This window comes from Patella vulgata, chromosome 3 (genome assembly GCF_932274485.2).
Source record: "Patella vulgata chromosome 3, xgPatVulg1.2, whole genome shotgun sequence".
Classification (NCBI taxonomy): Eukaryota; Metazoa; Mollusca; class Gastropoda; family Patellidae; genus Patella; species Patella vulgata.
In genome coordinates, this window is record NC_065881.2 from 20,191,344 (window position 1) to 20,263,432 (window position 72,089).

Genomic DNA, 72,089 nt, shown 5'->3' on the forward strand with positions numbered 1-72,089 from the left:
AAGACATAATTTTGAGCAAAGGGTATTATTTTGTCTCAAAAGTAATTTGTAAAACACATTAAATGTAAGTATTTTAATTTTTTCTACGCGAATTGATGCCTCCACAGGTTGCCCAAAACAATTTCAGGAGACATAGATATATGTTTGAACATCTTTAATCGAAAATGTGGAGTTTTGTTCTCAATAGATAATAGCTTATTGTGGTCACAGTCTCGTGAAGTTAATGAACATTATGGAAGGTAGTGACCTTTTCTTATTATTTCTATGTATTGGGTCGATTGCCATCTACTAGGAGGCACACGATCTAGCTAATTGACTAATCTCGCATCACACGTTTCAACACAGACTCAATTTCGTGATTTCCTAATGGAAGGCCTGAGCCAAATTAATTGACTATACTGGTGAAGCACCGATAAGTTGGGTTTCCGTTCACGTTAAGAAAGTTTAATATTAAAGCTGACTCCGGTCTGTGGTACAGCGAGTTTCGAGGGGTAAATATAATTTACACAGTAACAAGTGGCAAGTGGTCCCGACTAATTTGGGTTGGTTTCTTTTTGGAGAAAAAGCAAATGTCTGAATAGTCTATTGGAAAGCAGAGATATACTACGGAGACAAACACAGTATATGTTAACAGAGATACTTTAAGGGAAAATTTTGACATTGCCGCCATTATAGTATACTTGTATGGATGAGTCCTGGTATCAGCCAACGTAATATCAGTCACTTTGAGTATAATTATATTTGTCTTGGTCAATACAAACATCACATCAATATTTAAGCGCCAAACTGTTAACTTCTCGAAAATGGTGGGTGGGGTTGATGATTTCCGTGCTGGGTGGGAGAGTTACCGAGTATTTTCCAATCTTCTCTCTCTTGACCGTGGTACAGGACGGTTGAGTCTACTAGGGAAAATATATTTAGTCTGAGACAAATTCACCGAGGTCTTGTGTACATATAAATTGAGGAAAAGTGGGCAGACAGGCCGAAAGTTCCCTCATCGCACACTGCATGGGGTATGCCCATAAGCAAGAAATTAAATCCCATTTCATTTGTTTAATATTCCGCTGTACTAAGCTGATATATCGCTAGAATGACCATTATAAACTCCATTTATAACTTGTATCTTATTAAAGATGTTGACTACAGATTCCATCAAAAATAAACTATGTTTGTGACATTGTCCAGTGTTTGAAATAAATCAAGGTGTTATCGCTATTTTGAAACACCGCCGCAATTTTATTTTTCGTGAGGAAGATTAAATATGGATTTGTTCTGTCACGATAAAAACTACCTTCAAATAGCTCAAGCGACAAAAACACATCAAAATGATAAAGAACTAATCTATTTGAAAAATGTCCAATTTTGTATTCAGAATCCTGTTTCATATCTTATCTTTAAATGTGAAAGGTTATTTAATTATCTGCCATATCTGGGTTTTTTAAAGCATCGATCTCTACGGATAACACTGTGTAGTATCATTTAATTTATCTTGCCAATTTAACACATGTTTTCATCGTCTATTTGTGTCATCGTCTTATGAGAGACTTCGCCGTATGTTTATTTCTCCGTATTCCGGCTTTAACAGTTCGTCCCATATTTAGACGAATTTTGAAAAGACGAATGGGGCCAGATTGTGAGGTATCGCGTGACAGTGACAATATACAGATCGTCTGAAGCATTATCTGTTCTCAGAACGGACTAAAGTAGGAATGGTATGGTAATTTCTATTTCTGTGGTTACATGTGAAATATTGAATGGAAGGAAAACTTCAGAATTTTGTTCTTGAGTTTAAAAGAACCGTCTACCATCCAGGGAAGGAATTCATAAACATTGTTACAAGATACAGTGTTTCACCAAACATTTTATAACAATCCCCCGAGCTAAATTTCTCTCATAGCACACTGTATGGCGTATGCCCGTCTTCATTAGCCCAGTTCGGAAAAGAACAGTAAGACGTTAAACCCCATTTCATTTCATTTCCTAAATCCTCCATTTTCTTTCCGAGCATGGAAGCCATAGTGAGGCGCGGGTCTCCCATGTCAGTGGTGCAGAACGGAGGGTCTGGCAAGGAACAACCCACATTGGTTCGGATGGGACGAAAAACCGATGTCCCGTGTACACAGGCGTGCACGTAAAAGAACTCATGGCAGTTGGAATTCGATATGAGTTGGCCGTAGCGCCGCTGTTAGGGCAAAATTGCTCCCATAGCACACTGTATGGCGTATGCCCGTCTTCATTAGCCTTGTCGGGGCCGAACATATGAAGGTTAAACCCCCATTTCATTTCATTTCTCTAGGAGAGAAAGCAATGTGTACAAGCTTAAGGTATTCCCAATATGGCGGTAATCGCACACAGCGATTACTCGAGGGTTTCGGTATGTTGTTTTTATTAAAATTGTTTAAGCTTATTAAACATGTACGGGCGTACCAGGACCTGGCCATGATGTTTGAGAATATGGTACAGAGAGTTCCCCTTCATTCGGGTACATATAGATTTCACAAAAAGGTATTGTTCTCTGCATATACACCTATCACTCTGTAAATGTAAAGACAGAATTTGAAAAGCTTTCTTTAACAAATGCTGACACGGTTATGACGTCATAACTTTTTATTGAGGATGAAATTGAGAAATTTAATTAACCATTATCGATGCAGAATTGTTCAAAGGTGAATTGACTGAGCCTTGGGCTTTTTCGAAGAGTGTCACGCGAAGAACAAGATGGGTAGCGGTTAGCGACCAGTTCCTGGTCCATAAAATAAAGAATTATGATGCTCAATCCAGCGAGAAGTAACTAAGATAAACGCACATTTAGAAAAAGGACTGTTTTAAAATAAAATGGGGTTTAACGTCCTACTGTTTTGCTCCTAAACTGGGCTAATGAAGACGGGCATACGCCATACAGTGTGCTATGGGGGAAATTTTGCCCGGGCAGCGGCGCTACTGCCTACTCTTATATCGAATTCCAACTGCCAAGGGATCTTTTACGTGCACGCCAATTTGTACACGGGGCCTCGGTTTTTCGTCCCATCCGAACGACTAGACAGCTGTCATTGTCAGGCCCTCCGCCCTGCATCACTGACAAGGGGAAACCACGCCGGAAAATCTGGATGAACTTTCTCGGCAAATGCAGGGATCGAACATCCAACCTCCAGGCTAGCGAGCCAGCGTCTTACCCACATAGCCACGTGATCCCCCGGACTGTTTTAACCGCACATGAATACTACACAATGAAGTTGGTAATGTCTTTGGGAATACAAGTACTGTAGCTAATTCTACTTAAACTGTTCTTACGCAACTTTCTTAAATTCTCCCTCGGTGGCTTATTTCTGTTGACCTTGTAATGGATATGAAATAAAATGGGTATTAATATCCTACTTTTCTGCACCGACTCGGTTAATGAAGACGGCCATACAGTGTGCTACGGTCGACTCTCAAATTCGAATTAAAACTGTTAAGTGTTTTTTTAGTACACTAAACCTCGTCATTTCGTCCGATCCGAACAACTAGACAGTCCTTACGAGGCCCTCCTGGTACTACTGACAAAGGAAAACCACACTTGGAAATCACAAAGTACTTTCTCGGCCAACACCGTCATCGAACCCCGAACGGACCCCCTGCTTAGAGAACGGGGTTCGATTCCGGTGCTGTCCAAAAAAGTTTTCCGGGAATTTGTAATGGCGAAATTGACGTGTTATAAACCTATAGTAGAATGAAAAAAAAACAGGTAGGAATACAATGTTCCTTTCGTTTATCTTTATATGTACAGTTCCAGGAAATGAAATGGTGTTTGACGTCTTACCTTTGTGAACCAAGCGGTCTAGGATAGCTTAAATGATTTATGGTCATGCAGGTAGGCATTGGCTAAATCTCAAATACACACCCCTTCATCCATAGATTGGTTGGTACCCTCCCGTTTCGCCTACGTCCCATTTCGACTACAGCCTCTAACAACAGATTATATGGTTTGGTGGTTTTATTATCCCTATTTATATACCCTCTCTATAGCTAAAATAGATTCTTCCATATCCCATTTAAGCTACAGCGTATAACAGATTAAATAAAACAAACAGAAAAAAGAATGAAAAATTAATTTACAGAAATTGTATAAAATATGTAACAAAACAAGATCGTTCGCACTTCTCAATATTTCGAATTCTGTCAATGAATCTATAGAATATAGAGGTTAGGATGACTGTCTTGATATTTTTTCTTTTATGTTAAAGAAAACAAGATATAATATATAATGAATAAGCATTTTAACAATTATCATTACCTTAATTACATCTTTTAATCGGCAGAGCAGTTCATTGCTGATTAGTTGGGAGGGTCAGGATTTTAAGGGTCATAAAATTTGTAACCGATTGGTTTATATCTGGTTAGATGTAACGGTTTACTTGACCAGGTGTAAAGTAGCAGTCAAATGTCATTAAGTTGCATGGAGTTATTCTGAATAAGCAACTCGAATTCATTTAATATAGCCCTTTAGGGGTACTCCTAGCCTAAGTGGAGTATGATAGCCATTGAAATTTCAAGTGATTTTACTAAAACATATTGTGCGTTAATATAGCCCTTTAGGGGTACTCCTAGCCGAGGTGGAGTGACATGATAGCCATTGAAATTTCAAGTGATTTTACTAAAAAAAATTGTGCGTTAGTATCACTTTTGTTTAAAAGGGGAAATATACTTAAAAGTTATTACTGAAAAAAATCCGTGTCTCGGAAGGTCGTCGATAAGATCATACAATGCGTAATTGATGTCTTCTTTATTTGATTTTACAGACACCGATAGGAAAAACGGCGTTGTTCAACAACATAAAACACAAATTGAATTGTAGAAAAAATCAATTACTGAAGTAGTTTTTTTTTTTAAACTCAGAATGTTCCTTAGATGATAGTGTTAAATTATTGAACACACAGATGATCTTTAATAAATGTTTACAATTATTATATATAAAAGGACGGGGTTTAATCTCTATTAGGATTAACCTACCCTAACACTGCCCGTTGCCGTGGTTACGAATAGCCTTTCTATATCAAATGTGAAAATGGTATGAATTAAATTAAATTGTATAAAATTAATTTCACACACCGGCATCTTGGATGTTAGCCGATTAAAACATTTGGACGAACAAATATTTCCTCGTAAATACTTTTGACGCATTGATGATCTAACCTAACCGTAATTCAATGAAGCTACCAAGATCTCATCGTACTTGTTTATTAAAATTAGTGTTCTCACTTTAATTCGAAAATACTGTGGTTACGAACTACCTTATCCTAAATAATCTTCAATACGGTTTTGACGGTAATCGTGAAATAGTGCTTCATATATTATCGATAATCATTGGTCAAATTTTGTTTGGCGCACGTTATTTCACCGATATATCTAAAATGGGAAATCTAACTGAACAGAGTGGATGTGTATGTGGCCTATGGGGTAAAATATCGCAAGAGGAAAATGGTTGGGAACCACTGGTCTAGATTATTACGAAGTCAATTCCCGTTTTATTTTTTGATATTCTGTAAAATTAAGACTTTTATTACAGCCATGAGTTTATCGCCTACTCAGTAAGTTCCGACAGGTATCTGAGACCATTTAAATGGTATGTGCTTTGCTTTCTATTTCTAGAAACACAGATACGACTTCTCGTTTGATAATGTCATTTACACCTTTTTGTATTACATGTAATTATCATTCGGAAAATGCCTCACTGTTCGAGCCTATATAATAAACCTATTCACAATTAAATAATCTTATTGTTTTCAGATTCGACTTCTCGTTTGATAATGCCATCTACTTTAACCCTTTTTGTATTAATTACCAATCGGAAAATGCCTCACAGTTCAAAACTATATAATAAACCTATTCACAATAAAATAATATTCTTATTTCCATTATCTGAGACCCCTGAACAGATTACTCCGGCTTTTAAATGGGAAGATGAAGCGGCTATTGCAGTTTTCGTCGAGTAGCCTACTTGGTGACGCCTAGCTGTCAATATTCTTTTCGCAGAGGCCACATATTACCTTTAAATTTACTATTGGTAACCTTATTTTGTTTTGTTTTTTTTGGTTTTTTTAAAACCTTTTTGTACCTTTTCGCTTGTCCGCACTCTGTCACATGGATAAACACTGCCAATATCTATACTGATATGTGACCTGCCAGATCCAATGTGCTTATTTTATTCGCCAATAATTTGCACTACCGATTCCAGCAGTTTGGGAGACCTTTTCAACATCATCACTTTGTAATATTTATTAATTTCCGGAACATGTAATTTCAAAAATTACAGAAGCAATGTAAATATTTATTACGCTCTGCTCTCCGAGTTTCTCATTTAGGCCTTTTTGTAAAACTACAAAGGTTATATTTGGTTTCTTTCTTCGTTTAAAGTAAATGATGCAAGTTAATATAATTATAAGTTGTGTGTGTAGAAATTTAAAGGGTTGCAATGACGAGATAGGATAATCTAGATCGATATTTTACCTTTTCTAAATATGGATTCTTTTCCTGTGTTACCATCGATTGCTTGCTCGTCAACCGAGTACAGTGGCATACTTGATATTTCAAACAAAAACTGTTTTAGCTCTTAATAAGTTGAGATCGTTCACGTGTTACAGTAATTTTACTCTTATATTACTTGTTATGTCTGCGGTAATGATCACGAGTATCCAGTGCCTGCAAATGAAAATAATTCTTTCATTTACACTTTCTCTTTGAAATTCGATTATATAGTTTTCTTCATTCCATGTTTTATACAGCTCACAGTCAATTTGTGCCTAATTTCATATTAAGGTTCTCGCTAACAGCTTTAGTTCCTAATCGTACCAAAGTATGGACCTATAATGGGCTAATATACAGCTCAATCTAATATCGTGTGCTGGAAACCAGTAGAATAAATCACGCCAGTGGCTGTCTCGTAGTAAATAGGATTTGTATCGGAAGATAAACTGGAAAATCTGTTTCATTCGGTGTCTGTGTATCATTCGAATATGGAGTCGATATTTTTGACAATACGACGTTTTTCCTTCTGGAAAGCTGTGAAATGTGAATTTTTACTGACAATGTTTTACGTGTTAGTTGGATGCGCTTCCACAATTCCTGGAGATTCACATTATAAGCAGAATGTCAACGACTTAAAAGTGGCTTTAGCTTTTGGAATTACTTCCATGACGCTAATGCAGTGCTTCCTGCCAATTTGTGGTCCTCCTCAAATGAATCCGGCCATAACAATAGCTATGTTATGCACTAGACGTGTTCATGTTGTGACATCGTTTATCCATATTTTTGCTCAGTGTCTGGGTGGACTGGCAGGCGCGGGTATTTTGTACGGTGTGACTCCTGCCAGAAAACATGACAATTTAGGAGTAACTATGGTCCATAATGATATTGGTCGCGGTCAGGCTTTTGGTATTGAGTTTATAATAACGTTTATCATGACGTTTGCTTATTTTGCTGGCCATGATAACCCGGCTCTATTTGGAGGATTTCAGTCGGCACCTGTTGGTTTGTCTATTATGTTTGGTCATACCTTTGGGGTAAGTATCATAAAGGCAGGCTATCGTGTGTATTGGGGGTGGGGGGGGGGGCACTGATTAACTTGGTGGATGCAAGATGAAATGAATTCTAATAACCGTTACTCACCAGAACAAAACCCCAACTGTATCATTATTGGGGTGTCAAAATTTCCCAATCTATTTTTAAATCAATCAGTTTTAGTTCTTTCTGTAACAACTGCCTTTGTCCAAGCTTGTACGACAAGGAAATGGGTCGTCTGTTGTGGACCATGTCCGGATCCTTCGGCTTCCTCTGACGGCTAGATTCCTACGCGCAAAATTGAACCATATGTTACTCCTGGGTCAAGTGGGCGTACCCTCTCCCCGCCCCCTCGCTTTCTCTCATTGTAACTACTTAAACCATATTTGCCGTGCCAAAAAAGGTGCAGTTAATTTAAAGGTGTGCTTCGGGGAGTAGTTAATAACACGAACATAATTGTTTTGAACCTTTATCTATTTATTAATTTAAGAAGGTGGGTTTTACATCTTGCATTATAAAATGAAATGGGGGTTTAACATCCTACTGTTCTGCTAATATAATTGATATTGACATCGAAAGACCCCACCTACACCGATGCTTTGTTCTGTTGGTCTTGCACCCATTTCGGGTTGGGTGTCTTCATTCATGTATATCCAACCGTCCTTTGAATGGTCGTATATTATCAGCTACCTCATGCCATTCACGATAAATTAACTAAGGTTGTTCATATTCAATTTCCTAAATTACTATGGTTTAATGAAATTTTGTCCCATGGAAAGAATTCATTGTATTCAAAACAACAGCAACTAAAATAAAAGGAACATAACGAACTTCTATCTCTTAACACTCATATTATTTACCTGTTTAACACCCAACTAAACATTTGGAAAATGCGGTCATGAAAAATGCATTATGTTATTTTGTATGATTTTCCGTAATTTTCATTATTTTGTTGATAATAGGGGCATTTTCTCCGTACTTTAAATCGCTTATTTTATCCCTAAGCAGTTTTTTGCGGATTTTAACCGCTTATCTTATCTGGAAACAAGTTCCTTATCTGGGGAATTGTGATGCCATCGGAAGCTCAGGCTTAATAAAGAAGCACGTCTCCGTACTTTAAATCCCTTATCTTATTTGAAGAATTGTGATGCAATTACGGCATCGGAAGCCAGTGGAACCCAGCTTTAATAAGAACCACGTCTAATTGACTTGTTAGTCATGAAGTGGGGATCCATTAATAGACAGTTTAAATCCAGCCGTCGCTTCAATGGAATTAAAGGTCCGATTTCAGATAGGTTCATTCAATCAACAAAACTTGAAATGTTCGTGTCTTGAATTTTGTGGTCTTGATATTAATCTGTCCACACTATCCAAGTTCGCAATTCCAATAATTTCTTAAGGTACGATTTATTAAAAATTATTGTAAATTAAAGATGCATTATGCAAGAGCTAAACCTGTCTAGTGCAGGTCTTTTTTCTGGCTTCAAATGTTGCATTAACTAGTATTTAGACGAACTTCCGTGTCATGTAATAATTTAACGTTAAAACGGACAATCCATACTTCGTTTAATATCGTAGAAATGGTACTTGGCAATCGAGACTATTTAAGCTATATCGTGTCAAAACTTCAAACGCTCAGAATAAAGTAATTTGACTGAAATTATCTATTTGTGAACTTATATTGTAAGGACGACTAGCTCTTAACTAAACCTCACATAAAGCATCTTTAAAGATACATTACCATGAAAGTTAAATACCGTATTTCATGACACAAATGTCGAGGTATCCCTAAGAACGTAAGGAGTTTATTGTCTGCTGATCTAAGTCTTAACGGTTATGAGAGCACGGAGAGAATTAAACGTCCAGCAGGCTTTGTGGTTAAACGTCGGAAAAGGAGTTGGCTGAGGATAATCCACAAATTTACGCAGGCTTGGATATTTTGGTACATGGATAGCGACTAACGACAAATACACACTGGTAATGGATTCTAACCCAAGAAGATCACCTTTTAAACACAGCTGATAAAAATAGATTATCGCAGCATGGGAATATATCCAATTATAACATCAAATCACACGGTCTGTATACTCGGGAAGTCATCTTTAAAAGATTATTTGTGTCAAATACAAACATGGTAATAATTAATTCAGAACATACTTTAACCACTTGAACATAATTTTATTTTCATTTGTGCATTTAATTTATATCCTTGAAACTAAATATAGCTATCTATAGGTGACCCAGTCATAGAAAGCATGACTAGAGTACGAGGAAAACAATAAAATAAGTGCACTAAATCTACTTCAAGTCGGCCTTTCGTAGTTCAATGTACCAGTATCGTAGCGTAGCTCTGGACCCTCCGATCGTAGATCATTTTTCTCTTCGGATTTGCGCCATTTTATTTTTGATGCGAGGATGAATTTTATTTATTTTGAAAAACAATCTGTCATTTTTTTTCCGATCAAGACCGATGGGTCCCAGGTCCAGTCCGTCCCTGAATAGGGGTGAGTGTGTCGAGGTGGCACTACCACCCTTTTGTAAGATATTAAAATCATAGGCTATCTCCTTCTGACTACCCCAAAGCTACAATCACGTCAGTGCCAATGACTGAATCTGCCGAGAAGTCCGGCGGGGGTTTTCGACACTGCTATAGAGTTAAACCCTATTTAAGTTCATTTCTTAATATTGCCCCATTATTTAAAATTTAATGTACTAAGACCGTATTCTACTAAGACAGTTTATATTTATATTTGATTAGCAGGAAACACACACTTCAAACCCTATGCAATTGTTCAATGCCACATCCGTATGCAATATCCTTACAATTAATCATAGCTTGTATTAAACTATTATGAATTATATGGACTTTATAACCCTTTCATCTTAATTGTGTAATGTCAACCAAAGTGTCCTATACATGTATTTGTATTAGCCATCGTGAGTGGTTTCAATCTAAAGGGGTAGGGAGGCTCTCTTTATTAACATACATTTCATATACTTATACACTGAAAAAACCCTTGTGTTGGATCTCAACACAAGAACTTGTGTTAAAAATATTTAACACATGTTTGTGTTGTATTGCATTGCAATGACACAAGTTTGTGTTTTTTTCAATGTCTTAACACAAACTTGTGTACATTTATAAAATCTTATGTGTTTTTTTTCCATATAATTAATTACGTCGACATTAAAGATAACATTTATTATGTTCCTTTATCACTAGCCTATATGTAAAACCACTCTTCCTGAATTTGAATGTCGAGTAATTCACTTGATTTATTTTTTAATATTTCTAATTATCTAAAAGGATATATTAATTATTACAAACATTAAGTAGAAATCGCAATGTTTGTATCGTGCGATGCATTTAATATCTCTTTTAAAACAACGTATTTTATAACAGTATACTGATATAAGAGATCAAAGTTTTAGTCAATTATTATCTAAATATAAACTATTTATTTAATTAGATATAATAAAAGATTATTCTGATTCTACTCTTTGTTTATTTTCACATCTTGTCTCAGACAATATACAGAGACAGGTTATTACAATGTCTGCGTTTGGAAGTGTCTGATTGATATCGCCCCAATAAACTTGACACATCAAAGACAATAACAATTGTGTTATATCTACGTTTTAAAAAAATGTTTGAATGGGCGTGGAAATAGTCGAGTTAATCTTTTTATTTAATTTAATTGGTTCATTAATCGAAATTGGAAATTTATTCTTACCTGTAAATGACCAATTAAAATGAATTACTCTTAAAACAAAGAAAGAAATATTTATTGAAGTAATTTTGCGGTATTAAACCCTGTGGTACTGCAAATGTTAACTGTATTATTAAGCATTAGTATCGAAAAAAGTGATATTGTTGTGAAAAAAGTTTGTTCAGAAAATAAGAATATCAGGTTTGTGATTTTGGTATTTTTTAATACAATGTATTTATAACGCAAATTTTTCGTTTCGGTTAAAACAAAATATACCTCCATTTTAATTGGCCGAAGGATGTGTGACTAATAGAAATATGGCGGGCGGACAAACTGACCAAACAGTATATTTCGAGGTATTTGAGGTAAGCTAATTTAATATTATATCATAACTGCATGTGCATAATTGTGTTTCTGTTTGATTAAATATTCAAAAAATCATTCTTAGGATACAACCTCGACACCAGTCCGCCCTGAATTGCAATGTTTGTTTTGTGTTCTGGGCGCCATTTTGAATATAATACAATCCAGCGATAGTGTAGTCTAATTCCTTTAAAAGGGAATCCGAATTTGTTAATTTTCTGCAATACCACTTCGGTGGTAGCGGACGTTAAATAAAGCTATTTCACGTACAAAGACCTACAATAAAATCCAGGTGAATTGGGAAAAATATTCATGTATTTTCTTGATGAAGAGTAGCTATTTCAATTTGTAAATGCCCAGTCATCTTAGACAAATAATAATTCCAACTTCAAATCGGTTGTATTTATTCAAATCATACCATGAAGAATTGTATTTTTCCACTTGCATAATAATAAAAACTTGACTTTTATTATTTTATTTCTTCAGGCCAAGAGCACGGAAAATTGGTAATTGCCTTGTATCACTGCTAACTATAAGGCACAGGGAGCCTTGGGCAGAAATGATAATATGGTTCTCAGATATGTTACTGTGTACAGACTGAACAGAAAATATTTATACACTTGCTATTACAGTACTGGACAAATTAATAGCAATTTTTTCTAAAAACGTTGCAGAATTAACTCACTAAAATTGAAGTATGAATAAAATCATACACCGTGAATATATTGAACTGAATATTCTTACACATAACCATAGGCGTACGGGGAAATTTTTGACTGGGGGGCGGTGGTGGTTGGTGCCCCAAAAATGTAGTTAGGTTCTTAATATGTTACATAATAATAATAAATTCGCTGTTAAATTGGACACATTAAGAACACAATATTTTTTTATACAACTTTTACAAAGTACAATTGTGTGCCCAAATTTTCCCAGTATTTGGTTCCCAGCCCCCCCCCCCCCCCCAGCTCGTACGCCTATGCACATAACCATATTGACATCTACTTCACATTGCATGGTTGGTCGACGCAACGCCGTGTATAGATAAAGTTGCGACAACTGTGAAGCCAGGAATTTCATATGACGTCATGCAAACTTATTATCTATTTATATGACCTATTATATTGTTGGATGTCATTGATTTCAGCGAATAAGTGTATATAGGACATAAAACATACATTTTTTAAACGAAAAGTATAGCTGAACATACTATTATTAGTATTATACAACAAGAAGCGCACATTATTGTTATATAGCCTTATTCTATAAGAAAAATCAAAATAAAAGATACACTAGATAAAATTACTATTAAACCAGGGGCGGATCTAGGAATTTTGAAAAGGGGGGGCGCTGCAAAATGAAGGCATTGACCGCGGAGACGGGGCTTGCCGCTGAGGGGGGGGGGGGTCCCCAAGAAAATTATCCGTCATTTCCTTGCATCTGTAGCCATTCCAAGAGCTATTTCCCAGACTGGTGTGTTTGAGTCGATGGTTCGAGTCATTTGGGATCCCTACAACGGGTTGGGAACGGACATATTTGAGTCTGAGAAAAGGCACTTTCAGCCGTAAAAAAGGGCACTGTTGAAAATTAGGGGGGGGGGGGCGCCCCCCATTGAATCCGCCTCTGATTAAACATATTTAACTTGCATTCGCTTTTAAAGGAGCTAAATCGCTAATATTTGGGAACTAGAAATTGTCACAAATGGGTCGCACTAACCTTGATGTTGACAAATACGTAAGACGATATGAACATCAAGGTGATATATGCATATATGCAGCATAGATAATTAAAACTTCTATTCAAGTTAAACCAACTGTATCTATTTATGTCTTACGTCGAGCTGAATACATTTTATGATTTATTGTCATTAAAACATCTATTGGTGGTTAATAGTGTGTAACTAAAAACTAAAATTGGATCTTATTATTGCCAATGATATAATGTACCTTGAATTTGTTATCACGAAGTCTATCGCATCCAGATATTTAAAGCGCGTTTACAATATATTCATTTTTTTTGTATCGTAAAATTCATCTTCATTTGACGAACTACACCCAAACTACAGTCAGTGTAAACACGGTTTGGAGACTATATCTGAACTAAAGGGTACATCGAACTACGTTGTACATCATGCTTAAGAGACACTATCTAATATCCAACAGGAAAAATGACGATTAATTTAATATCCGCCAATTGGTGTTGCTGCTATTTTGTATTTTCAAAATTTATTTTCAAATTCACAGACATCGAAAACCATAAAGGACATTGCAAAAGTCATATCTTACGTATCTTAAGAGATGCCCTTTTAGTCTACCAAATTTATGTTTTTTTTGTTAAATTGCCTTATACATGTATTACCAAATTCGGTAGCCCTTTTAAAAGAAATGCCCGGCACCACATGGAAAATACATTTCTTTAATTGATGTTTGTCAAATTCGATTTCCGCACATTTCGCGTACATAACCACGATATAATGATCGAACATTACGTACATCAGATAAACTATTTTTAAAGCCCAAAACTGTTTAACTAGTCTCTTTTAGTTATCAAGCACCTGTTTTATGGGATAATCTACCATTTAGTTTAAGATGTTGTACATCTCTATATTCTTTTAAAAAACAACTTAAATCACATTTATTTAATGAGGCTTTTAACTGACTCTGTATACAATTGTTAACATGTCCATAATCTTGTTGTTTATTTATGATTACATTGTCACTTTGTAGAGTGCCCCTGAACATGTTTTATGAAAGGGCGCGCTATAAATATGCTGTAATAATAATAATAATAATAATATTACTAAATTTGGTGGCCATTATGAAAGAAACGCCCGGCACCATATAACAAATACTTCTTTTTTTTAATCAAGTTGAAGCGTTTTGGCGTAAAACATCTGTTTAGGCGAGATGACGTGTTTTTGGTGTACATGAGTAAGCAATAATGCTACCTGACTAAAATACCCCCCCCCCCCGCCTTTTGCATTCGCATGTAGTCATACATATGAGTCTCAAAATAATATAATATATTGTTAAATTATGCTCTTTTCAACTCCCCCGCCCCCTAAATAACTCTATACCCATGACTGGTGTACCAAGTTAAATCCACATCAAAACCCCATTTGTCGATAAGTGTATTTATAATAATCACTTGAACATCCTTGGAGAATTATATCTATTTAGTGAATATTAATACCAAAGAAAGAAAACAACTCTAAATTCTGAATATAAAGTCATCAAATTCTTTTACAGATCTTATTGTGGAAACCCAAAAGTTATATTGCCTTTTTAATCACATTTTTGTTTTTAATGTCAAATACCAAACCATCTCTAATATTGTTTCATTATATAGAATGCAGTGTAATCCTAAGCACTAAAGATTTGGCCTGAAAACTTGAAATAATATAGAGGGATCATCAATAATTAATAGTAACATTCGATAATTATAAAAATGTATTATTGTAGGATGAAATCAACCTTTATTTTTAAACATTTAGTGAACATTTCGAATGTTAATGCCTCTTTTATATAAAATGGTTTTATTAATTAATCAATTTTTGTTTTACAAATTTTTAATTTTCTCCATTTTGTTTGATTTTTATGCTATATTTATTTTATCTATCTATAATTATTTGCCTGTGCTTTATCTATTAGTTCCCATTTATATACTGTAGAAAATTTTGAATTCCTAATCTGTTAAAGGGACTATTTTTTCTTAAAAGTATTTCAATTTAGTGCATTATTAATGTCTTTAGTGCTTGGTTTGGTTGATATTAAATTTAGATATATTTAAAATGTATGTTTTGGGACCATGGGGTAGGGATATTGTGAACATATATATTATATTCTCAGTTCTTTTTAAGGTTAATTGTAAAAAAAAATTAAATAGCTTTTTTTGAGGGGTGGGGGGATATTGTTACTATTGAACACAATTTTATTAGTATTGAAATTAACTTTGTTGATTAATATTCCAAATGTCTCGGTGCTTTATTTTTCAATTTAAATAGCTACTTTTTATTTAATAATTGGGAATGGGTGGGGTGGGGTGGGGGTATTTTTTCATTGTATAACACAATTTTATTAGTATTGGAATTAACTTTGTTTATTAACCTTCGAGATGTCTGTATTGGTATTAATTAGGCATTAATTTATTTTTTCATATCATATATTGAATAAATAATAATTTAACAAACAAAATTATTATGTCATTTATCAATAATCACAGTTTAAACAGAACGAATGGAAGGGGTTGCATTCGAAAGGTTGCTATACTGGATATAAATTGGTAAAATACAACACAAGTTTTTGTTCTACACAAGTTTGTACGAAACAACACGAGTTTCAGAAATTTCAACACAAACAAATTTCAGAAATTTCAACACAAATAATGTGTAGATTTTCACACAAGTTTTGTGTTATTTCAACATTTAACACAAGTTTTGTGTTGTTTCAACATTTAACACAAGTTTTGTGTTGTTTCAACATTTAACACAAGATTGTGTTGTTAAATAGAGACACCTAACTTGTGTTGAAAATAACACAAGTTTGTGTTGTTTCAACACAAGTTTTTTTTCAGTGTATACACTAAAATCAAACTCATGACTGTTTATTATCGTAAGAACGGTGGCAATGAAAATCGTTAAATTTTCAATATATTCCTTTTTCATTATCTGTTTTGGAACTATTTAAGCGAGAACTATCGGGCTCTTTATCCGAAGGAGGGTGGGGGTGGTGGTATCGATTCCCCACTTGTACGTCACAAGGAGTAGGGTCGCCTGTCCAACCTCGTGCGTTTTCTCCGGGCTCTCCGGTTTCCTCCCACCGCTAAAGACCACTACGCGCAAGCGAATTAATGATATACAATTGCACCATGTGTTAGTCCCGAAATGACCTAGTTTGTGTCGAGCGGACGTTAAACTCTCTCTCTCTCTCTCCCTCTCTCTCTCTCTCTCTCTCTCTTTATCTGAAAACTAACTAACTTATATAATGACCTTTTATCGCCAAACCCGACTTTAAATTCCCCTGTGTCGGCTAGATACCAGTTTCCATACTGAGATTATAATAAACAAGATTTTGCCATTATCTCTAAACAGTTAATCATCATGGAACATTGTTATGTGGCCATCTTAATATCGGAAAATAATAACAGTTCTGTTTTAAATGGCGACATTTTGACTGAGTTATAATCGACAAGGCGTTAAAGTACATAAATCACGATTCAATTATTTACTGGCGTTGTTTGATACATTTATAAATAGAACATGTTTGTCCCAGAACCAGTATGTCTGTCTATAATCAACATGGGTCGCCCAAGATGGTGGTCCCAAGTACACATTGCTAATTTAAGGGTGTTGCCATGACAGTCGTTCACAATGACTTTGTGTTATAGCTACCTATCATCAACTCACAATTTTATAAAATTTATATCTTTAATGAGTTGCAATGAAAGGGTAGTGGAGAAAAAACAAACATAAATCATAAAAATGTAACAAACATAGTTCGTGCGACATTAACGTTTGATAAAACTTTATGACATTGGGTGGGTTAGTAATCGTAGAAAAAAAACGATCATTGGACACAATAAATTAAATTATATTGAGAATATTTAGATGCATTGTCCCTTGACAATCGTACGCTGGGAAATGGCATGGGTTGAAATAAGGTTTAACGTCCTCCTGCTCTGCACCAACCGAGTTTATGCAGACGGGGATAGATCATAGGCCTGGAGTGAGCTTATTTCCATTTCCAACTGTTTTGTTTAGTTGAACATCAATGTGCATGTGTGTCCCATCCGTACGAGTAGACACTGGGCCAGCTGACGAAGACAAACCACACCGGAAAATCCCGAGGAACTTTCTCGCCCAACATAGGTATCATCCCAGGACCTCCAAGGTATGCTAGGTTCCCACTAATGTGCGATGGGTTACGATAGGATTGTCCATATTAGAGACTGTTGGCAATGGAAAATTTTTCCCATCCGTATCACGTATCCGTATCGTCACGTGATACGTTTCGTCAATGTAGTTTTAGAGTTTTGGCAGATTTTCGCGCCGCGTACGTATGAGTGGCTGAGCTGTGATTATTACTTTATTAGTTATATTACAGCATGATGGCAGTTATCTACAGTTAGTACTAGTCAAGTGCCTAGCCTACAAATTATATTTTATGTCGAATCACATTAAAAAATCTTCGACTTCGACCCGACAGCAATGTTTGGTTTCACTAATGAATCATTTCAGAAAGTTTATACCCCTTTATTATAGAATGACATCATTTACATATTTGCAAGGTCCCACCTCCCTATATTTAGCGTGTAGATCAACCAGCATGCAGACAGACAGACATGAAAAATAGGAAAATTCCGAGAAAAACTCATCAAAAATATTGATTAAATTCCAGACTTTATCATGGTTAAAATCACATCAAATACACACCTTCGTGTTTTAGGATACACATAGATCCATAAAAGCGCTATGGCACAAGATTTCAGGGTCTAAAAGTTGCAAAAAAGACGACGATGTTATACGGCCTTTTTCCGTATGAAAGCTGTTCGATAGGTGCTGTCGTGTCCGTGTGTCGTATCCCGTATGAGAAATACACACACATTGCTGACGTCACACGCAAAGTCGATACGGATACGGACCAGGAATTTAAGCTTGCCAAAAGTCTCTAATGAGTCTACGATCTGGAACGTGCAGATACGTTCGGATACGTTTTGATACGATCAACATGATTGCTACGACTGACCACTATATATGATGAAACCTGATTGGATCACCACGATTAATTAATTTCCATCGTAACGATTAATTCTACGATTTCCATCGTAGCACGAATCGTGATAGTTGCAACTGAGCATTAGTTAACCACGCAGCTGAGTTACTCACTAATCCATCGCAGCAATTAATTCGGCTTTCAATCATTTACAAAACCAACATTAACGCAAGATTGGCCACAATCCCTTGATACCTCCAGTGACCCATATAAGCAAAAAAAAATGTCATATTAAATTCTTTATGAAATCAAAGAAGAACGGAACTTTGATGCATAATTAATAGTCTGTTGTTTTGCTGCCACGAATCGTATCACGTAATGTCATGATAAATGACCGCGAACCATGTTGATCGAGCAAAATAAAAAAAGAAATCTTGCTAGAAATCTAAGAATGTATTATTCATAACACTTTTATCAATTTGTTCTGACAACTGGGTGTATTGAACTGTGAAATGGTTGTTGTTTTGTTTGCATTCTAATCCAAATATAAAGCTTTGCTTGTTAAAGACGAGAGAAATAAACTTCTATGTAACTTGTATTTAATATAATTGTGTCATCCCATAAACAGTATTAATTCAACAGCAGATAATTAGTATTTACAATCTAAAAATATCAGTGAAAGGTACGCGTTTTCTGTTTCCATATATAACGTGTATAAATTCGTATCGCCTACGAAAGCAAAGTGACATCCCAACATACTTCTGCAGAACTTCTCTATTTTCTTCTTCTTTTTTACCATCTACAATTCGAGAATGGAATCTACTCGGTCTTTCTACTAGAAACTTACCAACTTTATCTTCTTTTAAATCTAAACTCGGCCACCTTGATCAAATTATACCTTCAACATACTACTCTGGCAGCAGGAAAAATCAAATTCACCATTCTCGCCTTCGACTCTCTTGCAGTGATTTAAACGGACATCGTTTTCTCAGGCATATTTCTGACAGCCCTACATGCGAGTGTGGTCACGCCTTTGAAGACCCTGAACATTTTCTTTTAACTTGTCCCTTACGTTCAGATGCACGATCTGCGACAATATCAAACTCTTCCAAAACTTTATCAAAATTCTCAAAATTTATTATTCGGAACTGAAGATAGGAACAATTCTGAAGAAATTTTTTCGGCAGTACATAACTTCCTCGACATCTACCAAAGGTTTTGAAAATTCCGTATGTAAATTTATGAAATATAAACATTCTGATTGTGGTTTGTACATATCGTGTATATAGTGTATATAGCCATCTTATAATTTAATCGTTCCTCTACTTTACTTTACTTTTCATTATATATTTATGTTTGTACTTTTATGGAGAGGGGGTCTATGGGCTTCTGTCTGTTCTCCAATCCAGTTTCTGCGAATAAGTTTAGAAAAAAAATAACGTGTATTTCATTCTGAAACTGGAATTGCTGTACGGATAAGAAGCCCGCAGTGCAACATAATACTCGGCAACAAAATTTAAACTGTACCGCAGTCATAGGTTTGTTTAATGTTTGTGGTGGTATATTGTCGTCTAATTAAGTCTAAAAGGTCGCACATTTTGATATTTTATTAAAATTTCAAACGTGCTTGGAATGCGTAACTATTGATTTGGATGAAAACCCTATTTAAAGTCATAGTTGTAATTCACTATACACTGTGCTTGGCGTATTATGAGGATGAACTCTATCGAGACGGCAGAGTAGTTGTTTTAGATATTTATTTTTAAAACTTGCTGATATTCCCCTAATCAGCCAGCTGCATTCCTCCATGTTAACTAACAATTGGGATCATCTCAAGCCTGACACAACAGGAAGTCTAGTGTCCGCTCGCGATTTCTTCTTTCTTCTTTTCTGGTTGACAGTTCGTTTGTGTTCGGAATCAACCGTTCACGGCCGCAACTTGACGAAGCTCGATGAAAACCACGGGATTGTTTTAAACCACTGTCAAATCGCATATAAACAACCGTAAAGCTATAGCCTGTAGGCCATTTAAAACAGATTCCTCATGCACCTTTTGAATCTGGCACTGTAGGTCGTGGGTTTGCCGAGAATGAAATGAAATGGTCTTTAACGTCCTACTGTTCTGTTGAAACTGGGCTAATGAAGACAGGCATACGCCATACAGTGTGCTATGATGGACATTTTGCCCGGACAGCGGCTCTATGGCCTACTCTTATATCGAATTACAACTGCCAAGTGATCTTTTGCGTGCACGCCAATGTATACTCGGGACCTGTCCTTGTCAAGCCAGTCCTGCACCACTGACAAGGGGAAACCACTTCGGAAAATCCCGATGAACTTTCTCGGCCAGCGTCCTACCCACTTAATTACCATGGCCAGACATAAATAGCCACGCCATTTCATTATGATCTGAATTTGCATTAACTCAATAACTTCTCTTTTTTCAGTGGCAATTTACCGGAGCAAGTATGAACCCAGCTCGATCTCTTGGACCAGCTATAGTTTGTAACGAATGGTCTGACCACTGGGTAGGTCCACACAAATTTCTTTTATCAATCTGCATCAATAACCGCAAAAGAAAAGTTTAAAGATGCATTTATATAAGAGCTAAATCTGCCTATTGCAGGTCTTTAGCTTTGGGCTTCAAAAATTACATAAATTATTAATTAGGCATTTATTCACATGCCAATTCCATATTATACTTTCTAGAGCATCGAGTACTCGTGTTTAAAACACAATCGGCATTTAATAATTTAATGTAAAAATGAATGATCGAGATTCTGTTTATTATCGTAACAGTGGTACTTGATAATTGAGACTACATTGTAATAAGTTCAAACACTCATAACTTGGTTCAGACTAATTTGACATAAATTTTCAATATATTCATTTTGCATTGTCTATTTTTGAACCATTATAACCATAACGACCGGCTCTTTATCTAAATCTTACATAATGCACCCCGAACTGTCAGCGTCAGTTGCAATTGGTTTTAAATTAAATGAATTGAATGATTTAACCAGGGCATTAAAGGGTTTCTTTATGCCCGTTTCTTAATTACACGTCGATTGTTGGAAGAAATATCTATTATTTACAGGAATCGTTGACATAACCTATTTACAACAAGTCTAGTTTACGGTTTCAAACCAATTTCAATGAAACCTTAATGACTTTTGTAAGTTAATCAGGGGATTTTTTTTTATGTTCGTTTCTTCTCTGTTTCTGAATTCAGATATATCGTGACCTAGGAGATAATTATAGACTGGAGTTCGACTATTGTATTTAATATAATAGCTATATAATGTAGTACCTAATCGACAACGTAATTAAAACCGTAGACGTTGTGGGTAAAGAGGGTGTGGACTAGCCCCAGTGCCAGATTTAGGGAGGGGGTCTCGTAAGTGGCATAGCCTAGGGCCCTGTCTTCGACGATCTTCATCGAATGTTTTTGACAGAGGCATGCTAGCAAATTCAAATACCTTGTTTTAGTTTGAATATCTGAAAATATAATTAAACTGCAATAATTTCACAAAATAGGGAATTGGCTTGACTAGGGTTTTAATGTCTTCAACAATACTTCGGTCATTTTGAGGCTATAAGGCATAAGTGCAATGCGAGGAGGGGTTCTTTAGATTCCATTTGCTAAAGGTTTTATTACGCGTATGGATATACGTACACGCGTACACTTCGGTTTTGCGTTCCATTCGAACTAGGCACACAGTCCTTGTTAGCCCCGCGAAAGCTAGCACAGAGAAGTGTAGATCCGGCTTGTAAAATCCGGTTACGGCTTTTCTACTAGACCTAGGTGTGGATTCGAACCTTGGAAATACTAGTCGAGAGTCCAGTGCCTTGCGTCCTAAGCAGGGTACATCCCTTTAAAATTCCGATATTTCCTTCAGTGACGTAATTCGTTGTGTCTAAATGCAATCTGATTAAAACACAGATCCTATTTCGTTTCGTTTTTATAGTTCAAAATTTCGTTTTACTTGTCTTTACTACACTATGATCTGGATGAGTTGTTATCATTGATGTTTTCTGGGGGATTAGCCAATGAAACGGTCTGTTACGGCGAGTTCTTGGCCTTTTGATACACGGAACTGTGGGTAAACCACTAGAAACATCAATGCTGATTAATTAATCAATGTCCGACGTGATAGGGTCAAAAGCCGCTCGTTCGATCCCTGACGTGAACTCCCACTATAACTTGGCAGATCTTCATGTAGTGTAGGCCATCGAAAGTATAAGAAAAAAACAATCGAAATATAGATCTGTATTTTAATCAGATTGGTGTAAGTGATGATGTTTTTTGTCTATTTGCAGGTATATTGGATAGGTCCTGTGCTGGGTTCTATACTCGGCGGTATAACCTATGAATACACAACTGGGGGCGGACCCGAGATTAAAAACTTAAGGCGGAACAGTTCCCTCGGAACAATGATGAACACGGAAACTGTTCGTGGCAGTAAAGAAAGTGTTGATATGCCGACAGAATTGACATTCACTATACCGGCCACACCCGATCCTGAAATATGAAAAACGCTTAAAGAGGGATACACTGTCGTTCTATAAACCTTTAAAGGTGTTTTAAAGCAACAATTTCCTATAATACTTTTAAAATTTACCACCAAAGATTTATATGTGGACATGTATCTAGATATTGGGTCAATATGGCATCTGATAAATAACACATATCGCATGTGTATAGTGTCCAGCTAAGATGCTTTATTGGACCCATGCCGTCTTAGCAAACGAGGCATTTCAACCTAACCCAATTCTGAGGAGCTTTTGTATTTTCAGGCAAAATCGGGTTACACCTATCTTCTAATGAGTTTTTGATTATAAATAATATAAAGTGGGGCATTGGTCAAAGAACAATTATAATGTTATGTTAGATTATTTGATAGCGACAGGTGCTTGGGGCCGAGGGTGGGGTTGGGCAGTATACCTCAGTTTTTGCGTGCCCATTATCGTGCAGGCCAAACGTTGCAATCACTGTGTGTCGTTTGCTTATGTATGAAGACTGCTATAGAACAATCCGAGCGAATTTGCAGTTAGAAGCTCACTGTGTATACGCGAACTGAAGCGTAATGTAAGTGGGGCTCGTTTAAGGCTTTGTCCCTTCTTATATTAATTTCCCTGTTCATATATATATAGCCATGGGTTTTGAATTTACTTAGTACACGCGAAAGGTTTCTCCGCTAGTATACACAGTTTTAACCTTGAATTTACAAAGTCATCTTGTACACATAAGCCCCACCCCCCCCCCCCACCTCCCGTTCATAACCCATTGTTAATTCCCCGGTTAACGTCAGGCACAAGCCTATTTGTCCCGATTGTCAGTGTATTGGGTTTTTTTTGTAGTGATATCAACACTCGCGTATATTTAGAAAAGGAAACCGCGGTCATGGCTGAATTTTGAGTTCACCGAGATTTTCCGGCGTGGTTTTCTCTTGTCAGTGGTGCAGTACAAAGGGCCTGACAAAGACAATTGTCTAGTCCTTCGGATGGTACGAAAAACCGAGGTCCCGTCTACATATTGGCATGCACGTAAAAGATCCCTTGGCAGTTGGAATTTGATATAAGAGTAGACCTTAACGTCGCTGTCCTAGCAAAATGTCCCTGATATAATACTGTATGGCGTATGTCCGTCTTCATTAGCCCAGTCGGAGCAGAACAGTAAGACGTTAAACCCCATTTCATATCTGAATTTTGGCATCATTCCCTTAAGCGAACTTATCCAAGATGGTATTGTTAAATCAGCTCTCGAAATCTGCTTCAAACATTCAGTAAGCTACTTCAAAGAATGTCACACTCATTACAATCCTGAATGACATTTACAGGCCATAAAAAAATAATGATAAAATATTTATAGTAAAAATATTTTATAAACAATTTACCGATAACTTAACTACAGTTTTAACTGCTTGTCAACTAGCTCTGGAATTATACATTATCTTCGAACAAATTCAATGGAATATTTGTCAAGCTTCAACATGTAATTGATTTATAAACAGTATTATGGAGCAAAAAAGGTGTCGAAAATGTCAACATCCGCTTCATATTGTTGTTAAAAGAAGATTAGGAGGATACATTGTGTTCATATTGATGTATGATGCGCCAAAATCAATATCTAAAATAATAACTGATTGTTGACAGAATAATGTGATTTCTATTTGAGGATTATTTAAAACAGTGTTTCATATTATTTATATTATAAAAAAATCCTAACTTGTCCAAACGAAACAGCATGAGACAAAAGTATTGATTGTGCAGATTTGCAGCATTCTACACAGTTCAGAATGTCAAACAGCATTTATTTTACATATTATAAACCGTTCATTTTAAGAAATATTTGTGTTTTATCTCTTCTAAGTCGCTATTTTATATTTTACACCTTGGAATACAATATTTATTAAACATACATTATGCAGGGGCTAAATCTGTCTATTGCAGGTCTTTCTTTAGGCCCGAAATGTTATCTAAATTATTAATTAGACATTAATTAACCTATCCAGACCATAATCAACTCTAGATGGCATCGCTAGCCTGCGATCTTCAGTGGGTTGTGAGCCGATTTACTGCATAACTTTCCTTCACGATTTAACGATTAAATGGATAATCGAGACTATGCTGTTTATCGTACTGACTTTAGTAATGATGATCGAGGCTAAGCGGAAATTTAAATTGCTTAGTTCTCGGTTCATAGTGGATCAATTTGAATGAAATTTTCAGCAAATTATCTAATTTTTAACTATTATAGTGAGAACTGCCAACTCGTTATCTAATATTCCATAATGTATCTTTAAATGAATATTATAATGACTTGTGTACACATTTCTGAATTCTACACAGTTCAATTTAGAATGTCAAATAGGATTACAAGTCGTTAATTTAAGAAACCTGAGTGTTTTATCCCTTTTTTCGTTGATATTCTATATTTTACACCTTCGCTATTTATTAAATGTATATAATGCCATGTGCACGTTTCTGAATTTTGTTTCTACCAACTCACGCGTTTGAAGTTTTCTACGCAGTTCAATTTAGAACATTAAACAACATAAGCCATCTATTTTAATAAATGTGTGCGTTTTAGTCCTGAAAGACTAGCCAAATATTATCTTATTATTATCCAGTACTGACAGAATTCTTCAATTATGTCAATATCAATGAGTTAATTCCTGTAAAATGTGAAAACATGTTACGATAACCTGAAGCATCTATCGTAACGGTGATAAATGGAACGGCTAAACATTGAATAAATAACTTATTTTCAACTAACAAACGTGTGGTTATTCAAATAATTGTACTTTTATCTCATTTTTGGGTAATTTTGGCCAAATGTTTTACCTCAAAAGATTGATTTTTGATAGTATGTGTTTTGTAAGTATTGGGTGATCAAGGGAGATAACAGGAATAGCGAGATATTGACCACAAATCAACTCAATCTGTTTTACATAATTGAAGTACATGTATTATGTTAGTTTTTAACAATAATGGGGTAGAATGTGAGAGTATTGGGTGAGTATTGGGTGTTATTGGGTAAATCGTTCTGTCTCTTTTGGGTGACTAATCAATATGTTACAATATGTTTCTGAATTACTTTTGCTGTCATCGCGCGCGTTACAGTTTCATTATACCCCTGGCAGACCGGAAAATGGCCTCAGAGCGCGCCCAGATCGCCATAAGCGTGGTAAACGCATGCTGGAAACGCCAGATATCGTGATGGGGTCTCCATAGTCGCCAATAATCCTCGACTCACGGTGTTTGTTTTGAGCATGTTCAAATCATAAACAAACGCCAAGGTTTGGTGATCTGGGCCCTGTTTCTCGAAATCTTAACTAAAGATAAGATCCTAATTTTTGTAGATACTTCAATTTTGATTGGCTAAGCACTAAAATCAAATCTAATATTATCCAATCAAATTACTAAAATTTGGATTTTATCTTAGTTAAAATTTCGTGAAACAGGCCCCTGACCTGAAAACCTGCAAGAACGCGACATTTTTCCAATTTGTAATTTTGTTGGACATATTTACGTTTGCCGGCGACTTTGTGCATTTTCTGGTTGCTGTACGGTCGCAGCAGCGCTGTAAGGACGGCACCCCGGTCTGACGGGCGTATAAAGACCCAGGTATGAAGCCTAGCATGTTGGGTATAATCCTAGCTCTAACCAGTTAGTTCACATTAGTATTTTTATACGCCCACATTTTCATGTGGACGTATTATGCCGTCGCTCCTGTCCGTCCGGACGTCCGTCCGTCCGTCCACAATTGTTTGTGGACCCTCTACAGGTCACAATTCTTATCCGATTTTGACGAAACTTGAAATATAGGTTTATCTCCAAAAGATCTCGGCTGTTTTCGATATTGGCATGTATCGGATCGAAACTTCATGGATTATGGCCCCTGTTTCTACAAAAAATCACGTTTTTAGCTTGTGGACCCTATAGAGGTCACAATTTTTATCCGATTTTGTTAAAACTATAAGTTTATAACCCAAAGATCTCGGTTCCTTTCGATATTCGCGCATATCGGACCGTAACTTCCTGAATTATGGCCCCTGATTGTACGAAAAATCGCGTTTTTATCTTGTGGACCCTATAGAGGTCATAATTTTTATCCGATTTAAAAAAAAACGTATTATTATATCACCGTTACACCCTAAGGACGACTGAGTTCGAATTTCGTGAAAATCGGCCCAAAATTGACAGACAAAATGGCCGCCGTTCGTTCTCAAATAGCGTAAAAATATGGTATATCAAGGTTGTGGACCCTATAGAGGTCACAATTTTTATCCGATTTTGTTGAAAATTGAAATGTAAGTTGATAACCCAGAGATCTCGGTTCCTTTCGATATTTGCGCATATCTGTCTGTAACTTCCTGAATTATGGCCCCTGATTGTACGAAAAATCACGTTTTTAGCTTGTGGACCCTATAGAGGTCATAATTTTATCCGATTTAAAAAACCGTATTATTATATCACCGTTACACCCTAAGGGAGGTTGAGTTCGAATTTCGTGAAAATCGGCCCAAAATTGACAGACAAAATGGCCGCCGTTCGTTCTCAAATAGTGTAAAAATATGGTATATCAAGGTTGTGGACCCTATGGAGGTCACAATTTTTATACGATTTTTTTGAAACTTGAAATGTAAGTTTATAACCCAAAGATCTCGGTTCCTTTCAATCTTCGCGCATATCGGACCGTAACTTCCTGAATTATGGCCCCTGATTGTACGAAAAATCGCGTTTTTAGCTTGTGGACCCTGTAAAGGTCATAATTTTTATCCGATTTAAAAAAAACGTATTATTATATCACCGTTACGCCCTAAGGAAGGTTGAGTTTGAATTTCGTGAAAATCGGCCAAAATTGACAGACAAAATGGCCGCTGTTCGTTCTCAAATAGCGTAAAAATATGGTATATCAAGGTTGTGGACCCTATAGAGGTCACAATTTTTATCCGATTTTGTTGAAACTTGAAATGTAAGTTTATAACACAAAGATCTCAGTTCCTTTCGATATTCGCGCATATTGAATTGTAATTTCCTGAATTATGGCCCTTGATAGTAGGAAAAATCATTTTCTTGTTAGCCTGTTCTCTATCCATCCCTCGAAAATGTGGGCGTATCCTGCCTGGCAGCCGCTGGTTTTATATTTAACCCGGACACAGTGCAGCATTAATTTCCTCGTTGACTCTAATGCTAATTCTCTTCTCTCTAACCAATTCTAACTTGTTCGCTATTTTTTGTTGGGTTGGACGCTTTCTAGCACAGATAGAACAACATGACGTAATAACATCTTGCTCAAAAAAGCATTACGTGTGACGTTCGTCAAGGAAAACTTGAGATACACAAACATGTAACTGCCCTACATTTTAACGTAACCAATTAAATCTGGTATCCTTTTACTTCAAACCCTGGCGGAAATGTATTAAAACCCTTTTCTTCGATTCTACACCTAAACTTCCACCAAAATCGTCATGCAAAAAGGAGAGAGAGAGAGAGAGAGAGAGAGAGAGGGGGGGGGGGGGCGATACTTCTAGCTTTTAAGGTAGTACAGCCCAAAAGATAAAATCGTCAGGACCTAAAACGACTGAAATGAAATGGAATTTATTATCCTACTGTATACGTCGTGCAGTGTGCTATGAGAGAATTTTTGTCCGGACAGCGGCGCTACGGCCTACTCTTATTTCCAAATGTCAAGGTTCTTTTAAGTACACAGGACCTCTGTTGTTTATCGTCACACCCGAATGATTATACACTATGTTTGGCAGGCTCTAAGTCCAGCAGCACTGACAAGTATAAACCACATCCTAAACCGATCGAGTTGATCTAAGGCTGTGCAAGTAGGTGTGGTTTGCAAGAGAAAACATAAATCCGGTAGTGAAGCGGCAGCAAACTAAAAAAAAAATAAAAAAAACCTCCACAATGATAAAAATGGGTTAGAGGAGTGTGCTCTTTGTTTACGAGTTCATTCCAAATCTTTGAGATGTATGTTCTTACACTACAGTAATAGTGAGATATTAATTAACTATTTATAACAGAACACACAACACATGGTATATAATATGGATATAACTACTGCTCTATTCTTTAAGCCCCCGTCAGACCGGGGTGGCGTCTTTACTGCGCTGCTGCCACCGTACGAGGACCAGAAAATGCACAAGGTCGCCGGCAAACGTGAACACAGCGGGATAAAATGTCCCCAAAAATTACAAACATGAAAAAAGTCACCTTCTCACAGCTTTCCGGGTCAGATCGCAGAACCTTGGCGTTTGTTTTGAACATGCTCAAAATAAACGTCATGATTCGGTCATCATTGGCGACCACGGACACCACAGCACGATATCTGGCGTTTCCATCACGCGTTTACCACGCTAATGACGACCTTGACACGCTCTAAGACCATTTTCCGTCGCCGTAGCAGCGCATTAAAGTTACAATTACATATTTTCTAAGCAAGTCAAAACATAATTATTTCTATATAACCCTCACGCAAATGAAGTGATGACGCCACCCATATGAAGTGTAGGTGACACTAAACCGAGACGTGCTCGAAGTGAAAAATTTGATATCTGAAGTGTTCATTTCTACCACACTTCCGTAACAACACTTCAAATTTTCAATGAAATAAAGAAGGCAGAAATGATGTTGAAGTGAGGAAGAAGCCATGCCAAATATGCAAATTAGGCTTCAACGAAGTGTTCACTTCAACCAAGTGCTTATCGGATGTTATTCTCACTTCAACTCAGTGCTTATCGGGTGTTTTTCTTACTTCAACTCAGTGCTTATCGAGTGTATTGCTCACTTCAATCCAGCGCTTATTGAGTGTTTTATTCACTTTAACTCAAGTGCTTATCGAGTGTTTTGCTCACTTCAAACCGGTGCTTTTCTCACTTCAACCCAGTGGTTATCAGGTGTTTTTCTCACTTCAACCCAGGGCTTATGCAGTGTTTTTCTCACTTCAAACCGGTGCTTATCGGGTGTTTTTCTCACTTTAACCCAGTGCTTATCAGGTGTTTTTCTCACTTCAACCCAGTGCTTCTGGAGTGTTTTTCTCACTTCAAACCGGTGCTTATCGGGTGTATTTCTCACTGCAACCCAGTGCTTATCGGGTGTTTTTCTCACTTTAACCCAGTGCTTATTGGTTGTTATTATCACTTCTACACAGTAAGGTTGCAGACTTCAACAGTGTGAGGCCTAGCTCACAAACCAGTGATCCCAGTGTCAGTCATGAAAGTTACTCCACCCTCCCAGGATTTTCTGCACCGTTCGCCTGATCAGTAGATCTAGGGCCTGGCAAAGGATGGTGTTTGGTTGTGATAGTGATGGGGCTGAAAAGCCAAAGTTCCATGTAGAAATTGTCGTCCATGTAAAAAAAAGAAACCTGTGTAATTAAAAGAGGACAATTCAGAGAAGCCACATCTGGGCTAAATTTCCCTCATAGCACACTGAATAATCCTAGTTGTGCTGAAAAACCCCAAATATGAAACAAAACACCACTTTGATATTTATTATTTATTATTGTTTTCAAAATATTACAACACAATTGATACAATTAACAAGTGGTTGCCATCTAAGATACACCCACATATTGCAAAAGAGAATAAGGAATATAAATAAGGCTAATCACCCATTGTCCCAATGTTTCATATAGAATTAGAAAAAAATCTGTTTAAAAAATTGTAGCCTTATCACATTCACATGATTTCCAAAAAAGTGGGTTAAGTGTGGATTGCTGAAATTTATTGGATTTGTCCTCTCATGGTCTCAATGCTACACGGCAAATTAAAACATTGTAGCCTCATCACATTCACAAGCTTTTTTGAAAAGGTTATCTTCGAATCGCTGCATATCGTTGGGGTTTGTGATCTCATGAATCCAATGCTTCACACCAAATCTGAAAAGGATCGGTTAAAAACTGTAACTCCTATCAAATTCAAAGTTTTTGGCTATGGGGCATAACTCTGAACTCGAAAGCCAAATCTTCAGCAAAGAGGGGTTAATTCAGGCATGGGAAATTTTGGCATATAAAACTGAGAATTCTAGAGGATCCAGAAGTTAAAAACAATGGATCGTACAATCAGGTGTAATATTCTATGCCAAAATCCTCTGGATGGGCCCACATGCTAAAAACCCAATTTTTCCACAATATAAGGGGCCATAATCCATGAGGTTAGAGTTCAAAATGAATCCGATACCAGATGATTTGAATATAAATATACATTTAAATTTCATTAAAATCGGATAATTGTGACCACAAACAAATTTCACCGGAGGTACATCTGGACGGACAGAGGCAGCGACATGAAAATGTGGGTGCCATAAAAAATAAATATTCATAGACTCAAGGGCAGGTGTTTTGTAATTTGGATAGCGCCAGGCTATAATCCATTACAGTTTACACATTTCGTGGTTTTCTTGCATCTTTAACACACCATATTCAACCCACATTCAATGTTGCTATTAATCAACTCCACACCTTTTTCGACCACATTCATAGGTTTGATTAACCTGAAATTAAAACAAAAAAAAATGTTCAGTTAAAGATGCATTCCGAAAAAAGTAATTATAGGGAGATTATTTCGAATAAAATATGGTAAGTTTGGATATGGAAAGTAGAGACACCCAATCTTACTAGAAAATACTAAATTCCTGCGGAGAGAGAGAGAAATGAGGTTTAACGTCCACTCGATATAAACTAGGTCATTTCGGGACTAATATATGGTTCCATTTTATTTCAATAATTCGAAACTGGAGAAAACCCATGAGATTGGACAGTTGACCCTACTCCTCATCACTTACAACTGAGGAATCGAAACCATGCCAGTTAACTCAATGACAGACATGAGCTAACCAGTCGGCCATCCAACCCCCCAGATTCCCATGGAAACACTAAGAGACACAGTGAAAACAAGCAGATGCCATGCAAGATACACCCACATTTTGTAAGAGGTGGACAGAGAACAAGCCCAAAAAGCGATTTAAGTTTCATCAAAATTGGATAACAATTGTGATCTCTATAATGTGATTTGTACAATCAGTCGCCATAATCCATAAGTTTTGGTCCGATATGCCTGAATATTCTAATGAACCGAGATCTTTGGGATATAAACATACATTTCAAGTTTTATCATAAAAATTGTCACTCTAAAGGGTCCACAAGCTAAAAATGCAATTTTTCATACGATCAGGGGCCATAATCTATAAGTTATGGTCTGATATGCATGAATATTGAAAGGAAATGAGAACCAGGGAGTTACGACCCAATATGCGCGAATATTGAAAGGATCTGGGATCTTTGGGTTATATACATACATTTTAAGTTCAAAATTGCGACCTCTAGATGGGTCCAAAACCTTGGCTATTTTGTTGGGCAATTTCAGTCTGATTTTCACGAAATTTGAGCTCAACTGTTATTAAGATGTAACGGTGATATAGTTGAACCTTTTTTTTTTAAAATCAGATAAAAACTGTGATTCCTGGAGGTTTCACAAGCTCAAAATGTGATTTTTTCAATACAATCAGGTGCTATAATCCATGAAGGAAAGGGGATTAACTAAAACTAAGGCCTGTATTGTGCTAAGACAAATATGGATGACAGACCACAGGAGTGGATGACGGAAATATATGACTGTATTGAAATGTAAATGCATACAAAGGATTACCTTCCATTGATTGTAATCAACATTGTTAGTACCGGTACAGAGCGTCATTAAAATCTTCAGCTGTAATGACTTTCAATGACTGATTTATACCAAATACTGTATACAGCACTTATTATTTGTCTTTCCATCATTCATCCATCTGGGTCACAAGCTCACCATCTGAAAACATAAAATTATCTTTTTAGATCAGATGGGATGATTCTTCTCAAAGATGAGGGTATGAAGGCGGGCATACGCCATACAGTGTGCTATGAGGGAAATTTTGCCCGGACAGCGGCACTACGGCCAACTCTTATATTGAATTCCAACTGCCAAGGGATCTTTTACGTGCACGCCAATGTTTACACTGGACCTCGGTTTTTCGTCCCATCCGAACGACTAGACAGCTTTCCTTGTCAGCCCCTCCGTTCTACATACGAGGGTATGAGTTAAATGTATAGTGAGAAAAAGATACAATTTAATTGCAGCAATTTATGAACAATCCCCATACATTTTTTAACAAGCTGTTGCCATGCATGATTTGCCCACATTTTGCAAGAGATGGACAGAGAACAAGCTCAAAAAAAGTGATTTTTCGTACAATCAAGGGCCATAATTCAGGAAGTTACGATCCGATATGCATAAACATTGAAAGGAACCAAGATCTTTGGGTTATAAACATGTATTTCAAGTTTCATCAAAATCTGATCAAATTTGTGTCCTCTCTCCAGAGTGTCCAAAACCTTGATATACCATATATTTACAATATTTGCGTACGAGGAGCAGCCATTTTGTCCGGCAGTTTTGTACGAAACTTCGTACTCAACCATCATAAGGGTGTAACAGTGATATATTCAAACGTTTTGTTAAATCGGATAAAAATTGTGACATCTTGAGGGATCACATCCTAAAAACGCGACTTTTCATATAATCAAGGGCCATAATTCAGGAAGTTATGATCCAATATGCACGAATATCGAAAGATCTTTGCGTTGTAAATATGCATTTCAGGTCTCTACAGGGTCCACAACATTAATATACCATATTTTTACGCCATTTGACAATGAGGCGTGGCCATTTTGTCTGTCAGTATTGGTTAGATTTTTACGAAATTCAAACTCAACCATCCTTAGAGTATAACGGTGATATATTCAAACATTTTTTTAAATCGGATAATAATTGTGACCTCTAGGGGGACCACAAACTATAAACGTGATTTTTCGGCCATAATTCAGGAAGTTATGGTTCGATATGCGCGAATATCGAAAGGAACTGAGATCTGTGGGTTATAAACACGCATTTCAAATTTTATCAAAATCAGATGAAAATTGTGACCTCCAGTCCACAACCCTGATACGCAATATTTTGACATTACATGTATTTGCGAACGAGGGGCGGCCATTTTGTCCGTCAGTTTCAGTCCGATTTTTACAAAATTCGAACTCAACCATCCTTAGGGTGTAACGGTGATATATTCACACATTTTTTTAAAATCTGATAAAAATTGTGTCCTCTATGGGGTCCACAAGCTAAACACGTGATTTTTCGTACAATCAGGGACCATAATACAGGAAGTTATGGTCCGATGTGCGCGAATATCGAAAGGAACCGAGATCTGTGGGTTATAAACATACATTTAAAGTTTAAACCACATCGGATAAAAATTGTGACCTCGACAGTGTTCACAACCTAAAAACACGATTTTACGTACAATCATGGGCCATAATCCACGAAGTTACGGTCCGATACATGCTAATATTAATATCGAAAGGAACCGAGATCTTGGGGGAGATAAACCTATATTTCAAGTTTCGTTGAAATTGGATAAGAATTGTGACCTGTAAAGTGTTCACAAGCAATTGTGGACGGACGGACGGATGGACAGGGGCGACGACAATATACGTCCACATAAAAAGGACTGGGGAGCGACATTAAAAGTTAACTGGAGATTTTTTATCAGACTACATAAACAATCCCACCTGTATGACTTAATTATCCCACAAAGCAAAATTGATGCAATTTGTACATTTGGGCAATCAGTTTCATTTTCAGGCAAGTGAAATCATTGAACTACTTGCCCTAAGAAGTTAATGTTGAGTTAGGAATGTGTCATGTTTTATTTTCCAGCAACAAGGGAGAGAGAGAGAAATGGGGTTTAACGTCCACTCGACACAAACTAGGTCATTTCGGGACTAACATATGGTTTAATTTTTAAATATTTACATAATTCACTTGCGCGTAGGGGTCTTTAGCAGTGGGAGGAAACCGGAGGACCCGCAGAAAACCCACGAGGTTGGACAGGCGACCCTACTCCTTGCCACGTACAACCGGGGATTCGAAACTACGCCAGTCGACTCAATGACAGATTTTATGATACTTTGAGAAATTATTCAATATTGGGACCATCGGAATAAAAGGTTGAAAGATTTAAATTTACGGGCCATTAGCTGCCTTTAAACTACAGGGAAATAGGTAGGGAACGTATGATTATTGGACAGCAGTACTGAGGGGTAATCTCTATATCTGACTTTCAGATTCTCAGGCCGCCCAACCATGTATCAACCTCCAGAACCATTGAACTAACGGATTTCAGATCATCGGCCCATGTATGGAATAACAGACATGTAGGGCGACAGAATAAGTTTACTTCAATTTACCATCTTGTCTAGACACATTTTTCACATACCGCACTGGTGGATTATTAATTTACAACCTCTGAAAAAAAAAATAAAGACGAAATAAATTCACCTTTTTTCAAGTACCAATATAGTGTACCACAGTTTAAATTTACCGAAAACAACTGTAATCATTCAAAATGAATGCCAGTTAACTCGTCCACACAAAAAGTCTAGTTATGTAGTCCACAAATATCAAAATACATGTACACTGGTTAGTCGTTGACACGACATTGGTCAACTCGTCCACACACCCATGGCGCCCCAATTCGACAATCACAATGGCAATGATATGCCATGAAAATGAAATGAATAAATCAATTCTCTGCATAGATCTAGTTCAAATTAAACTGAAGAATTTTCTGGGACAACTCGTCAAATTATAAATAATTCAGTGTACTTCATCAATCAATGAAATTGGCATTTCGACGCCATGCATAATACCAAATCCAAATTGTTTGCGAGTCATGAGTCATAATCACACTAAACTTATTTTTACGCGATTTTCAGCAACTTAGACATGTTGTTAGTGATAAATCGTAACTAATCATTAAATTGGCTAGCTATAACAAAAACCTGGTCTTTACAACAATTAAAACTTTGAGAAATATTATAATAACTTGATGATGATGAGTTAGTTGTATTTTACGTCCGCTTCCACCGAGGTGATATCGCAGACAATGACGTGTTGTGTGTACAAGGTGCATTAATTTACAATGTGATTAATGAGAAATAATAGGATAATTAGGTTTTCATATATATGTACATAGGACAATAAACAACAGTAGGATAACATGTGCAAAGGACGAAACAGGTGCCAGTAGACGTTTCACAAGCATGCGATTTGACGGAACAGACATGGACAAAGACGGACATTTTCACAGACATAGACATATTATGTACAAATATATATATATTTTGGGTCGTTTGGGTTGGTCTGGTCGTTCTGTCCGGTAGAATGGCAGGGCGGTGCAACTCTACCTTGGGGCTTTGTTGGTGAGTATGAGTCCTGGTCCATTCTTCCTTCCATTTGGGTATGTTGTCCGGTATGGTGGCGTTGTTACATCTTTATTTCTATTATTCATTCCTTTTATTGTTGGTTCTCTGAAGGAAGAATCCAGCACCTGAAAAAGAAAGCTAGAGAAAAGAGAGTATCTGGTCTTACTGTGGTTTTATGGTTATTTTTGTCTAGTAAGGCTTCGTGGGGGGGGGGGGGGGAGGGGCGGGGAATCATTATAAACTAATAATAAAAAATAGTAAGTGAGAATAAAAGAAAATAGAATGTTAACTGAATTGCAGATAAATAATAAGAATAATAAATTACTCATGAATTATATTAATGGTAATAATGAGAATAATAAATTACTCATGAATTATATTAATGGTAGATTAATGGTTTTATTATAAATGTAGGGAGGTTTACGCTTCCTTCTAGAGGACATTTTTGCGCTCCACCCTACTGTTAATTAATTGGTTTTATTAGTTGATTTATTAATTTTATCGGAGTTATGTTAGTTGTGTAAAGGCGGTTTACGCTTCCTTCTAGAGGACATTTTTGCGCTCCATCCTACTGTTAATTGGTTGGTTTTATAAGTTGATTTATTAATTATATTGGAGTTATATTAGTTGTGTAGGGCGGTTTATGCTTCCTTCTAGAGGACATTTTTGCGCTCCACCCTACTGTTAATTGATTAAATTCATTATTTTATATATTTGGTCATCCCTATGTTCTCAATAAAATCCCAGACAAGTTGTGATGTCCAGTGTCTATCGTCGGCTTGTGGAGAAAGGAGTGATTTGAGACAGAGGATGTTTCCCCTCTCTGCTAGATTCTTAATTACAGATTGACGTTCTTTCTTCAATTGATTGCAGTCAATTAGCAGGTGAATTAGTTGTATTTTACTAATTCATTAAGTTATTATACCAAAGATAAAATTAAAAATGCATGGAAGACTCGTCTAAAACAAGAGAATACTCATCGCTATCAAATTTATAGCAATCATGTAGACAAGGTTTACACCAATCATCCATCAATCAAAATATGCAAACTCATCACGAGGCTTAAAACGATAAACGTAATAAAAGACTTCACCTATACACCAATTAAATGCCCATGAGGACAAATCGCGACCACGTCTCACCTGCTAATTGACTGCAATCAATTGAACAAAGAACTTACCTACTACTACTTGTTAGTTGTGTTTTACGTCCGCTTCCACCGAGGTGAGAACTTACCTAATTATTAGAACTTACCTAATAATAACTTACCTTAAATAGTATCAATCAAGTTAGCGAAAAGAAAAATGGCGCCCATAACATGAGACGAAGGCTACGATTGGATTAAATTTCACTTACGTCATTATTGACCAATCCTAGCGATCTTTAGAAAATACGAGTAAAAAAAAATTAGAAAGTTAAAAATCATTTTTTACTACCGGTATCATTAACATTAACAGAAATTCTTTTGTTTGTGTTTGGTTATAGATCTAAATCTATTTCCTAAAAAAATGTTGAATTATGTATCAAAACATTGTTTTCCAATATCTTAACAACTTTCATGAACTGGGCTATAGGCCTATTTCGCTTGAGACTTGTGATGTATTAATTATCTCACATCTGGGTCACAGTAACACCCACACACCCACAAAAATAAATAGGTCAACAATATTTTTAAATACCGGTTCTTGATCGCCATTTTGATAATACTAATAGGCTAATTTAATTACAACTAGACCTACAATTAAAAATTTAGTTTAAGATGTTGTAGGCCTACATCTCTATATATTTATTTAAAAAAACAACTTAAAAACACATATTTAATTTAAACAGGATTCTATCTGACCCTGTTGTATTTTAGTATATTATTACCATGGAACTTATAATACAACTGTTAACATTGGGTTTTTTGGGGGTTTTTTTGTATTGTCACTCTGTAAGTTCCTCTGAGCACTATAAATATGCTGTAATAATAATAATAGTATAATATTAATAAACAGAAATAATAATAATAATAATAAGCAAATTTTAGCAATGTCTAAATGTCAACATTTTTTGTAATCTTTTTACATTTCTTCCAAAGCAAATGTTAATTATTGTATCAAAACATTTCCAAAGCAAATATGTTCTTAATGGACGTAATATGCAAATAAAAAGTTGAAGTTGAAGTTGACGTTATTGTATCAAAACATTGTTGTTCAATATTTTAACTTTTCATGAATTATAGTTTCTGAAATTTCGATGTCATTGAAAATATGATAGGTGTAGGGCCTACGCGGGGATCACGTGGCTAAGTGGGTAAGATGATGGCTCGCTAGCCTGGAGGTCGGGTTTTCGATCCCTGCATTGGCAGAGAAAGTTCATTCAGATTTTCCGGCGGGGTTTCCCCTTGTCAGTGATTCAGGATGGAGGGCCTGACTGCTGTCTAGTTGTTCGGGTGGGACAAAAAACCGAGGTTCCGTGTACACATTGGCGTGCACGTGAAAGATCCCTTGACAGTTGGAATTCGATATAAGAGTAGGCCGTAGCGCCGCTGCCCGGGCAAAATTTCCCTCATAGCACACTGTATGGCGTATGCCCGTCTTCATTAGCCCAGGTTAGGAGCAGAACAGTAGGACATTAAACCCCATTTCATTTCATTTCAGGGCCTACGTAGGCCTAGGACTGTTTTTTTTTTAAATGACAGATTCTCGCAATTTAAATATAGATTATAGACCTACTTAATGTCTTTTTGAGACTATGGTTCAATTTTATTTCAATAATTTGCGCATGAGCGTAGGGGTCTTTAGCAGTGGGAGGAAACCGGAGGACCCGGAGAAAACCGTCAAGGTTGGACAGGCGACTACTCCTAGTCACGTAACTGGGGAATCAAAACCAGGAGCAGAACAGTAGGACGTTAAACCCCATTTCATTTCATTTCAGGGCCTACGTAGGCCTAGGACCCTTTTTTTTTTTAAATGACAGATTCTTGCAATTTCAAAATAGACTACAGACCTACTTAATGTCTTTTTGAGACTATGGTTCAATTTTATTTCAATAATTTGCGCATGAACGTAGAGGTCTTTAGCAGTGGGAGGAAACCGGAGGACCCGGAAAAAACCGTCAAGGTTGGACAGGCGACTACTCCTAGTCACGTAACTGGGGAATCAAAACCAGGAGCAGAACAGTAGGACGTTAAACCCCATTTCATTTCATTTCAGGGCCTACGTAGGCCTAGGACCGTTGTTTTTTTTAAATGACAGATTCTCGCAAGTTTAATATAGACTACAGACCTACTTAATGTCTTTTTGAGACTAACATATGGTTCAATTTTATTTCAATAATTTGCGCATGCACGTAGGGGTCTTTAGCAGTGGGAGGAAACCGGAGGACCCGGAGAAAACCCACAAGGTTGGACAGGCGACTACTCCTAGTCACGTAACAGGGGAATCAAAACCATGCCAGTTGACTCAATAACAGACCTTACGATAACCATTCACCATCCAAAACCCACCCCCGGTATTACCAAAAGTATACATAGGTGTATTGGAAGGTTAATTTATGGTATCAAAATCAAATTTTGTCGGCATCAATAACAAATTTGGTCAAATACTGAAAGAGAAAATTTCAATAGGGCCTACAGTAACTTTTTATTTTACAAAACCAAATTTGTTTTGAAGCTGTATATATCAAACAACTTTACAAGTACATGTCGTAAAATTTCTTTTCACTTTAATGAATGTAATATAATTTTAAACGACATCTAAAAAAATTGTCTCAAATTAAAACAATTCTGGTTCTTACATGTATATTGAATATAATCCAGCTTGTCAGATCAAAGAAAATTCTTGCTTGATATTGGGAGACACTGTGCCTCAGTGAGAGAGAGAGAAATGGGGTTTAATGTCCACTCGACACAAACTAGGTCATTTCATACTAACATATGGTTCAATTTTATTTCAATAATTGGCTTCCGCTTAGGGGTCTTTAGCAGTGGGAGGAAACCGGAGGACCCGGAGAAAACCCACAATGTTGGACAGGCGACCCTACTCCTTGTCACGTACAACCGGGGAATCGAAACCACGCCAGTTGACTCAATGACAGACTTTATAATACAGCGAGCACGTGCTACCCATTCGGTCATCCACCCCCCCCTCAGTGAGTGAGACGTTGGCACACTATCCGAGTCGTCCCGTGTTCGATCCTGTCATTGCCCAGGAAAGCTCTTCTAGATTTTACGCCTTGGTTCCCCCTTTCCAGTGGTGCAGGACATAGGGCCTGGCAAGAAGAGAGAGAAATGAAGTTTAATGTCCACTCTACACAAACTACGCCATAGCAGGACTAACACATGGATCAATTTTTTTTCAATTATTTGGCTGTAGGGGTCTTTTGTAGTGGGAGAAAACCATAGGGACCAGGAGGAAACAGTTGTATAGTCGTGCGGATGGCACAACAAAAAAAAACCGACATCACACATGCACATTGGCGTGTATGTAAAAGTTGGACAGGTGGATTTTGAAATAAGATACATGTAAGGCCTTAGTGCCTCATTGCACACTGTATGGCATATGTAATGGGTGTCTTTTTCGAACGTTTTTTGATAATAAGAGCATAAGTAATTCTTTTTTGTTAAGAATAAATGCTTCAATTATCCCAGGCTGGATCCCGGCATGACAACAAAATTACTCAGGATTTCCGGAATAATTTACCATTTACAGTGGTGTCGGATAAGGGTCCTGGCAAGAAACAGCATCTAGTTGTTCATATAGCACCGCTGTGTGTGCATTCTCCCAAATTGTCTGACCGAGAGAGAGAGAGAAATGGGGTTTAATGTCCACTCGACACAAACTAGGTCATTTGGGGCCTTTCATATGGTATAATTTTATTTCAATAATTCACTTGCGTGTAGGGGTCTTTAGCAGTGGGAGGAAACCATAGGACCCGGAGAAAACCCACGAGGATGGACAGGTGACCCTATTCCTTGTCACGTACAACTGCCGAATCAAAACCAGCATGTAAAAGAATCCATGGCAGTTTTAATTTGATATAAAAGTAGGTCATATGGCAGCTGTCAAGGTAAAATTTCCCACAGCACACTGCACATTTTGTGTTTGTATATGAGATAGTGAGAAAAATGGGGTTTAATGTCCACTCAACACAAACCGGGTAACTTCTGCGCTAACATTTAGTTCTTTGCTTGTGTCTTTTCTTTTCAATGTGGGAGGGGGTCACGTGGCTAAGTGGGTAAGACGCTGGCTCGCTAGCCTGGAGGTCGGTTGTTCGATCCCTGCATTGGCCGAGAAAGTTCATTAAGATTTTCGGGCGTGATTCCCCCTTGCCAGTGATGCAAGACGGAGGGCCTGTCAAGGACTGCTGTCTAGTCCTTCGGATGAGACGAAAAACTGAGGTCCCGTGTATACATTAGAATGCACGTAAAAGATCCCTTGGCAGTCGGAATTCGATATAAGAGTAGGCGATAGTGCCGCTGCCCGGGCAAAATTTCCCTCATAGCACACTGTATGGCGTATGCCCGTCTTCATTAGCCCAGCATAGGAGAAGAACAGTAGGACGTTAAACCCCATTTCATTTCATTTTTTCAATGTGGGGGTTGAATGGTCTTGTGCTTAATGTGTGCACATGAAATCACAAGGTCTGTCGTGGATACACTAGCCGAATCATTCGGCCAAATAAGTGGGCATACTCCCACCTGATTCACTAGTCGATTGCATCACCTTTGACATCGCATGATTAAACATGGCAGCGACCATGTCTTCAAACAATCACGTGACTTCTCAATATGATTGGTGATTAAGTATAATTCGGGTGAATATATCAAACATGTTTGATTCGCGAATCATTAAGCGCGGATTCATTCGGCAGAATCATTCGGCTACTGCGTCCAGCGCTTAAAGCAATATGCACTAACTCATTTCAACAACAATAAAATGTCAGCAGCATAATGTTGTAAACATAGGATATAGCAATTTATAGCTATCACTTTCACATGCAAAATTGTTTATATATTTTATGGCCAAATGGAATTTTTATTTGCCAAATCTTAATTTGCTTTACATTAGCCCATTCTTTAGATGCTTTACTAAGATCCAGTTTATTATTTGGTTATATTAATAAAGTTTTGCTTAAATATCACAGCAATATTAGGCTATCATATACATTTACAAAATTTTATGACAGTCAGATGTAAAACTACATGTATTGCCTATTGAGTATTATTGGTGGCTTTGGTATTTTAAAATACCGTACCGGGTATTGAATGAAATATTTTAAATATGTACCGGCAACGTGCAGCCTACACAACACATCAAGTCTTACAAGGATAACCAAATTTCCAGCAAATTTACTTTTACTTTACCGTGTAGCCTACACGTGATGGTCTGTTATTATAGGTACCTGAATCATTGATAGAAATAGCAAGTTTATTTGTAAGATTAGCCTACATAAAACTTGTCATTCACTTGTGTACATTTTGAAGCGGTAGCCTGATAAAAGAAATGCCGACCGTAAATCTCGATCATTCGCTAATCGCTATATAACGCCTACGGCCCATGGTGGCAGTATAATCTGAAATAATATAATGTCAAATAAGGCAGGCATGCTTGCATGCCGTGTGTTCAAAGCCACATTAGGTCCTAATGAAATTCAACTATCAAAACATTCAATTCTCGTCGGCCATTTTGATTATAGTCTATGTCTATATAGAGCGTACCGGTATCCGATACATGACCTAGATACAGGACGCCGCCATGTTGGTGGACAACAACACACAAAGTACCTCTCCGTAAACATGGTAATAGATTTTAGGACCATCCAACATTGATTGTTTTTCAAAGTAAATAAATATAAATGCGCCAGAAAATAATTTACATATTTGAAAAGATCAAAGAACGTGCTTTTCAGTGATACGTAATATGACATCTGGAATTTTGTATTTTAAGACCCATATTTTTAATTTAAATACCCGGCCATATCCCCGTCAAATAATACGAGTTCCGTACCACTGGGCTTTAGACGAAGCGAAACAGCGAATAACCACCAATATGATTAATTATTATGTGTAAATAATGAATACAGGATTTCATTTCCTCGATACAGAAAGGGGGGATATCGCAATAATAAGCTGCGTATCTAGTACTTGGACTCCGTGAAGAGCGAACCCCGCTAATGACCTATTTTTAGACACGACATATTTCAGTACATTCACTTATTTGTTTCAATCGAGCAGGCTAATGAATATGGATTTTAAAACATTTCAGGCGGTAATATATATATATATATATATATATATATTTACCGCCTGAATTGTTTTAAAATCCATAAAAATTTTTCCTTTTTTTGTTAATGAGCGGAGCCGGTCGATGGGGGTGAATGAAATGATCATTTTTTAATAGTCTTTCAGAAGTGACGATGAAATGATCATCTATTTTCACTATCTCTTAGAAGTGTTAATGACACGCAGTTGTATATAGACTATCTTTCAGAAGTGACGATGAAATGATCATCTATATGATCTATCTCCCGGAAGTGTGAATAAAATGATCGTTTTTTTAATAGTCTTTCAGAAGTGACGATGAAATGATCATCTATTTTCACTATCTCTCAGAAGTGTGAAAGGCATGTAGTTGTATAAAGACTATCTTCCCGAAGTGTTAATGACATGCTGTGAAAAAAGACCATCTTTCAGAAGTGACGATGAAATGTTGTGAAAACAGGCCATCTTTTGGAAGTGTGCTAGAAATGAACATTTCGGTGGAGTTTTTTTAACACTTCGTTTGAAGTGTCTATAGAAGTGTGTTGGAAATGAACACTTCGGAGGAAGTGTACTCTTCATTTCGGTATGTCTTTTGCTCAATAGGTTGTCAACTCACTATTATACGACCATAGGTGTCATTCTCACACCTAAAACTCATTTACACCGGAAATAACACAATAAACTCCCAATTACCCCCCTTGTTTTCTATTCTCCACCATGGAGTAGCTATCTTCAAACGTTTGAATTTGACGAGGAAATTATATTTTTGCCAATTTCTCAACGGACAATAGTGAATTATAGGATTAATAGGATTATTCTTTAACAAGGTAGGACTGTTTATAGATACCATCTATTTTAAGGCTTTATTTTAATACTTTTAAAAAATATAAATGTAAAAATATGAAATTGCAACTTTAAGGACGCCACTCCAGTCTGACGGGAGTATTAGTAACGTTATTAAAGAATAGAAAAGTAGGTATATATCCATACATGCATTGGTCGATGTTAATGCATTTGGGATCATGTTGTAATTGTCATTATTTAGTTTGTTTTCTTAAAGATGAATACCGCAGTTTGAAACTACATATTTAAGCCGAATTCAAATATTATTCTTGTTTTATGACGCCGAACACTTCTTTTTAAAATCAGTTTTTCTTGACGAATAGAAAGCCTACAAATAAAAAGCAAAAAAGTCAAGTTCCAATTTCGGAGAAATTATAGTATCATTTTCCGCGTATAACACAGTTTGTTTCTTGTTGCACAATCGTCTATTGCAAGTTTCCCACGAATTGAAGTATTATGTTAGTTTTTCACAATATTAGGGTAGTATGTAGTTGTAGCTCAGCTACATACAAAATTTATAATACAACACGGTCGTGTGCTTTATAATTCATTGTCAGATGGTGAGATGGGATGGGCATTCAAAGAGCGAGATAATGATATAGTTAATACTTCGCATCAATGAAATTGAATCACAATGTGATCGTATTAATTCATAATAAAAATTGACGTCAGACGGTGTGTTGGAAGATAGCTATTCAATGGTGGGAAATAGGAAAACATGGGAGGTAATTGTGTTATTATTTCCGGAGTGAAGATTTTTAAGTGTGAGAAAGATAACCTATGATCGTATAATAGTGAGTTGACAACCTATTGAACAAAAGATATAGAAATATTTATGTTTTGACTTTCTTAGAAAATATGAAATTGTAACTTTAACAAGAGGAATAAGAATAGTATTCGCCGTTTAAAACATGCGATAACTTTATGATAACTCTATGATATGCAATTATTAAAACAAATCTAAATATAGACAATTCTTGCTTGTGTTCCAAGGCAGACGTAAAATGATTTAACTTCCCCATCAACACATTAGTTCGGCCATTTTGATATGTAAATCACGGTTATTATTATTTCCGTGGATAACTGTGCAGGTGTTCTTTTTCGAATTCCAACACCCAAGAGATATTTTATTCGTACAACCAAATTGATTCGTACAACCAAATTTCGCAATTTTGCCAATTCGACAAATTTATCTTGTCAGCGCTCTGACCCCAATTCCCACCTTTCAAAGAAAGAGACAGAAACACCCGATAATAGAAGCAAAAAGAGGGCGTTTTACTCCCTAGGTTTATATATAACGATATAACTAACTGGCTGAGGCTGCAATATTTGTGAATGTTTCGTTACATATTAAACATAAAAACTGGCGTGGATGCAAAAATATATTTCAGTCAAATGCGAAATGGAAAGCCCGCCATAAAAGAACAAACTTCAATTTAGAATGGGGAAAATACGAGAATATATGACCGGCGAAATAAGGCGTGAAGTATTTGAAGGGTCCCAGAAGCAATACTATGGAAATAACACACTAAACTTACACTGTCTACAAGTGGCTCATCGTGAGACCAGTCACGAAGTTAGTTGAACGACATTTTAAGTCCTAAATCCACGATTTCAGTATATTTCGAGAATTCCGAGAAGCATTTTATTTAGTGTGTATGACAGATGTGAAACGGAGTAGAACCACATTACAAACAGTATATTAATTTTTGGATGTGGCGGCCAATAAGAGCAGATATCTATTCTCTAATTACATGTAGAGAATTTAGTTCTCTGGGTGCAGAATGTGGAAAACATCCACCCAAGAAATAACGAATATAAAAAGGTTTTACTGGCAAGTAAATGTTTTGGTTGTTTAAGTCCTGTGTAGCACGAACTGTATTTCAGTGGAACGTAAACCAAGATCCAAGGAACAAGCATGCCAAGTTTCATTTCGATCGTATGCATGCATTCCCGCCCACAAAAAATGCTACAACCAGGGTCATCTGCAAAGATGTCTGTTCTCGAAATTTTAACACTTTTCATCGATTCAGTATAAAGGAGCTAAATCGCTAACATTTGGGACCTAGAAAATGACACAAATGGGTCGGCAGGCATATGCATGTAATATAAATGATTTATATTCAATCGTTTCCGCTTTACTCAAATTTCAAATCAGTTATGTTCGGCGAAATACGCCAGAAGTCTCAGTCGAATGGCAATCACTAGCGTCTGGTTATTACAGTCTGCATACCGGTAGTATTTATTGCGCATGCTCTCCAAAGAAGAATATGACGTCACTGTTTGGCGTCAATGGTTTGATATGACTTGTGGAATATGTCTAGCCTTATTCTTCGAGACACTTGTTACAATTGGCACTGCAACGCATTATGGTACACGGATCGTGTACTAATGGTAAAATGTTTATTTTGTCTTAAAAAAAGGAAAATACATCATCTACAGTCTCAATATAATCATAGCTATTCACTACATGTGAGGCACAGTAAGCTAACAACGATAAAATTAACAATCACGATCAACAATAACAATAAAAGTATATATTTTGTGGTAAAATTTAAAATATCACAGAAAAAGATATTTACAGATTTTGATCATATTTAGATTTCTATAAACAGTACAGACACCGCATATATATATATATATATATAATTTGAGTCAGAGACAAACCAAGATAATACTCATCATTATTATACAGTGTGTATATATAAGAAAGCGATAATATTGAATGTGTTACCATGGCAACCAAATGGAAACAGTGCCTATTGAATGAAAAAGGACAATACATCATATATGCAGTTCGATATCATCATAATTAAGCTAACAAGTACATGTCGTAAAATTTCTTTTCACTTTAATGAATGTAATATAATTTTAAACGACATCTAAAAAAATTGTCTCAAATTAAAACAATTCTGGTTCTTACATGTATATTGAATATAATCCAGCTTGTCAGATCAAAGAAAATTCTTGCTTGATATTGGGAGACACTGTGCCTCAGTGAGAGAGAGAGAAATGGGGTTTAATGTCCACTCGACACAAACTAGGTCATTTCATACTAACATATGGTTCAATTTTATTTCAATAATTGGCTTCCGCTTAGGGGTCTTTAGCAGTGGGAGGAAACCGGAGGACCCGGAGAAAACCCACAATGTTGGACAGGCGACCCTACTCCTTGTCACGTACAACCGGGGAATCGAAACCACGCCAGTTGACTCAATGACAGACTTTATAATACAGCGAGCACGTGCTACCCATTCGGTCATCCACCCCCCCCCCCCCTCAGTGAGTGAGACGTTGGCACACTATCCGAGTCGTCCCGTGTTCGATCCTGTCATTGCCCAGGAAAGCTCTTCTAGATTTTACGCCTTGGTTCCCCCTTTCCAGTGGTGCAGGACATAGGGCCTGGCAAGAAGAGAGAGAAATGAAGTTTAATGTCCACTCTACACAAACTACGCCATAGCAGGACTAACACATGGATCAATTTTTTTTCAATTATTTGGCTGTAGGGGTCTTTTGTAGTGGGAGAAAACCATAGGGACCAGGAGGAAACAGTTGTATAGTCGTGCGGATGGCACAACAAAAAAAAAACGACATCACACATGCACATTGGCGTGTATGTAAAAGTTGGACAGGTGGATTTTGAAATAAGATACATGTAAGGCCTTAGTGCCTCATTGCACACTGTATGGCATATGTAATGGGTGTCTTTTTCGAACGTTTTTTGATAATAAGAGCATAAGTAATTATTTTTTGTTAAGAATAAATGCTTCAATTATCCCAGGTTGGATCCCGGCATGACAACAAAATTACTCAGGATTTCCGGAATAATTTACCATTTACAGTGGTGTCGGACAAGGGTCCTGGCAAGAAACAGCATCTAGTTGTTCATATAGCACCGCTGTGTGTGCATTCTCCCAAATTGTCTGACCGAGAGAGAGAGAGAAATGGGGTTTAATGTCCACTCGACACAAACTAGGTCATTTGGGGCCTTTCATATGGTATAATTTTATTTCAATAATTCACTTGCGTGTAGGGGTCTTTAGCAGTGGGAGGAAACCATAGGACCCGGAGAAAACCCACGAGGATGGACAGGTGACCCTATTCCTTGTCACGTACAACTGCCGAATCAAAACCAGCATGTAAAAGAATCCATGGCAGTTTTAATTTGATATAAGAGTAGGTCATATGGCAGCTGTCAAGGTAAAATTTCCCACAGCACACTGCACATTTTGTGTTTGTATATGAGATAGTGAGAAAAATGGGGTTTAATGTCCACTCAACACAAACCGGGTAACTTCTGCGCTAACATTTAGTTCTTTGCTTGTGTCTTTTCTTTTCAATGTGGGAGGGGGTCACGTGGCTAAGTGGGTAAGACGCTGGCTCGCTAGCCTGGAGGTCGGTTGTTCGATCCCTGCATTGGCCGAGAAAGTTCATTGAGATTTTCCGGCGTGGTTCCCCCTTGCCAGTGATGCAAGACGGAGGGCCTGTCAAGGACTGCTGTCTAGTCCTTCGGATGAGACGAAAAACTGAGGTCCCGTGTATACATTAGAATGCACGTAAAAGATCCCTTGGCAGTTGGAATTCGATATAAGAGTAGGCGATAGTGCCGCTGCCCGGGCAAAATTTCCCTCATAGCACACTGTATGGCGTATGCCCGTCTTCATTAGCCCAGCATAGGAGAAGAACAGTAGGACGTTAAACCCCATTTCATTTCATTTTTTCAATGTGGGGGTTGAATGGTCTTGTGCTTAATGTGTGCACATGAAATCACAAGGTCTGTCGTGGATACACTAGCCGAATCATTCGGCCAAATAAGTGGGCATACTCCCACCTGATTCACTAGTCGATTGCATCACCTTTGACATCGCATGATTAAACATGGCAGCGACCATGTCTTCAAACAATCACGTGACTTCTCAATATGATTGGTGATTAAGTATAATTCGGGTGAATATATCAAACATGTTTGATTCGCGAATCATTAAGCGCGGATTCATTCGGCAGAATCATTCGGCTACTGCGTCCAGCGCTTAAAGCAATATGCACTAACTCATTTCAACAACAATAAAATGTCAGCAGCATAATGTTGTAAACATAGGATATAGCAATTTATAGCTATCACTTTCACATGCAAAATTGTTTATATATTTTATGGCCAAATGGAATTTTTATTTGCCAAATCTTAATTTGCTTTACATTAGCCCATTCTTTAGATGCTTTACTAAGATCCAGTTTATTATTTGGTTATATTAATAAAGTTTTGCTTAAATATCACAGCAATATTAGGCTATCATATACATTTACAAAATTTTATGACAGTCAGATGTAAAACTACATGTATTGCCTATTGAGTATTATTGGTGGCTTTGGTATTTTAAAATACCGTACCGGGTATTGAATGAAATATTTTAAATATGTACCGGCAACGTGCAGCCTACACAACACATCAAGTCTTACAAGGATAACCAAATTTCCAGCAAATTTACTTTTACTTTACCGTGTAGCCTACACGTGATGGTCTGTTATTATAGGTACCTGAATCATTGATAGAAATAGCAAGTTTATTTGTAAGATTAGCCTACATAAAACTTGTCATTCACTTGTGTACATTTTGAAGCGGTAGCCTGATAAAAGAAATGCCGACTGTAAATCTCGATCATTCGCTAATCGCTATATAACGCCTACGGCCCATGGTGGCAGTATAATCTGAAATAATATAATGTCAAATAAGGCAGGCATGCTTGCATGCCGTGTGTTCAAAGCCACATTAGGTCCTAATGAAATTCAACTATCAAAACATTCAATTCTCGTCGGCCATTTTGATTATAGTCTATGTCTATATAGAGCGTACCGGTATCCGATACATGACCTAGATACAGGACGCCGCCATGTTGGTGGACAACAACACACAAAGTACCTCTCCGTAAACATGGTAATAGATTTTAGGACCATCCAACATTGATTGTTTTTCAAAGTAAATAAATATAAATGCGCCAGAAAATAATTTACATATTTGAAAAGATCAAAGAACGTGCTTTTCAGTGATACGTAATATGACATCTGGAATTTTGTATTTTAAGACCCATATTTTTAATTTAAATACCCGGCCATATCCCCGTCAAATAATACGAGTTCCGTACCACTGGGCTTTAGACGAAGCGAAACAGCGAATAACCACCAATATGATTAATTATTATGTGTAAATAATGAATACAGGATTTCATTTCCTCGATACAGAAAGGGGGGATATCGCAATAATAAGCTGCGTATCTAGTACTTGGACTCCGTGAAGAGCGAACCCCGCTAATGACCTATTTTTAGACACGACATATTTCAGTACATTCACTTATTTGTTTCAATCGAGCAGGCTAATGAATATGGATTTTAAAACATTCCATAAAATTTTTCCTTTTTTTGTTAATGAGCGGAGCCGGTCGATGGGGGTGAATGAAATGATCATTTTTTAATAGTCTTTCAGAAGTGACGATGAAATGATCATCTATTTTCACTATCTCTTAGAAGTGTTAATGACACGCAGTTGTATATAGACTATCTTTCAGAAGTGACGATGAAATGATCATCTATATGATCTATCTCCCGGAAGTGTGAATGAAATGATCGTTTTTTTAATAGTCTTTCAGAAGTGACGATGAAATGATCATCTATTTTCACTATCTCTCAGAAGTGTGAAAGGCATGTAGTTGTATAAAGACTATCTTCCCGAAGTGTTAATGACATGCTGTGAAAAAAGACCATCTTTCAGAAGTGACGATGAAATGTTGTGAAAACAGGCCATCTTTTGGAAGTGTGCTAGAAATGAACATTTCGGTGGAGTTTTTTTAACACTTCGTTTGAAGTGTCTATAGAAGTGTGTTGGAAATGAACACTTCGGAGGAAGTGTACTCTTCATTTCGGTATGTCTTTTGCTCAATAGGTTGTCAACTCACTATTATACGACCATAGGTGTCATTCTCACACCTAAAACTCATTTACACCGGAAATAACACAATAAACTCCCAATTACCCCCCCCCCCCTTGTTTTCTATTCTCCACCATGGAGTAGCTATCTTCAAACGTTTGAATTTGACGAGGAAATTATATTTTTGCCAATTTCTCAACGGACAATAGTGAATTATAGGATTAATAGGATTATTCTTTAACAAGGTAGGACTGTTTATAGATACCATCTATTTTAAGGCTTTATTTTAATACTTTTAAAAAATATAAATGTAAAAATATGAAATTGCAACTTTAAGGACGCCACTCCAGTCTGACGGGAGTATTAGTAACGTTATTAAAGAATAGAAAAGTAGGTATATATCCATACATGCATTGGTCGATGTTAATGCATTTGGGATCATGTTGTAATTGTCATTATTTAGTTTGTTTTCTTAAAGATGAATACCGCAGTTTGAAACTACATATTTAAGCCGAATTCAAATATTATTCTTGTTTTATGACGCCGAACACTTCTTTTTAAAATCAGTTTTTCTTGACGAATAGAAAGCCTACAAATAAAAAGCAAAAAAGTCAAGTTCCAATTTCGGAGAAATTATAGTATCATTTTCCGCGTATAACACAGTTTGTTTCTTGTTGCACAATCGTCTATTGCAAGTTTCCCACGAATTGAAGTATTATGTTAGTTTTTCACAATATTAGGGTAGTATGTAGTTGTAGCTCAGCTACATACAAAATTTATAATACAACACGGTCGTGTGCTTTATAATTCATTGTCAGATGGTGAGATGGGATGGGCATTCAAAGAGCGAGATAATGATATAGTTAATACTTCGCATCAATGAAATTGAATCACAATGTGATCGTATTAATTCATAATAAAAATTGACGTCAGACGGTGTGTTGGAAGATAGCTATTCAATGGTGGGAAATAGGAAAACATGGGAGGTAATTGTGTTATTATTTCCGGAGTGAAGATTTTTAAGTGTGAGAAAGATAACCTATGATCGTATAATAGTGAGTTGACAACCTATTGAACAAAAGATATAGAAATATTTATGTTTTGACTTTCTTAGAAAATATGAAATTGTAACTTTAACAAGAGGAATAAGAATAGTATTCGCCGTTTAAAACATGCGATAACTTTATGATAACTCTATGATATGCAATTATTAAAACAAATCTAAATATAGACAATTCTTGCTTGTGTTCCAAGGCAGACGTAAAATGATTTAACTTCCCCATCAACACATTAGTTCGGCCATTTTGATATGTAAATCACGGTTATTATTATTTCCGTGGATAACTGTGCAGGTGTTCTTTTTCGAATTCCAACACCCAAGAGATATTTTATTCGTACAACCAAATTGATTCGTACAACCAAATTTCGCAGTTTTGCCAATTCGACAAATTTATCTTGTCAGCGCTCTGACCCCAATTCCCACCTTTCAAAGAAAGAGACAGAAACACCCGATAATAGAAGCAAAAAGAGGGCGTTTTACTCCCTAGGTTTATATATAACGATATAACTAACTGGCTGAGGCTGCAATATTTGTGAATGTTTCGTTACATATTAAACATAAAAACTGGCGTGGATGCAAAAATATATTTCAGTCAAATGCGAAATGGAAAGCCCGCCATAAAAGAACAAACTTCAATTTAGAATGGGGAAAATACGAGAATATATGACCGGCGAAATAAGGCGTGAAGTATTTGAAGGGTCCCAGAAGCAATACTATGGAAATAACACACTAAACTTACACTGTCTACAAGTGGCTCATCGTGAGACCAGTCACGAAGTTAGTTGAACGACATTTTAAGTCCTAAATCCACGATTTCAGTATATTTCGAGAATTCCGAGAAGCATTTTATTTAGTGTGTATGACAGATGTGAAACGGAGTAGAACCACATTACAAACAGTATATTAATTTTTGGATGTGGCGGCCAATAAGAGCAGATATCTATTCTCTAATTACATGTAGAGAATTTAGTTCTCTGGGTGCAGAATGTGGAAAACATCCACCCAAGAAATAACGAATATAAAAAGGTTTTACTGGCAAGTAAATGTTTTGGTTGTTTAAGTCCTGTGTAGCACGAACTGTATTTCAGTGGAACGTAAACCAAGATCCAAGGAACAAGCATGCCAAGTTTCATTTCGATCGTATGCATGCATTCCGGCCTACAAAAAATGCTACAACCAGGGTCATCTGCAAAGATGTCTGTTCTCGAAATTTTAACACTTTTCATCGATTCAGTATAAAGGAGCTAAATCGCTAACATTTGGGACCTAGAAAATGACACAAATGGGTCGGCAGGCATATGCATGTAATATAAATGATTTATATTCAATCGTTTCCGCTTTACTCAAATTTCAAATCAGTTATGTTCGGCGAAATACGCCAGAAGTCTCAGTCGAATGGCAATCACTAGCGTCTGGTTATTACAGTCTGCATACCGGTAGTATTTATTGCGCATGCTCTCCAAAGAAGAATATGACGTCACTGTTTGGCGTCAATGGTTTGATATGACTTGTGGAATATGTCTAGCCTTATTCTTCGAGACACTTGTTACAATTGGCACTGCAACGCATTATGGTACACGGATCGTGTACTAATGGTAAAATGTTTATTTAGTCTTATATATTGGATATCAGAATCCCATCTTTTCAAGATAAGATAACAACATCAATGTTGATTTAAATTGACAAATAACTCGTGTATTTAATGTCGAAGACTTTGGGTGATATTGAGTTAGAGACTTAGCAACTTTAATATTAAGTTCGCTAGTACTTATTTGTAAAGCCCCGGGATCTTATTTACGAAAATAAAGCTAAAATTGTTTTAGTTAGTTGAAAGTTACATCTTAGTATAAAGTCTGGCTCTTAGCCAATAAAAAAAAATGGATTCTAAAATGTTCTTGAATAAGGCCCCAGACACCGGTACGCGGGTGGATTTAGACACTGTGACCAGTCTTCAGGGGTAGACATCGAAATAAACAATAAGCCTTTGACTGGATTTTGCTTTTCTGGTTATTAAAACAGATTTGTCAAAATGGAAATACATAATTAACTGTTTGACTCACTTGTAGCGTGATATTTTTTCGCCTTTTTTTCTACTTTCACCATTCGCCATCCAAGGAAAGAAAACCTACTTTAACGAACGTCAATTGTTCCTGTAAGTGCTTTTTGTCACGGCTTACAAATGGTATTATTGCAAGAAACGCAATTTGTATGGAAACAAGCGCCAGCGAGCTAGCAATCACTTCTAGTTAAATACTGAAATTGTCAAGAATCACGGAAGGCTGTGAAATGACTTTTCGGATTAGACTTGGTGTTTTTGTCGTGGTGAAAGGCTTTCTCTGCGAGAAGACCGAGATTAAGCGACAAATGATAACCTCTCGTAAATTTACATTATTTTCCTTTGGAAAAAAGCATACTATTCTTGATTGTTGCAGTTCACTGCAATTTTCCAATATCTCTTGTTGTTAAAACTAGTGTTAATGTCAAGCTTAAAGGTATATCTCCATATATACGGACTGTATAGTTAATTCGTGTAATTTATTATTCAGAATAAAACAAAATTATAGCTTCAAAAAAACCATCTTGTTGAGACACAGGTTTAAGATGCGACACCAATCCTTGTCATCAGTGTATGGAGTTCTCCGACTTTTAGAAAAGTAGGATGTTAAACCCCATTTCATTTTAACCCATAGTAACTAATGTATAACAACTTTCAAGAAGCTGCATTTTCGTGTTGTGGGTGGGGCAGGACAGAGGGCCTGACAAGGACAGTGTAAACATTGGTGAGCACATAAAGAACCCTTGCCAGTTAGAATTCGAATTAAGAGTAGGCCGTAGCATCCCTTTCTGGGCAAATTTTCTCACTAGCACACTGTATGGCGTAAGCCCGTCTTCATTAACCCAGTCGGTGTAGCAAAGCAGGGCGTTAAACTCCAATTCAGTTTATTTCATTTCCAATTAAAATAATTAGGTTATTAATTTTGGTTGGTTTATGTTTCTGTCACAACACTATATAAATACAAAACGTCTGACGAAATTTTAATTTTATGTTTAACAGTTTAAGTATGTTTGATGTGTAATGTATTGCGGAGATGGGGCGTCAGCTACATTTCTCGCCAAAAGCCGTACAAACGCTAGTTCATGTTCTTAAAAATCAGTCTACAAAGTTTTGAGGCGGACTATCGGTCCCTTGCTGTAAGTCTAAACAAACATGAATGACAAAAACACCAAGTCTAATCCAAGAAGTCATCCCCAAACTGTGCTAACGTATTGTTTAAAGAGGGTTCAATGTCTATTTCAATAAGTCGTTTGCACTTAGGGGTCTTTAGCCGTGGAAAGAAAATGGGGTACCCGCAGAAAACCCACAAGGTTGGACAGGCGATCGACCCTACTCCCTTGTCACGTTTAAGCGGGGAATCGAAGCCCACGCTTGACACAATGACGTTAAACCACTAGACCACCAAACCCCCACGTAAGACAGATTTTGTATGTTGCTGTATATTGTATATGTACGGGATAATTGTTTTATAATATGCCTACATAATAAACTAAATTGTAGTAAGTTGTTTCTTTTTATCAGACATTTTTGGCAGATAAAATATAAAAAAATATTATCCATTTTGGCGGGAAAAATATGAAAGCCAGTGTGAACCCTGATTACACGTATTCAAATTCCACCTGGAAAATTGAGACTACAACAACTTCCTAGACGAAACTAAAAAAAATTGCCAGCACGACAGAAGGCCAAAATGATAGGTCGCTAATAGCGTGGTGTGTGAATTTCCTAATTTCTACTTTTCGAGTTGCACTTTGGCTTGGTATGCGAGTTGGCGCCTTCTTACTGACGTAAATAAATACAAAAATATGACCAAGTCGAAGGTCGACAAGACGGTACACAAGCCGAAATGTAAATCGAAAATTAGGAAACAAACGAGGGGTGCTATTATCGCGGTGTATTATTTCTTAATTTCCTATTTTCGAGTCGAATTTGGCTTGTATAGCGTGCTGTCGTCTCACATTTCGTCGTAACTTCTACTTTTCGACTTTCGTGTTTTGAAGGGGCGAAAAGTAGAAATTACGAATGGCAGTTATAGGCTTCCATAGAAACGGGATCATTCTTTGAACCTTCGGTAATATAATACCCCAACCGATACCACCACTATCCTAAAATGAAAAGGAATTCGGGCTAACATCTCCGTAAGTCTAGTTCCTATATCATTTTCCAGAACGTGCAATAAATCCAGTTTATGCTTGTCCTTTAACATTTAATGGTATTAGCAGGTACATATCGCTAAATGCCCTCTCCCTAGGTCTTGACATGCCACTGTCCGGGCAAAATATTGTCCTCGTATCACACTTCGTGGCTTGTGCCCGTCGTGAGTAGCACAGGTGGTCGCTGAAAAGTAGGAGGTCGCTTTAATTCTCGATTGAAACGTTGGTAGGAATACCAACTGGTTTAAGTTGTAATGTAAACATCTTATATTAATGAATAGTGTGGGTTTTCCAACTACATTATGTGTCATAGTGTCGTCACGAAGAGGACAAAGCAGAACGCCTTGACTGACAACCATAAAGACTATTAGGTAATTGCATCACGAGCTATTCTACAGTAGGCGGATTTAAACTAACTTAGCGGTGTTGCGTTTTAAATTAATATCGCTTAAAGATGAACATCTGTAAATAGTGAGTTCCCTTTACGAGGACCATGGAGTATTCAGTAATAAGTGATTTCAAACGAGGACTTATCATAGGGTGTTTGATTATATGTGCATTGGTTGTGAACATTGCAACACTAGAACGTGAGGATTTTCTGTTTCGGTGCATTAAGAATACATCTTGCGTATGTTCTACAGATAAAAAAAATGTGAACTGTTCGGGTCTAGGATTAACGTCTATACCAACTCTGCCCAATGCAACTATTCGGTTGAACATGAGTGGAAATTCGTTAACCCATTTAAACAAATCCACGGGCAATAATGTAGCCAACTTAATCCTGCTGGATATTTCCAATAACAGTATTTCTTCTGTTGATGAAGGGTACTTTTCGATTTTTCTCCATCTTCAAAAACTAAATGTGAGTAAAAATCCTTTAACTTGTCAGATCATAAACAAATCTGTCAATGGTATCTCAAAGTCACTAACGGAATTAGACTTGATGGGTATGGGTTGGGAGGATTTTCCATACAGTCTGATGAAATCGCTGACTCAAACCAAGTTGGCTGTACTTGTCCTTAAGAATAACAGCATTAAGAGCTTTAATAGTAGCAACACATTCCGACAACTAAAGCATCTCAGACATCTCGACCTGTCTATTAACTTCATAGCAAATCTAATACTTTCCAACGCGAAAAATTTAAAATATTTGAGTTTGTCGTCCAATGATTTAACGGAGCTACCACTTTGTTGTTCGAATGGTACAGCTTTGCTTCCAAATCTGAAATATTTATTCATGGATGATAACTGTATAAGCAGGTTGAAGATGGAGAATATAAACTGCCTGGGTGAGCTACAGCTGTTGAACATCTCTTCTACCAGGATCCACAGTATTGAGAGTAATACCTTCTCTAAATTAACAAAACTTAGGACATTGACATTGGAGTACACGACCAGTCTTTATGATACGAATACAGTTAAACCATACGCTTTCAACAGTGCATCATTGGAACGGTTATTCATACGATTCAATTCGATAGATTTTGATCCAGTGGGTGCTGCAAAAGTCTTCGAAAATTGTTCACAGCTACGACATTTGGATTTATCTGGTAACATGCTTGGCAAGCTTCACAACTATCATTGGGATGCTCTGTTAAAAAATATGCCTAATCTGATCTACTTTGATGTAAGCAAATCTCGTATGTTGTACTTACCAAAAAGCTTCCAAAATAGACTAAAGAATGTGGAATATTTTCACTTTGAAAACAATGATGCTGTAACAATGCATAATGACTATTTCGTTCATTTTGTAAATCTGAATACACTTCTATTGAACGGCAATAAGTTTTCAACAGTTACGAAGGAAATGCTTCCCACTGAATTCACCAGACACCTGAAACATCTAGATTTAGCGTTCAATCCATGGGAATGCAATTGTGATTTATTATGGTTCATTACCTTTGCTAAACGGTTTACAAAAGCGGGTAAAATGTACAATTTCCCCAAAAATTATGAATGTGCTGGACGTGGTGTGAACATAACCGATGTCAATATAAATAAGCGTAGCTGCTTGATAAGACAAAAAACCGGCCTAATTATCAGATGTACGTGTATATCGATGATTACTCTACTGCTAATGGTAAGTGTTGTTTATAGGTTAAGATGGCGTCTGAGATATATGATATATATTTTGAATTATCATAGACGAAAATACCTAAGTAGTGATAATAATAGTTGTTCATATCACTATGATGTGTATTTTAGTTGTTCTGAGTCAGATTTTGATTTTGTGTACAATGATATTGTTGTTAAGCTGGAAGAAACGTTCAATGTTTATATTCCGCAAAGAGATGCCATGCCTGGTAGTTTGAAGGTTAAGCACACACTGGAGAAGATGGATCGATGCAAATGTGTCGTGGTGTGTCTATCGGACTCCTATGCTCAAGATCAGTGGTGCGAGTTCGAATGCTGCATGGCAATAGAGAGATCTGTGTGTGAAGGACCCGACAGCTTGATTGTGATAGTTTTAAAAGAAATTTGCAGTATTAATATGACCAAAGTCATCCATAAACTTATCCGTACTAACGAGCATATGATTTGGGATGATACTGGTGAATCTAACGATGGTAACTGGACAAGACTGATCAGACAAATCCGAACAGAGAGACCACGTTTAATAAGGAATAGCGTGGATATTCCATAGTTTGAATAGCTCTTGGATATAATTATTCAAATGCCGGAACCACTTGCCATGCTGCACGTATGGTGCTAACGTGCATGCGTTTATAAATCCGACATTCAACATGGCATAATCTTTTTAAAGACAAAGCATTAGTATATGAAGTGGTATGGGACTACAAATAATATCACCACAGTGCAAATGTAATTCGAGCTATTTACAGACAAGTACTTTCAATTTTGGTAAATATCATCATGCATTTTGTAAGATTTTGATAAAGAGTTGGCCGTTCTTGCTATAATAGTTCAAATGTAGATAATGAAAATGAATATAGTAAAAATTTCAGTCAAATAACTTTATCCTGTGAGAAATTATAAGTGTCTGGGATTTTTACAAGTTGTAGCATAGATTGTTGTATTATCGTAGCAACTTGTGTAATTTCACTGTCCCCCCCACCCCCGCCTTGGGAAATCTTGTTTATACATCTGTAAGCTGACATTGAGAAGCCTTGATACCTTATCAGGTGCAATATAAATGCATTTTTTAATTACCTTTAACTGTGAGCGGGTAATTTTATATTATTGTTTGTACGGGTTTTGTTAACGGTTGGTGTATTTTGATAGCGATTGTTTGTGGTTTTAATAGTATCCTTGTATCAGTAAATCAACTCCCGTGGTTGAATAAATCTTGTTTATGGCACAACGACCTAGTTAGATATCAAGCCACATGATATTAAATAATTGTATTTTTAAGTTAACTCAAGTAATACGAGGATTATATTAATACCTTTTGCTATCTGCCTTTCTTGGTGTGTTTTAAAAGTGTGTAATTCGGGTTGAATAAAGACTATATTATTATTATTATGTTATTGCATGTTGTCAACCAAATTAAATGAATGACGTCACTTGTACCACATAACATTGAGTAATACTGGTGTGATGATGAGTTAGTTGTATTTTATGTCCGCTTCCACCGAGGTGTATATTTTTAGTCCTTATGAGTAAGATATTAAGGTCTCGCCCACTCGTAAAATCTGATATGAGATAATTTAAACATCCGCAATGATATAGACTGTCATTTTGCCCAAAAAACACATGTGCACATGCAAAACTCGTGGGGGAGCTGCGGTGGCCCAGTGTCTAAGGTGCTGCCAGGAGGTTCACGGCTAGATTCGACGATCCCGATGTTGGCAGAGAATGTTCCTTGGGCTCTTTCCGGCGTGATTTCCCCTTGTAAGTGGTGAAGGACGGGGAAACCAACAAGGAACAGTGTCTAGTCGTTTAGATGGGAAGAAAAAAACGTCCCGTGTACACGTTGGCTTGTACGTGAAATCCCCGCGCGTATCCTAGTAAGCGTGATTCATGTGATTATTTATTTTAACGTTTTTAGCCCGGCTCTTGTTGTCGTTCAATGACAACGTTGTATTCGTGTCAGATGTCTGGTCTAAAACCTCCCTTGGTCAAGACAAATTAGAGGATAGGTCAATCCCCATTACATTGTTGCGTGGAGCCACGGTGGCTAGGTGGTTAAGACGCTGGCTCGCTAGTCTGGAGGTCGGGTGTTCGACCCCTGCATTGGCCGAGAAAGTTCATCCAGATTGTCCGACGTGGTTTCCCCTTGTCAGTGGTGCAGAACGGAGGGCTGACAAGGACAGCTGTCTAGTCATTCGGGTGAAACGAAAAACCGAGGTCCCGTGTATATATTGGAATGCACGTAAAAGATCCCCAGGCAGTTGGAATTCGATGTAAGAGTAGGCGATAGTGTCGCTGTCCGGGCAAAATTTCCCTCATGGCACACTGCATGGCTCGAAATGTTCGCCTGTCGCCGACAGGCGATTTTTTCGTCTGACAGGTAGCAAGTGGAATAAATTTTACTTGAAGTCAGTAAATTGACCACAATACTCATTTCTTCTAAATGCAAGAATTACATTGTAAGCGCGGAAATACCGCGAAGAGCCGCCATTTGCACTGTTTACATTTCGCTCTGTCGTAGGCTACAGTTACTCACACAGTTTGGAAGTAGACAATTTTATATCAATGAATTTCACACCATCTACACTTGTTTTCATCTGATTGACACTAGTTTATAGCATTATGGAGTATTATATCTAAATAAATTAAAACGCACCCCCAAGTCACCTGAAATAATTCTACCGTAACGACACCACAGTAAATATAGTAGTGGTTGGAATGGAAATGCACACGGCTCGTTGCTTGGTGTATTTAATCATTTAAAACGTTTTAAACAATTTCCATAAATAAAGGCTATGAATAATTTATAAGACAATTTGACAAAATCAAAAAATCAGGTCGGAAAAATATTTCATATATAAATATAATTTGCAGCGTAAATATAGTCCGGATATGTGAGAAGGGAATTCCAGGTGGCGTTATCTGTCCTTCGCACACGGTAGATGTAAATACGGTGCCATGCACAGGTGTGATTTGTGTTTTGATATTCAATTTATTACGGATATTTTAAAATCTGAATTCTACAACTCAACGGTGAAGTATTCGATTTAGTACGGAAGTGTGGTACCATGATACTTTGCGGAATTCACGTGGATACGGATGATAGAATTGTACGAATCTTCGAGTCGCTGAGCCAAAGCAGATTCGCCGACTTTCAAGACTTTTTAGGCAATCCGATGTCGAAGAAATAAAAAGATTTCATATTACGATATTTATATAGAGAAATGTACGTCAAAGACCTAACCACGTGCGTGCGTACCTACATGTATGGATATGTGTGATGTGATTAGTCTTTGAGTTTGATAATTGAGAGTGACAGGTTATTTCCTGAAGCGACAGGTATGAAGAAAAGCTACCTTGCGACAGGTAGCTTTTTTTTAAACATTTCGAGGCCTGGCACTGCATGGCGTATGCCCTTCTTCATTAGCCCAGTATAGGAGCAGAACAGTAGGAGGTTAAACCCCATTTCATTTCACATTGTTACGTGGCCATCGTTCAGTCAGTCAATTTTTCTTACCATGCCAGGTGAATTGTTTGTGGACTCATATGAACCCCATGTAATTTGATTGGCTAATGTATTTCGAGACGTCATGTAAATTAAAATAGTCGGGCTAAGACAAAATGGCTGATCAGAAATCGAGTATGCCAAAGCGATGGCAGACGTGGCTTCAAAGTATCTCATTCATGAAGTTTTAGCTTTAATTCGACACCATATTCTTACTCACAACGTATTAACACAATCCCATACAGCTTATTGAATTATATACCCTTTAAGCTCACGATTTCTCTAACACAAATGTAGGTTGTTAGAGCAGTGATGTTTGAATAACGAAATTTGTAGAGAGAACAAACACAATGATTTCTACACATAGTCCGTATAGATTTGACAAATCTCGGCACGCTGGCAACGTCAACTAATAAGTAATCTATTAGGTCAGTGTGGTCCACTTAAGCTTACCTTTTCAAGTATGTGATCTCCCCGAGATCTAAATGTCACTGAATAAACGTTATTTCGGGTAAAATTGGTCTGATGACGTCAATTTATTATCAACAAAATATTTAAATAGAGATAATGGAGATAACCGTTTCTAATATCACTCATATTTTATTAAAAAGATTTTTTTAGTAACTGAGCATAATTAACCAAGTCCAGTCAATTTATGATTTTACCCCCCAAAAATTGCAAGTAAAAGTTTGTATGCATGTTTGCGTTTATTTAGGTATACTTTATAAAATCACAATAGTTTACCAAATTTTGCCCACCGGAAAGCGGTAAAATCCAAGATGCCCGACATTTGCTTAATCAATGTACAAAAAAAACCTAAACTGTTGGTTTAAGACCCTAATAATGTATTATGAACATATGAATTAATGCTTTTGGGGTCATTCTTTCGTTTGAAGATATAGCCAGTAGTGTTTACTGGCCCTTAAAGTGGTAAAAATAAGTAAAATCCAAGATGGCCGACATTCGCCAAACCAATGTACAAGAAAATCTTAAATGTTTGGTTTAAGACCCTAGAAGTGTAATATGTATAGGATAAAGCACGAGACTGAGATTATGCTGGGGAAAGAAAGACTGAAGAAAATAACCCCAGAAAAAGAAAAACCGAGGCCGGAATTGACAGGCAGATCTCGAGATTCTGTGCCATTTCTGATCCTCTCGTTCACAAGATTTTGCTCCTATCAATGAACTCTAATGTCCGTAACTTGATTAAAAAAATTTCGGACCCAGTCCCAAATAATTAAAAGCTCAGTTATATATCATAATTGCTATCTGATAATTGTTCGCGTCTACGGCGCTCAATTCTATTATGGCATCATTCACGGTTATAGTGAACCGCCCAGTTAGTACCACTAGTGCGTGGGGCGACCGACTGTACTTCTGTTCTGTCAACACTCATACAAATCAGGCGGAAATGACAGGCAGATCTCGAGATTCTGTCCCATTGACTGACATTTATGATCCTCTCGTTCACAAGAATTTGCCACCCAGCAATGATCTCAAAAGTCAGGATATTAACTCAAATTGTCCAAATGTTCTCTCCTTTAGGTTACTCAGTGTTATAGCCACTGTCCATAAGGTTCGCAAAACATTAATAACAAAATCAATAACAATCATAATATGACATAAACCTTATGTCATCTTGAATAAAGCTGCTTTCCGGTGAGATAACGATCGGCCAACAACCATATAGGCAATAGGGTCTATGTTCTACTGGGGCGCTTATTTGGCGCTTATTTTAGCAAACGTTGCTAAGTTAATAAAAAAAAGCATCCCTGTGTGTCTCAGAAATCATATAGACGTCGTCACGCTTCATTCTATGAGTATGAAGAACAAATTGGTAAAAATTGTCTTCCACATTATAAGGTATAAGAAACCACTTAACACCAGTGTATGTTAATAAAAGGCCAATTACCTACACATGAACATAAACGGTTCATATGGGCGGCTTATCAAAGAGATACACCGTCAAACGTGAAAATGGGTGTTTTTCATTTTTGTCTTAATAATGAGTAATTGCTCCACCAATCCTCAGACATTCAGCAATTCGTCGTGGCATGCTCCTAATCAACCGTCCAGTCACGGTTTGGGGCAATCTGACCCATTCATCTTGCAGTGTCACGGCCAATTCTTGCAGTGTTGTCGGTTGACGTCGACGAACACGTATCCCAATCAAATTAAACGTAACACACTAAAGCAAAGATACGCTAAACAGTAAATCTTATGCAAGAACCGATAGGAAAGCAAACATAGATAGATAAACCAGCACGCGGTAGTTTTCATCAACCCTTCCTTGAAGTGTCAAATTTGACAATGAATCCCTCCCACGTGCAGCTCAGTGGTTCTGTTGGGGCGATAAGTTCTTCATCTGTGAACATACTCGCAAAGCATGTCAAGTGTCCATGACTATTTATCATATCATAACCTGCATATATATTTGCATTTCAATATCCCTTCCTTTTTTTGAAGAGTATATAAATACATTTTGGCGCATTGAAATTTAGTCAACATTTAAAAATAGTAACAGAAAATGAGCAATCGAATGAGTAAAATATTTCTCAAAATAACGACATGTCCCGTGAACATGAATAATAGTAATTTACTCTATTTACGGAGAGGAAATCCTGATCAGTTAATCATGCAACTACGTGGGTCAGTACACGGTCGAACACAGGGAAGTTTGAGAGCCATGGGAGATTCAGATAATCATTAAAATCAACGTTTTATATTTAAAAGAGACTGATATATTGTAAGGATCAGCGGCGTCCATCTTTAATAATTTTTCCTGTTTTCATTGTGTCCTTTAGTTGTGTGGCGTATGTACTGATTAAAGTTATCACACCTGCATAGTCAAGTATGTTTTAATCAATGAGCAAACGCACCCATGTGACAATATACCATGAATTAGTAACCAGAAAATGCCTCTTGGTTGTCATTTTAGATATTTTGATTTACCCAAGGATGATCGGGTAGCAGCATCCGGATTCTGTATCTACACATATTGGAGATATATAATCCATCAAAAAAACTATGTTAGGTGGACTCCATTCCACGTCAAGGCTGAAATTTGTCGGTGATTATTAACACCAATAAATTTAATAAATATTGAAATATTTCAATTGTCAGCTTTTGGTGATCAGTGAAGTTATCAATGTATGCAGATATCACCAGGGTCCCCACTCGCTATAAAAACTGACTGTAAATGGTGCTTTCTAGTGTTAATATCCTGATGTTCTATTTTATGCACAAATTAAGCGAGTGACAATCTTGCCAATGTCAAAAGCGACGTAAATTTAAGAATAAAAGGGGACCTTTAAACTACGTGAAAATATTAACATCTTTAAGAACCCCGAGTCTTACTATATTCGCAGGCCCCTTCTCAGTGCATCCATAGCTATCATAAACAAGTATAGAACATCATACGTGCCTTTATCATATACACATGATATTCAAACTCGGCCAACCTTTGCCAAGACATGTTACTTAATTCTTATTAAATATGTAGGCCTACCAAAAATTAACCATCCTCAATACTGTACGATGTGGCCTATTTAATATGTTGTATAAGATAATAATGATGTTTGAAAAAAAGGGTTTCCGAAAAAAATATCGTACGGTTGATGAACTGAGCTAAAGAACGAGTTGACATATTAGCACGATGCACTTCACCAGTTATCCCCCCTTAACGAGAAGAATATTATTAAAAACATTGAAAGAGAGAAATGTGGTTTAACGTCCACTCGACACAAACTAGGTCATTTCGGGACTAACATATGGTTCAATTTCAATAATTCGCTTGCGCGTAGGGGTCTTTAGCAGTGGTTTCGATTCCCCGGTTGTGCGTGACAAGGAGTAGGGTCGCCTGTCCATCCTCGCGGGTTTTATCCGGGTCCTCCGGTTTCCTTACACTGCAAAAGACCCCCTACACGCATGCGAATTATTGAAATAAAATTGAACCATATTTTTATGTTAGTGCCGAAATGACCTAATTTCTGTCGAGTAAACGTTAACCCCCTCCTCCCTCTCTCTGTCTCTCTCTGTCTCTCTTATTTCATCTCAAAATAACCATTTCACAGTTATATCATTTCAGTAGTTTATAGTTTAGATCACAGATTTTTGTTTTAGTGTATTATTAGCCCGGGCAAAATTTCCCTCATAGCACACTGTATGGCGTATGCCCGTCTTCATTAGCCCAGGTTAGGAACAGAACAGTAGGACGTTAAACCCCGTTTCCTTTCATTTCAGTATATTATTAGAAAGCATTCAGTCCATCGAATATTTGGGATAAACTTAGTACCGAGCGTAGGGACGAGAATTACATGCAACATTTAAATGATCTGGAAAAACAATTATTGTGCGAGTTACAAATAGACAATATTGTGACCGTGAGGTCCGTCAGATATTACAAGAGACTGGAATGGTTCTTCAAATCTTTAATACTGGAACTTATAATAACAATTATCTACATACACTTACAGGACCGCGGATAACCGACTAGTACCTTATGCTACTAAGTCGGATAGACCTAAATGACTGACGTATCAAGTACAATCACATATTTATATGGAATTACTGCTAATCACTTGTCTAGATCAAGTGTTGACATAAATAAGCATTGATGTAATAATGTACATTATGAGAAATAAAAACAATGGTAAATAAAACAATTAATAGATTAATCATACGATTGGCATGTTCACGAGACCGGCAATTTTAACAGTGCAATTACTTTCTGTCTGTAAAAGTTTTACAAACAATATGGGATTATAATAATTTAACATGTCATTAGCATTACATAATATTTCATCATTGGCTAGTCACCTTTCAATAGCACGCCTATAATTAATGTTTTAAAGGAATGGAAAAGTTATTGTCCCGAGAGTTAAAATAAATTCAGTCTGAAGGCTTTCACTTTTAAAATTAATAATGCATTATCTTAAATATTCAAGATTTAAATTATACTATAACCTGCACGGTTATAATATCTCTTAATTTTTTTCTCCCCTCTTTCTGCATTGGAGAAAAGGGGCCAAATTTGCAATTTCATAGCAGTTTTGGGTAATATTGGTGATATTACAGCGGAGGGATAGGGGGTGGAACGTGTCTTTCTGCATATCAATCATTGTGTCGAAAGTGAGATTTTGACTCAAGTCAACATCAAATCACCGTAGCAGAACCCCCTACAAAATTATGATGAGAAGATTGCCGAATGCGGTCCCCTATGTGCCTAAAAAGATTGGAACCAACGGAATGTTGAACGAAAAGCTACAGTCTGTGATGTTACAGCCATTTAACATTGAAGTCAATGGGCAAATAATTGCTAGTCTGACTCCTGATATGACGACATGCTTGCAATGTAGATATTTTCTCAGACACTTATTTCCTGAAGTTTTGAATGGGAACTGTCAGAAATGGTAAGAATACTGGTTTTTTTTATTGCTCAGCAGTAATTTTTGTGACTATTTGATATCAAAATAGCCATTATTGTGGGTATCCGTTGGCCGAGTGTGAATTTTGGGGTGTACTGTAAATGATAACATTTCGTTTTATGATGTCAAACATGGTTAGGTCTAAATATTAAGGCCATTTGGTCAAAGGTCACGAGATGTAAACAGGGGTGATCCTTCGCCCTCACCCAAGACCACAAACGGTCAACTCTCTACAAAATTATGATGAGAATATTGTCAAATGCGGTCCCCTATGTGCCTCAAAAGATTGGAACCAACGGAATGTTGAGCAAAAAGCTGCAGCGATGTTACAACCATTTAACATTGAAGTCAATGAACAAATAATTGCTAGTCCATACTGCCATTTAGTGATTGTGTCCCTTTATTCGGCGATCGCATCCGACCTTATCCAATTCGCTACTTGATCTCATCAATAATCTTGTGCGTCTTTAGTTGGACTTTGTTTACGCTCATAACCATAGCATTACAATATTTAGAATTTAGGCTGGCTTCTACGTCAGAATATCGCCGTGACGTAGGAACAACGATAACGTAATATACGACAGGTTATTTATTCCATAGAAATTATAATATTCTATTTATATATTTCTATGGATACCCTACATTGGATCAAGGTGGTAATAACTCACGCACCAACTCAAACATTTGCAAATCTAAATCGCACGCATTACATTAACCCTGTATTTTAAGGTTGAAAAACAATTCCCATCCCCTGATTATTGGACGACATCTGTACACAATGGCCAAGCACGCGCTACCTTAGTAACCAACAATAATATTCACAATAATCAAACAATCATTATGGTATATGTTTACAGAACAACCGATCAGCGATCACGATGTTATTTTTACCCTGATATTAAAAGGTAAGGTAACAGATATCATTGAAATTTAAGCCCCAATGTATGATTGCAGCACGCGGAGTAACACTGGATCTATCTATGAATCCAACACTTTAAATGCACAAGGATGCTTCACAACGAAATGAAATTATCAAATTAAATCTATTCGAAGCATTTATTCTTTACCACAGTTTAGTATTTTTAAATATTTCAGGATATTTTTCACCCCTAATAAAATGAACTGGGTTTAACGTACTATTTTTCTGCGTCTACTGGTATCCTTAACGTGCTGCCAATGGTATAGGCCTACACAGGAGCTCGATTTTCCATCCCATCCGAATGTCAAGACTATCATCCTTGCCTTTCCCATCCCCGCCCTTCCTGGTTCCTGGTTAGTGAGCCAGCACCATATACTCACCGAGTAACCGTTTTCTTCAGCCCCGCCCACCCCTCCCTAATGCAGCGACCGTATGAATGGTATGTCGTAAAACATAATAAATATCTGACCAATACGTTAAATGGGATCTCTTTGATATTAAATATTTACCTTATTAAATAACGTCACTATACATATGAATTTAATTTATTTACCGAGACTATGAATAAAAATCAATGGTAATCGTGTATGTAAACTATCTATACCAATATTTGTCCAATGACTTTGCAGAAATTGATCCGGTTTTTAATCAAGTGGGGATTAATAGCTAATAGTCACATCTACCACATTTTCACAGTTGATTGTGAAGGAGTGTTACACTTGATATATAATTCTCTAACTTAGTAAATGTTTCCAATATGTAATCCTCAGATATATTTCGGACACAAATTGGGGCGTCATAAAAATGGTCACAATGTGTCTTCAATAAGAAAACAACACACTAAATGTAGTTTCGGGTTATTTTGATTTTATTTTTATTATTTTCCTTATTAACCGTACAACGGTAATTTTCCATTCATAAATGGCTCAATACAAGACAAGTTTCGGGAATATCTTGGTATTGCATTTACTATGTTCAATGCAGACCCTAAATTATTGATTCAGATGATGTTTCTGAATATGCTCCATACAAAAAGTTTAAATGTAGTCCCTTGAAAATAACGGCTGATTATGAAGACTTGGTGTGCTAAAGCAAAGATACTTTTTTATTCAAAATCGGAAGACATGTTGATTGTATTCTGTGTTGTACGAATTTTGTTATATATATCACCGGTATGTCTGTCCAGTACTGGTAGAACAATGTTCATATTTACAAAAGTTGCAAGTCATTATTTTCTATTTTATCCATTTATTATCAACCCATGTCGTCTCGGGGTCATATATACCACAGCATAGGTATTAAAGCTATATTTTGGGAGCCCCCCACCCCCACACACACACCTTTTTTCAGATGTTAACACAAGAAGTCGGTACTAATGGAATGGGGTTTAACTTCATGATATACTGTTCTGCTCCATTGGCACGAAGAAGCCATTCCCGGCCAACACCAGAACCGAGGACTGAAAAACTAAAGAGCTCGGTAACAACACGGGTGATCGTTCTTTTCGTACAATACAGCTGACAACAAAGATGAAGGTCGAGTTGATATCGTGTGGCATTCTATGGAGTGCTAACAAGATTCTGTTATAACACGATTAGGTGATAACAAGATTCTGTAATAGAAGTTAACACTGATTACTGTTGAAAATCAATAGGGTTCTTTCTATGTAATATGTTGATAAAAGGTATCTGGGATGTCAACAAGAAATATGAACAGCAAATGGGCAGGTATGACATGGTAATATTAGGGGTGTCACAATCGGAACAAAATTTGGGGTCGGGTTGTTTCTGAGGCAAAATTTGTCACTGAAGACGATTATGAGATTATTTTACTTCTGTGACGTCATTTTCGGTTGGGGTTTTTCTGATTTCCAAAATGGCCGCCAGAATTTGACGAAAAATTAATTTCCAGATAGTATGGGTGATTATCACGCAAGGTATGTCTTGTAATATATCATATATAAGGTTTTTTAGTAATTGAACTGAAAAAATAATCTCTAAAACTAGTTTCCCCAAATCCAAGATGGCGGAAATTCAAAATGGCGGCCAAAATTTACCTAAAATGGCTGATTTGTCAGATAAAAGTCATTTCACTCTTTGATATGATTTATAATATGTAATTTAAAGGATTTTCAGTGTCACTAAACTTAAAATTAATCTAAATATAACGGGGTTCCAAAATCAAAGATGGCGGAAATTCAAAATGGCGGCCAGAATTTCCCTAAAATGGTCGATTTTTCGGATAATCGTCATTTTTAAGTTTGATATAGCTACCATCTTATGGAGACATAATGTGTGGTGCATTTACGGTCTTATAAAGCTCTATTCTTACATAAAGAATTCTTGATTCGCACGGAAGTGTTTTAGCCGTGATCATTTTAAGTCATGCTTATGCCAAGATCTGGGTAAGTGTTAATTTAACTAGATATCAGAAAAGTACCACGTTTTCATAAATGTACTCTTTAGATAAATTGTACAATATATATCAGTTCACTAGTTACGTGTTGACCTTTAACATCACACTTAGATCCTGTACGCTTTGTGTCTTACAGTCAATACATGTCATGAAGAACTCTTTAGACATAATTTCGTTTATAATACTTTACTCGTTTCTATTGAGTTGTTTAGCAGAAGTAACCCATGACAACAATATGTTGAGACGACTACGTAACAGAATAGGACGATTCAATGTTATTAAAATGACACAATGACAATTTTAATTTTATTACCAACCCTTTCACAATATTTGAATGAAATATCTCACACAGGGTGTTAATCTGTTTTCAGTTTCTATTTAAAACATTTAATACATGTCTTGGCTTGATTCATTATTTACAATTTAATACGTTAATCGTGTATTTTAAATAATACAGTTCAAGAGATCAAAACATTTCCGAATTTATACATTCAACATTACACGTAGACCTAAATGTATTTTTCAAATACGTGTATAAACATTTATATGAAATATATTATAAACAGATATGCTATGACCAGCGTTGCCATTATCTTTATTATTCGACTGGAAAACTCCTGTCATTCACTCTGTCGTTCGACTGATCCATCATTCACGTTGTCATTTCCGAGTCTGAAATTTGGGGTATAGGGGTAGCTCATACCGGGGAGTAACATAGGCCAGGTGGCGTTAGTCTACCACTTCCGGTTTCGGAGTTATGACCCCCGAGCGAAGCCGGGCATTCTTCTAGTATATAAATAAATATATAAATAAATCATCTTCATGGTCATCATCATCGTCATCATCATCGTCATCATCACTATTTAACACCAATCATCGTCGCCTGACAATTACCTTATCTATTCAAAGCGCTTGTTTAGTTTTAAATACTTGTGAACTTTACTAAAACTCACTTTGTTGAACGGGTTACTTTCGTTGGTATCGCCATATAGGAACGCTTTTGTATTTATGGATTTAAATGGGAGGGTATTTAATGTTGAGATACGCTGAGACGAATAATTTGGGCAGTGCAGAAAATAATGGTCGCTGTCTTCTTGAGTATGACCACAACTGCATGTCGGGTTATGTGAAATATGCATTAAAAATCTATGGAAGTTTAGAGCACTTTTACAATTACGAAGTCTGGAATGTATAATCTGAAATTTACGTTCTCCATAGTAACATCTTACTGACATCAATAAATACAAAAATATAAAATGGCTGATTTGTCAGATAAAAGTCATTTCACTCTTTGATATGATTTATAATATGTAATTTAAAGG

The 72,089-nt window shown here is 36.7% G+C and overlaps 2 protein-coding genes and 1 long non-coding RNA gene across 5 annotated transcripts; 2 read left to right on the forward strand and 1 right to left on the reverse strand.

Annotated features, from left to right (window-relative positions):
- Positions 1-6,668: 6,668 nt before the first annotated feature.
- On the forward strand, positions 6,669-25,555 carry LOC126814336 (aquaporin-4). The gene is made up of 3 exons (XM_050539428.1): positions 6,669-7,538; positions 20,764-20,844; positions 22,637-25,555. Exons 1-3 carry the CDS (start codon positions 6,993-6,995, stop codon positions 22,847-22,849), a joined length of 840 nt encoding a protein of 279 aa, XP_050395385.1. The 5' UTR covers positions 6,669-6,992; the 3' UTR covers positions 22,850-25,555.
- Positions 25,556-30,316: 4,761 nt separating this feature from the next.
- LOC126814347 (uncharacterized) lies at positions 30,317-37,455 on the reverse strand. 3 transcript variants are annotated; one of them, XR_007677541.2, is made up of 5 exons: positions 37,404-37,455; positions 36,117-36,272; positions 35,118-35,175; positions 32,482-32,640; positions 30,317-31,327 (listed from the first exon to the last, which is right to left on the reverse strand). It is a non-coding gene; the product is annotated as an uncharacterized LOC126814347 (long non-coding RNA). The 3 variants fall into 3 exon arrangements; XR_007677542.2 differs by having other exon boundaries at positions 36,117-36,259; positions 37,404-37,431; XR_007677540.2 differs by having other exon boundaries at positions 36,117-37,435.
- Positions 37,456-56,517: 19,062 nt separating this feature from the next.
- LOC126814318 (toll-like receptor 13) lies at positions 56,518-59,950 on the forward strand. The gene has a single exon (XM_050539406.2). The coding sequence runs from the start codon at positions 56,905-56,907 to the stop codon at positions 59,053-59,055; it is 2,151 nt and encodes a 716-aa protein (XP_050395363.1). The 5' UTR covers positions 56,518-56,904; the 3' UTR covers positions 59,056-59,950.
- The last annotated feature ends 12,139 nt before the right edge of the window (positions 59,951-72,089 follow it).

Coding starts and splice junctions, on each gene's coding strand:
- LOC126814336 (XM_050539428.1), top strand. CDS start 6,993: ATGGAGTCGATATTTTTGACAATACGACGTTTTTCCTTCTGGAAAGCT. Junction 7,539..20,763: donor TGTTTGGTCATACCTTTGGG/GTAAGTATCATA, acceptor CTCTTTTTTCAG/TGGCAATTTACCGGAGCAAG. Junction 20,845..22,636: donor ACGAATGGTCTGACCACTGG/GTAGGTCCACAC, acceptor GTCTATTTGCAG/GTATATTGGATAGGTCCTGT.
- LOC126814318 (XM_050539406.2), top strand. CDS start 56,905: ATGGAGTATTCAGTAATAAGTGATTTCAAACGAGGACTTATCATAGGG.